Below are 60,948 nucleotides of genomic sequence, written 5' to 3'. Positions count from 1 at the left end.
TCGTGCATAATTATTAACGTTCCAAATACACGTACAGTATTAAAATATGAGCTTTGATTGCCATTCTCCGAGCTTTACTGAAAGCGTCACCACCACTGCATGAATGACTGGGAAACTCATGTAAATGTATTTTGCCGTTTGTACATTTTCAGTATGTCAGAAACATTAAAAAGACAGAATTACAGAAGAAATACCAGAAACAACCTTATTGGACTATGTGAATGAACCCTTCAAGCCATTTAAAGCTATCTTAAACCCATTCCATCCTTACTAGAAAATGATGCAATTTATTGACAACCTGTTCTTTTTTTCAGCTAATATATTTGTAAGCAACCAGTAATGCGAGGTTGTAACTTTTTTGGACTCTCCTCAGTCCCCTGGGATTGGATTTCAGCCAAACAGACTTGGCTTCGAAGATGCCGTCCAAGGGTGAGACGATCTGCACTGAACAGGTGTAGTGTCATTTCACGCTGTATTAGCAATGACACAGCAGCTCCAAGAAATACTCAACTTCGAAAGTTCTGCACTTTGCTTTAGGGAAGTCACTGTACCTGTGAAATGTCCTTTTTGAGTATCAATGCACGAAAACCTTCACCTCAATCAAACTTCGGACTTAATATGCACGCCCTCTGATGTAACAAGTATGTGTAGTGTAGTACATGTCTGTGTTTTGAAATAACTTCAGTGTGTTTTGACAGCTAATTGTAAAGGATGAACCTACTGCAGTTTTTAGTTCGCTGGGTTTAAATTTGGGCCTGTTGTGTTTAACTTCAGTAACTTTAGCAAGATAACATTCACAATGAACGTAATCCTCACTAACCTCCGAATTTCAGGTATATTTATAACATACTTCACTGAATGCACTCAGAAAGCAGCTCCAACCATGGTCCATTATTAGTGGAAGTATTCACATATTTGTTTTTGTAACTGGTAAAGCAGAATGAACCCTTTGTTAATTGGTAATTCGATCATATACTTTGCACTGATGTTCAAGGGATCAGAAACTTGGCTTTATTTTATGTATAATTTACAACTCAATATTAACAAAGCTGGATACACAGCACTTCATTTTAAATACCAAGAGGCCTGTTTTCCTAAAATAAGCCTGTCAGCTTGCTCGTTTTGATAATGAATTGATTGTTTATAAATAAAAATGGCAAATGATTGATTTTCCTTGTTTACAACTAAAGCATGTGATACGCCAATAGACCAATTTGAATACCATGACCAAATGGGATTCCGTAAATTTTCTTTCGAGTACTTCCGCAGCCTGGGTATCAAAGAAATCGGCAGAAATTGTGTGTGCCTAGATTCAGGCCGTGTCCGAAACGGGCTTCCAGAGCTACGACTAGGTCTATTGCCTACGCGTCTACACGCATTTTCAATGGAGTGAAGACTTAGACCTAGCTCTAGACAACAGATTCGGATTCAGCCTCAGTTTAATGAAATACGGGCGATTAACAACAGTGCGCCACCAAGAGTTTGCAACACGCTGTCCAATTATAACGCGCGAAATTTGTCGACCATTTCCAAACACGCATTGGGTCGACAAATTCTGCGCATTGTGATTGCCCAACGCGTTGCAAACTCTTGGTGACGCACTATTGTGAAACGGCCGCATTGCAGCTCGACATTTAGCAGGCGAAAATTATTGCCAGTAAGGCTATCTGTTTTGTTTTCAGAATGCACCATCTGGATTATCTGAATTAAAATGAGGGTGTTTCTTCCACTGCCATTTTTTATTATGGGAAAAAATCCATAAAGCATGAGTTTTTAGAGGTGGCTGTTTGCTAGAAATGCAAATGTCAGCATGCTACGAAATGGGGGACCCCTCCCGGGGATGAGGGTTCTCAGTCAAACGCACAATGCTATACCCTCTCATGCAACTTGGCAATAAATTTAGGAACTAATAAATCAATTTATTGACCCATAATTGCATTCCAACCAGTACTGCTGGAAAGATATTAAACCAAACCCCTTGGATCAGCCTGACATCCACTGCTGAAGTATCCAGAAAATCGATTTTTTAAAAAGTACTGCCCAACTGGTAAAGATTTTCAGTAGCAAAGGAATTAAAAAAAAAAGACTCCTCATGACTTCAGGAAAAGTAGTACAGTTTCTGGACATAGACGGGTAACATGTCTTTTTTATCCCGGGCATTGGATACGTAAAATACACCTAATCTGTCCAGAAATCCCTTTCCGCATGTTGCAAGGGTAGAAACATTTTACCATGTTACAGGGCGTTTTATATTTATCAGATTATCACACTACAGGCGGATTTTAATGCACTGCAACCAACGTGGGACAACACGCAGGCCATGCATGTCCACCTGTACCTTCCTTATACCAAAACCGATACTGCCAAATTGGGTATCTATACCGAATTGCGGTTTCGAAATTAACACATCCTGTAAAATGCGAAAGGAGAATTGTATTCAAAACAAAATGGCTACCCCCAACCATTTACGCCCATTTTAAGGGGCCATTACACATGCATTCGAGCAAAACGTATGTTAAACAATTTTTTCGTTGCTGCTCGGTTTTAATTTCGATTTTTTCCAGGAAAATTATTGTGAGATAGAATTTTCCGATTAAAGATCAAGAGGGAAAATAGTGGTTTCTGTTAGTACCTAGATTCAGAAAAGATTGTTGTAAATCCCTTTTTTTACCATTTCTAGTAGAATTTCATCTAAAAATATTCGCGAACGATCGGTATAGTTGTGTTTTATTGTTCTTGTCTTTTCAAACAACCGCATTCTTCAGTTTTGGTTCCTTTTCTTTTATAATAACTCTGTTCGCCGTGTGTCGTATAGTGCACGCAAAGGCCGTCAATCTTGCGTGTGTAACCGTGAGTTTGACAAGGTATGGGCAAACAATGGGCGAATGACAGCGCGTCCAATGCGCATTGCGCGCAGCGTCCTTGTTGCCTGCATTTGTTTACACGTGCTCCCAAAATACGTTCTGGGTTTTTGTTCTTCAGTAGTGTTATTTCTTCCTTTTTTAAGTGTTGCAGATGCAGTGTTTCGAATCTATATTTTCCAGATTTAAGTAACGAGGGGATTTTTCATATCCAAAAAGGCTTCATACCATTGTATAGCAGGAATTCTTCAACTGTAGGGGTGAAGTTGCCCATAGTTTTGGCTTTCGTCGGGCGCCACGCAGATTGCGAAATGTGCATGTGGTTCTGAATGCGTTCGGTGGTATATCTGGTGGTCAGTCTGGTTTATATGTATGCCTGCTTTCAAACGGTAATGATCATGAGAAGCTCTAATCCAAATAAGTGTCCCTTCTGGCAATTGGATGTAAACCGACCTCCACTCCATGGGCTGCGTGCACGTTCTTTACTAGCCCTAGCGCTGACTGCTATTCAGTGCGTATATACATATCACGTAAAGTGAATGGCGAGCATATTTCAAAAGCTACATGCTTTCGCCAACGTATTTTCCTGCAATTCACGCACGCGTAAATCCCGACAATACCAGGGGTAAAGATCACGTAAAGCATGGTGGGACCCAACATGGCGCGACAATATCGTACCCCTGGCAACAAGGTTGGGCGTCAACACACGTGTATCTGGTTTGTAAGTGTGACGTCACTTCAGTTTAAACCACGTCCACTGCACATAGAGTTACATGGAACCATGGAACCTGAAGTTAAGGCGCAACTTGTTTGTTCATCCAATGAAAGCGTATAATTCGTGGTGCGTGCGCGTGTATGCTAAAGTCACTTACGAATTGGATAGAGTACCGAAGCGTGACGTCATTTGGACCTTGAAGTAAAGCGCGGGTTGGTTCATGGGCTGGTTCTCGCGTACACATGATTGTGCATCTGACGTATTTAAATACTCCACAGTGAAGTCATTACCAACCAGTAACTATACAGTTTTTATAGGGTTTATGGTAGTGTCCTTTCTTTTGCCGTCTTGCAGCTGTAGGCTGTTTGTTGTTGTCGGTCAATGGTTTGCCTGATCCGCCCTGAGTTGAAGTGCAACCCTAAGCGGCAGAAGAAAGACAGATGGAAGTAAGTTTTCCAAGCGGGTTCTTGCAGGCGTTCTGCATGTACACAAAGACCATACATTAGATAAATTCGTTACTAGTACTCACCCATAATAAACGCGTGCTTACGCAGTTAGTACTTAAAAAACGCGCCGTCTTTTGTTTTGCTTGGAGCTGATTGCGGTTGTATAACCATTATTACAAAACAAAATACACTCTAAAAAGTAAAGTGCTATTTTTAGCACCTGGCGACATGGCAATAGCACTTGTTAGTGCTTGCAAAGGGACTGCAAAATTTGTGCTACATTAGCACTTGTTTAAATGTAATGGGTTAGCACCAGTCTGGGTGCTTGAAAAAAACACTTTTAAGTGTTATCACTTTTGCTCCATTTGTGCTGTTACACTTTGAGTGCTAAAACAACTCCTTGTATAGGCTGGTAAACAGCACTCATAGTGTTACTTTAGCCTACATCCAGCACGTGCAGTGCAACACACAAAACACCTTGTCGCTGTTGCACTCCTGCATTACAAAAGGGGAAAATATGACACATACTTTTGATTTAAACCTGCTCTTTTATCTTTGAATTTCAAAGAAATACAGAGTGTTTCAAGCACAATCATGTACATGCACTGGTGTACAAAATGTGGCCTAGCCTACATGACAGTACGTCATGCACCGAAGGCCTACCATAACAAGTTTTGTTTAGGTTTGCTCTATGGTTTGACGTTGCATCCTTTAAACTTAGTTAAGCAAGGGCGCTACTGAAAATGCCTTGTCATTGTTCTTTAGTACTGAAATTTCAAAGCCAAGCAAGCTGTTTCATTGGCACTGATGGAACGTGAGCGCCATTAATGCTTCGTTTACAAAACACTGTGATTATAGCAGCATTCAACTCTGCACTCTAGACTCCAGGCCTAAAGTACTTAAAGAGACTCAACAGAAACGTGAAGCGGAAAATCATTACCGATAGAGTGATTACTTGATCTTGGCAATGCCTCCGATCCGGTGATATGTAGTGATGCCTAGCTTCATGAACCGCCAGTTATACCACATGCATCGAATTACGCTCGCGAGGTGTAATGACGTCACACCATTGGTGCTAATGAAGCACATGTTGGTGCACCAATCTCCTGGTAGATCGCCTTTAGGTGCTCTGCGCTTGAGGCAGCACTGCTCAACCATCCAGGAATTCAGTCCAGGTGCTAAAACATGCAGAGCTACACTTGAAGTGTAATACACGCATTAAACTTATTTTCAGCACCCAGTTTTCTGCACCTAATCGTTTCTGAATCCCGGCTTGTGCGTTATGTGCTATAATTAGCATTCGTGGCGCAAGTTTCAACTCAGCACCCGTTTTTAGCATTTCATTTTTTTTAGAATGTAACTACACACACTTTGTCAAATAATCTCCTGGCGCCATTAAATAATTTTATTCAAATATATGCGAATCATATTCACGATAATAGTTGTTTGTATCTCCCTCAGCAAAAACAGAAAACAATAGAACTTGAGTGAGCCAAAACTCACTGAACGAAACACTTAAACAGAAGTTGCAGTCTGCGTCTTAATGTTGCTGTAGGGGTATTCCATTCTACACGCATGCATGTCAATTTAGCGAAAGGGCGATCATGGCCACAAATCTCCTTCAAAGGTTTCATCATCAGGAAGCCCATCACGGCTAACTCGGACCGTCCTCGTGGGTATCGCCTCAAAGATTACGTGGGTAGCCCCTCTTGAGCCTCGCTGCCTTGCGTAAATATTGTTTCTAGGCTTATCCGGCGTCCCGGCTGTAAGAATGGTCTGTCGAAATCTGCCCTGGCTGCCGATGCAAGTCTGTCCAGGCAAAGGGAGATTTAATGGCAAAGTAATTAAGTGGCATCTGCCGTTTAAGAACAGGGCCTGATTTCTACTACGAGCCTAGGGTATAAAGGGCAAAATTACAATGCCTCCCTGAGGATTTTTTTTTTCATCAACTGCTGGATGGGAATTAAAAAGGCGAAATGGCATCATCCAAGTAGAACCAAATGGATAAAAAATGAACTTTACCTACGGGAAACTACTTACCAGAAGAAAAGTAGTTTTCGGTAGTCATTCAAGCTTCCTAAATTTTTTAATTTTTCTAATTGAACAATATGAAGTCAATTTGGACCACAAATGCGGTTGTCATCTCACAATGAAATCATTTTCCTATTGCCATAAAACAACATTTACATGTAAAATCCCAAATATTCTTACTAACTAGAAACAATACGTCCGAAATGTACAATAATAAAATGGAAACTGTGATGCAAATCTAGCAGAAAATATGAAACATGCATTTTTACAAAACTCCATGGAAATTGTTCATAATAAAAGTTCCTTGCAGTTAAAATGAAAAGGAAAAATCGAGGGTACGATTTTAATGCCCCAGAAAAGCTTGAAATATAACTTAAAAATAATTTCCCTACAGTCTTTGCTGCGTACTTTTACTCCTAAACTTTTTTACCGCATTTGATAACAATAATTCTGCAGAAAGTAAGTAGTGTACAAGCAGGGGATAGTAGCTAATGGATTTTACCGACCTGGAACTGGCAAATGTCGATTTCTCGTTAAATAAATAATAAACATTTCCTAAATCAGATCACTACTTTAATCGGTGTGTTTTTAGATTCATAAAAAAAAACTGTTTCACCGGTTTAAAACAAAAGCAGGGGCATCTGACAAGGCAGGAATTCCTGGATTACTTTAACCCTTAAAGAGTCTAAGACATGTCTTACGATCTTTTCCACGCAGCAGTTAATCGAGTAGTCTTTTAATTTGCTCAGTTTCTCCTTAAGAAAACAATGATGCTACGTTTCAAACGGTGAACGGCAGTGGTTGTTAAACAACCACTGAACCTCGCTTTGCACTCGTGATTCCACGACAGCCATCGAGAAAATCTTCACTCTGCCCCCGCGGCCACTCACGAGGAGCCGAGTGGCCTACTGCGCGCGGTGCTTGTCTTTTCCCTTCCAAGGCTAAGACGAGTCATGACTTCTGATCGAGCGAGTGCATTGTGAATAAGTTAAGAGACAACTGGAAGGATAGAATAGATGACTTTCTATTGAAAAATGGTTCTTCTATAAGATCGACGAATTCTCACGTTATTTAATAAAAAATCGACATTAAAATATCAGTGGCGTAGCTAAGATTTTACTGGTGGGGGGGCACAAGGCGGACACCAGCATCTTAAGGGGGGCACCAGCTTTCAGTGATGTGGCTTTTTGAGGGCAGGTTTTTGTTAGCCTTGCTCAATATCCATTCATTTTTAGTGTGGAGGGGCACCTGGGGGGTACCGGGAATTTGTGTGTGTGTGGGGGGGATACGTCACTTCAAGCTATGTCGACCTAATTCGCAGTATCAAATCCTGAGGGTTTGAAAAGGGTGAACTGTTTAAAATTGTACTTATACGAAATTAAATCGTTTATCACGAATAAAAAAGAACAGATATTGTAAACCTGCCGAGATCATAGGGATCTATGCCATTAGATCTGGCAAAGTTGGAACCTGCTGAAAATGTCAAAATGTTGAACATAATTAAACTCAAGCACATTTCACTAAAAATATTTCATGACGTAAAATTCGCTTCCTTTCGAACTTGCACGAGTATGAACCAGCCTATGGACTAAATAGAGTTTTTGTTATTCTTTATAGCTCTGGAGAGCTTATTATTATTCAATAAATGTTGATATTACTAATACCTGCTGGGGAAAGGAACTACAACAACCTCTTAGCTTGTTGCTCTTAAAGTGTATATTCTGACGAAACAATTCTGGAAGAATGTTTTTTTCGCTTTGTGATGAAACACCGTAGAAAACTGTGTGAGTCGCAATACATGAAGATTCAGATGATTTTCACATAACAACGGCATTAAAGCAAATTAAAGAATATTTTTCGTTTGGACTTTGTAGATTTTTGAGGTTATATTATGAATGATGTGGATTTATTAACAAGCTCTTTTTTATGAAGAGGTATTTTATTTGTAATTTTGCTTCCTTTACCTTCAAAAAGTAGTCCCTTACCTAATGACTAGTGTAAGCGGAATACCTAGAGTCTGTGGTGTAATTGCTTGTATTATGGTTCCAAGTTTCACTACCGAGAAATTGGGATCTGTATGTAATGTTGCGATATTTATCACATCACCTCCCCCAGAAGCCCTTACTTGGAACTGATAAGTGAATGAGGAAATAATCTCGGAAGCATAAAAAGCAACCCTCCGAAAAGCACTGGTAGAAAAAAAATGGATTTTTTCCACGTGTGCAAGGGCAGCTGGTGCAGGTGGCTACTAGAATGCTTTACGGCTGGACCGAGGGTTGACACCAGCGATCCACGCGTTCACCAGCTACAAAAATCCTGTCAACAAGAACTACGCGGTCGAGATTCCCCAAGGAGAAAATCAGTTGGTGATTTGAGAGTGAAAGAATTCAATTTCCCTCACACTGATGACGTCAACAGGCCCGAGATATGTATTTAGTCGTGGTTGCATGCACTATATTGCAGAAATACAAGTATATTCTCTATTGCAGATATGATTTGTACAAATACACGTTATACAAGAAATTATACATTTTCTCTGCAATGCAAGAGTCACAACATCGTTAATTTAAAACAAGAATAATTGCATTCTTTTCGAGACAGATTCTGCGGGAATGAAAACATCAGACCTCGTTAAAAGCTTTTCAACAGAAACTAATTAATTAATTTAGATTTCGTCTTCGAATGCAATAAACAACATTTAAGCAGACCTTTTTAGCTTGCTTAGCAAGTGTACATTAATGCAAGCCAAAGATAAAAACAAAGATCGGAGCAGATAGTCCGCGCTCATCACTTTTCATTGCTGGTAATGATCTTTGATTGAGAACTTAAGGGATCCTTATAGTTCACTGTATCAAGAACCGATGGAGGCCCGAAAAGAGGTGACTAGTCTGTATCAAGAAGATATTGCCCAGCGGACCCTAAAAAAACATCTATTATAGGCTTACCTGTAACCATGTAGAGTGTGGAAGTGGAGTAACTGCAAGTGAAATCTTTTTGCTGCTGTTGCCGCTCTATGTTTTTGATCAGTTGTTGGTGTTTGTTATTGTCATAGCTTGCTGCGTTTGGTGCTCTCATTTCTCTACACACTGCAGTTCTTGCTGCTCTTACTTCTCTTGTTAATGTTTCTCTTGCCTATTCTTCTCAAAGTACCTGCCAAACCGAATGAGGAATACACATCAAAATTAATATACAGTTGAATTTAGATAATGAAAAACGCCAGATCCTGCATCAGTGCTTTGATGTTTGCCCTTTTGCAAATAATGTTTTAATTGCATAATGTATTTATTGGTCACGACGGCAAAATGCTTCACTTAGATGCAAAACGAACTTTGAATTTTGAAATGATACCTATTTCCTGACGAGATATCGGTTGATTAAAAAACAAGAAACGATAAAGCTTATGAACGGGCATTATGCAGGTATGTCCCACTATAAGGCTACACGAACTGTCACTCATTTTGCGCATAAACTAATTATCTTGACAATGTCTTTAATAACGACCCCATAAGACTATTAGATGTACATCATTCCACGATCCTGTCTCTGCCCAGTTCAGGTGTCCTTTTCAAAAGATTTGTCTTGTCTTCATTGCCATTTTCGATTCAGCACAACCTTTCAAGGCTCTGTGTAAGTTTGTATATTCAACGTGCATTTCTGGGAATTGCAACAGGAGGGATATTCTTCTCCCATGAAACCTTCTTGAAATCAAATATGATGTGCGCAATCCATACTCCTAGCGCTTCTTCTTCTTTGTAGATTACCCATCACTTCCATGTAAACAGAAGTCACAACCATAGCAAAACACAGTAAACAAGCAGAATACATCGTGCCTTTCCATTACAATGCTCTTCCTTGTGTTGTATCATAAATCAATTATTAATCAACCAAAAAGCATTTGGCATCCATGCAATTTGCTTGCTACTGTCGTACAGTGGACCCCCCCAAATGCGTACTTTTAACAAATGTGATGTCAACGTTTCAGGAGAAAAATATATATCAAAGAACAAAAAACCCAGTTTCCCCTAAAGAGATTTGAAGCAGTGAAACAAGAACTGTGTTATACGATGAGACGGTAGCGAAGCCATTACTTTTGTCATACGTGAATACATTCTAACTTCCCTAAATTTTTCATGAGAATGGCTTCGCCCGGCACTGGAAGAGAAAAATTGGGTCCTGTCTTCCTTGGAGACTCATACTTAGGAGCAAACTAATAGGCGAAATACATCATTGTACTGTGGCGACTGTGTCGTCGCTAAAGGTCATCTCTTTTATTGACATATCATCTTCTGTTATTAATTATGCGATGTCTTAAATTTTTCATGATACTCCGAAATGGCCAATTGTAGAGTTTTTATGATGTGGATTCTTTTTTAGCGTAGGTAATATATGTCTATAATGCGGTGTCAATAGGACTCGGATAAGCAACCGTATGCAAGTGTGTATTTCAATTAGGTCAGCACGTGTATCTACTCGATTACAAACACACCGTAACATTTTGCAGGGTCGGAGAACGCAAAATATATACTTTAAATTTCCATTTTCTCTTACAATTAACTTATGTACGGTTGAAGGGAAAACAATGAATTTAGTCCATTTGTGTCTCAAACATGAAAAAACACCATTGAGAATAAAACAATGCTACTGTCCCAAAAATTGCATAATTAGGAGTTGGTGGTTTCGTAATCCAAACAATAAGAAAAGGTTGGCGTTATTGGTTGAATTTTAAACGCCGTGTAAAGCAATTAGGTAACAGCTGACTTAATTTTTTTCCTGTAACTCTGGGAGTAAAGATTGGACAACCAGAACTGACGCCCAGAATTGATATCAGTTCTAAAATTAAACAACATATACATCCTAATGCCCGTCTTAAATGCTACAGTAAACAGAACTAGTCACTATGTTATGCCAGTGATGTTGCCGGTTAATGTCGAAGCTTAAGCCATTTCTCAAAATTTGGCGTTGCGGTTCCAGTTCTTTCCCGGGTGGCCTAACATTTCTGGATTTGTATCCTTGTGGAGACATGGCTTTGTTCGAACGATTTTCAAACTCTTTAGGCGACCAGTTAAAACACTCCCGTGCTTGAAGTTGTTGTTGTTTCTATAAACACGGAGGGGGGGTGCACAGCATAATTCGTCTTGAACACGTACACAAGGTCATGCTCAATATATTTACACCAGAAGGTGAAGACGGACACAATGCTGAGGGTTTGAGCTTTTAGATTTTCAGATTAAATACTTTGGGAATGCGAGTTCAACAGAATCCTCAACGGCAACGACCAATTGACCGCATTCTCAAAAGCCGACGAAATCCGTCAGTCACGTATGTGTACTGCAGCGATGGTTGGAAGGCAAGGTCAGGGACCTGTCTTACAATCATCGTGCACGCCCGACTCGAAAGAATAGACACCGCGCGTTCTGCAACACGCTTTCGCGTTTGGCACACTGAATCTTTTGGTATCTCCTTTTTAAAGAGTGTAAGTCGAATATTAAGATGTTCTAAATAAGCATTTTGCTCAAAATGTCTTCGCTTTACGGCACAACTGATGCGCATCGTGAAAACTGGATGCCGAAAATGCCGATGCACGTGACATCCGTAGGAAATGACGTCTTTTGAGAGATTTATGGGGTACGTTAATTCGCACGCCCTGTTGTATATAGTTGTGTTGACTCCTAAATGCAGGCAAATGGTGCTTGCGCACGCATTACACTCGGATCAAGCGTATACTCGTACTGTGACTGAGGGCATGCTCTCGCTGACGCTAATTCACAGATTTCACTTCTAGACTTTGAGTGTTTGGAAATACTCGTGTTAACACAAATAGCACGCTCGAACCCACCTATAGTCTCACTGGTATAGTAAAGGTGGATGTGGAGTGACGGGCACAAATTCGAAAAGTTGGAATGAATTATTTGCCTGAATTCAGTAATTTCAAACACGATTGAATGCTTGCTTTGTGTTCATGGTCAGCATTAATGATCTAGGTTAGTGATATCCCCGCTGCATTTTTCTATAGGAATAAGTGTGCACTAGGTATGTTGGAGTCAAAGAAGCCCCAATGCACCTTAAAACTGCGCTCTTGTACGCTCAGGTTTGATTGTTTCATGATTGACAGTACAGGAATAATGGGACCATACCGGTATCCCATCGACGTTTCTTGTACTTGAAAGGATATAGAAACCAAATAATTCTTTAACTATAATGGGTAAACAGACATTGCACACTTGGTCTTTTTTATGACATATACAATAAAATGAAAAAAACTGCCCTGTTTAATTTTTTCACAAAGACGGCCATGTTTGAAGCAATGAGAGCAGCTTTTGGTGTCAGTTGACCAAACCAAACGTCCCGTTGTTCAAACAATTCGCTGTTTGTTTTTTAATTGAAAAGCATTAACATATACAAGTGACATGAGTACAGTGTTCCAATCCTAGTGTAGCCGTTTTGGACGACAATACAGCCGGTACATTCTCTTGGTAAAGGAATTCATTACGAATAAACCCTGTGAAGTTTAAATGTATGATTTGTTGTAGCAGTCGCTTGCAGTTTCGCATCCACCGTGTGTCTGCCTGAGTGTTTTCAGTATGTCAGTGGGAAGTGTAACTAATATCATTTTGTCCTGACCTGTCTCGCTAAAAAGTATGTCATGTCATAAAAATGGATATCAAAACAGCTGTAAAAGGCACTGGAAAAACACCACCATGATTGGGTGTTGCAAGTACGGTTGGTTTTTTCCAGGTTGTTGGAACGTTGTTGCCCTAGTTTCCTACCATCAGCCAACCTTTGATTTTATTGCTTGTGCCTTTTTCACACATTCGCGGATTTTTCTCACATCCCACAAGACGTTTCGATATGTGCAATGTCCTTTCTGGACTAATTCTCATTTTTTTCCAATGGACTTATCCTAACCAACTTCAACGACAGTAAAAAAAATACACCTTGTTTACAGTTTGAACCTTAGCCATAGGGGGTCATAATGGATGTTTATTTCATATAAGGGTTGGGTTGTCCTTGGGTGCTTCGGAAGTAGTACTCAAAACTGGCACCCGATTTTCAACAAAACACCATTTTATGATTGAAACGTGTCATTAACTGTCTTCCTCGAGTGGGCACACTGCCTTGTCATCTCTATGACGGCTATCTGGTCCAGAACACGTTGTTTACAGGAAGTTCCTGCAACGGTTGACAAACTGTACCACTCAAAGGGTCAGTTTTGTTGTACACGGTGCGCTCGTTCATTTTTTTCACGAGTGGACTCGGGCTTGACTCATACCTATCGTCTCGCCGTGTTTGACACCGTGACACCACAGCGATCATCCCCTAGTCAGGGTTGAACTGTGTATGCTAATAGAACGCACCCCAAGTATTTAATGCAGGGCTGCTGACATAATGCGGGCTCATCCAAAGTGCAAGTTCACGGCCGAGATTGTATACCTTCATGCACGTCGGTGGTAGTAACCACGGGGGGGGGGCGTTAGGGGCTGTACGTCACCGATGGCCAAGCGTGCCTTTTCCACTGTTTAAAAACACACACAATTGTTAAAAAAAGGAAGCAGAAGAAAAGAGACAAGAAATTTCCCGTTTCAAAATACAATCTTCCCATTTTCTGAATACAAAGGTGTTGTATTCATTTGTGGGCATACGTGCATAATTATGAATTAATTAGTGATGAGGTCTTTAGTGTAAATGTACTACCTTTACATGTGTTAGCTTCATGTCGCACAGTACAACCTTGGCATACGTGTACATTGTTTTGACCGCTGAACCAAAGAAAAGTACACTAATGTAGGGTTAAAAGACGTTGTGTGGACTCGTCCACGTCCACACAATGTTTCCCTCTCCTAAAGATAGCTTCAGCGGCAATCCGAGACGAACAGTCCAGGAAATTAGCATCACTTCCAGCAAAACAAGAGAGAGAGAGAGAGAGAGAGAGAGAGAGAGAGAGAGAGAGAGAGAGAGAGAGAGAGAGAGAGAGAGAGAGAGAGAGAGAGAGGAGAGAGAGAGAGAGAGAGAGAGAGAGAGAGAGAGAGAGAGAGAGAGAGAGAGAGAGAGAGAGAGAGAGAGAGAGATTAAAACAAAAATCTTCCCTTTTTTTAAACAGAGGTATGCACAAAGAAGGTACGTAAAACAACCGTTTTACAGTCCCCTTTTGAAATTTAGACGTTATGGGACCAAAAGTTATGTGGGCAGATTTTGGTCCCACACCACGGTTTCGAAATTCCTGAAATTGTTGTCCCCTAGACGTGGGAAGGTCTGGCCACGGCCATACAGTGAGTCTGCTCGTTGTATGAATGCTTCGGTCCATGAAGGAGAGATACGGTCACACGTTGGTGGTGCATTTGTGTTGAACTATCCCCTCAGGGTGTATGGAGCTCCACGGTAACTTGTTTCGACAGGACAATACCTTCTGTAGTCTCGACGCTGACCAACGTTCGAACAAGGATGACGAATTCTGAAGTCCCGTAGGAAAGCGTGGGGTAAAAAAAAACATGACGTCATCTGTACTAGTTTTGGCCCTAAGACGCCTATGCTTGATAAAGGATCATGCATAAATCCTCCATGATTGGACCAGTTTGCCTTCTAGTGTTAACGTACTTCGAAATCAAATCAAGTAGGAGCAGTTTAGCTTTATTTCTGTTATCTCCTATGCTTTCTCAAGGAACCAATATCGTGGTAACCCCTAACACTATGCGAGACTACTGGTATCAAATAGGAAGCCGTCGTTTATTCGAATGTATTCATATTTACACCAAACATATGCATCCATCGCTAGTGATAACTGACGATTACAGTCATCAAACTTTGTAGTCCTATTTAATTAAGGGAAGAGTACAATTTCCATGTACTTCATTTGTACACAGCGCTCGTTTGCAACAACAAAAGTTCTCAAAATCCAAAGAAGGGTGCATTACAACTTACCTTATGAAGTTTGAGCTCAGTGAATGCTGTACATTCCAGGAAAAAATTTCTTGGATGTCGATTACAATCAAAAGTTGCCGAGTCATGTTTCGAGTTTTCTTTTGAATGCAAAGTTCAGTGCACGCTCTCAGTCGACCAAGGCTACAATTTGTCCCATATTGAACCGACGAATTATGCAAACTGCGTGTCGTGTCAAAGCATGCCCACGCTTCGTCGAATTAAGAGCAAACTAACGGCAATTTCCTGGCGCCTTCAGGCGCATTGTTGAAATGGCTTTTTAACTGTTGTCTTCAAAATGGCAGTTTGCTAGAAAGAATAATGTCACATTTAGTTCATTTCCCTCACTATGCTTAACCAATAATTTTGTCAGTTACATTGTGGATTGCTGCTAAATACACTGTACCGTTGAATTATCAAGTACCGCGTTTACACGAGACCGACTCTTGGCATACAGACGTGACAACATCTTCACGCAATGCAGTGTCCAGTACTGGCAAATTAAAATGAACAGTTGTTGCACGAAAAACTCAAAGCCTGACTTTAGTGGTCTGACTAGCATCACTTTGTAGCACGATTTTCCCTCATATAAAACCCTAATATTTCCACACGGACCCAGTTTCAGTAGCCAGCGAAATAATTCTGTCCTTCCTCGCATGACTGAACCCGAACTTGGAGGGCAAATAAACAGGTTTATGCGTAGTTCTGGGTTTACTGCAGTGAAAACGTAGGGGGACCGTCCCGGGCAATAACCTTACTTCATGGAGAGCAAAGATCTGGACTTTACTGGAAGGGCTTGGTAGAAACTTGTAAACACTCTGCCGCGTACTTTTAAGGTATCTTACGATACACGAGATGCGATACCGCGCTGCAAACTGCCTCGCGTGCATTGATATGATTTGACTGCCGTTTACATAACATGGTAAAAATCTCCTGCAAATAGGACAAATCAGATTATTTAATTGCCACATAATCGCTAATACGCGACTGCATAAAAACCAAACCAACCACATTTGAAAAGACGAGAGTTTTCGACGAACTGCCTTGTTGGTGATGTTTAAGTATTTCCTAATATTTGGGGGTTTTTGGACTGCTTTTAAAATGATACACATTTCTTTCAGTGTAAACAAATCTAGACGGGGCGTGGTTAACCTTTGATCAAGTGGTCCAGAACTATCAATTTTCTAGTGTATATACTGCCAACGCTTCTTCAACCCTCATAGTAACTCCCGTGAGACTTCTATGTTATACTATGTTACTTTTAAGTGATCAACTTTGCTGATCTCATTAGCATAAAAGTACTCTCAACAGTTTCTTTTGAAAAAAAAGTTTGACCGAAAATATTGATGGATTGTGGAAATATAGGACCGGATCAACTTCCTTGGTTTGAGGGCTTCCATCAGAGGCAAAGTTGATAAAATCACGGATGGAAAACAGTCTTCAGTGTCCAAGGACGTAGAGGGGAGCTATTTGAACAATCGCTGGCCTCGGAACTATCACTTTTGGAGGAGCAAGTTTTGCTTGAATAATCAAAAATATAATTGGCAAAGCCACCAAATATTGAAAATAAATGGAAAGTCTAAAGTCAAGAAAAAAAAGGTGTTTAAGAAACTCCAGTATTATAAACGTCCCGCTGTAATCTGGCAGGAGAGCAGAGTTGAACCAACAACATGTGGTGTTCAGAACCCATTTCATTTTATGAGGTGATTCTATTCTATTCTGTGCAGGCAGAAGTGTTGACCTTTTTGAACCACAGATATCGTAATGAAAAAAAAAATGGACTGGCAGTGCACCGAGTGAAACTACCGGAGCCCACTTTACCGTGTCGAATACAGAGGCGATGGTTGGCTGTTTGACATTGTAAGTATTGATGCTACGAACAAATATGCATTTGGCACGGTTTGAGGGCCGCCAGTGGTTTCAATGACCTTCGTGAGATGATTAAATTAAGATATTTATGGGTCACGATTTTTTTAACATAATTAATGAGTTCGTGCATGTCACCATGCTAAGTTCCGGGACACATAATGCAGCTGTAGGAAAAGTTTGTTAAAATGCATTGGCGATGCCTAATAACGATGTTCAGTCCTCAACACTGACATTTGTGGCGAAGTTTTCTTTGAACCAGGAACAATTTCTGTGAGACAGTTCCAGACAGTTATACTGTACTTTGAACAATCATAAATAATTCCACGTTGATAGTACTCAGTTTTGGCTTCTCAAGCTAAGTTCTACCCTTTTACATGGCACTTTATATTTATTCCACGCGGTATTTTCACAAGCTCAATGGCGGCCCCTGTTGTTTTGTTTCTTCATTATTTCTATTATTTCCTCAACAATCCAAGGGCATGGATTTTTACGAACTTTCTTTTTCAGAAGTTGCACATTGTCATCGACTGTAGCCATAAAAAGAGTAATCAATGAGTCAGGGTGCCATGTCCACTTCATCAATATCACCAGTAGCATCCCAAAAAAGATTACCTATGTCATCTTTGTTTTTGGTTTGGTTTGGTTTGGTTTGTTTTGTTTTGCTCATCTACAGGTTGGTAAAATAATGGCACCAGACGCAATATCTAAACAATTTGGTATTCTCATAAAAATCTTTCAGGGCATAGATAAAAAAGTCACCTAACATTGTAATCGGGTTAAATATTAGAACGGGGGTCTGTTTGTTTCACGCCGATCCGGATCGCGATCAATGATCTAATTGTCGGTTCATTGACACCAGAGCTCGCACAATGGATAGCGGAAACCTGCTTTGGGATCACTGATCGCGATCGACGTCCGTGTGAAACAAAAAGCTAAGTCACTAACGGTGTTACTCTGGTCTGTGACCTTAGTTAAAGCCACAATAAGCTGGTTAACCCAGTTGAAATAGTTTGATATAGCAAATTATAATAGTGGGTATCACTTTAATACTGGGGTGGGGAATCATACCGGTACTTCAAATCGCCCAAAATAATTTTTCATTCAAACATCAGATACACGATCCACATTTTTCTGGAACTGAAATTCTACGCTGCTCTAGGAGGCTTGCAAAAGAGCCAGAAAGGTAGAGAGATGGATAAAATTACCTCAAAGCAGACGTTCTCTGAACCATCTCATTCTAAATCATAAGCTTGGTGCTGAATTTGTTAGAGAGTATGATTATTCCTCACAAAACCTATTTCTATCTATGCAATAGATATTAAGCCCGTATAATTTCAGCATTGAAAATTTGTGAAATCGCACAAAGTTTCATTGAGGGAAATTTGATCCCAAAACTTAGTTTTAAAGCAACATTCACAAGGAATCATTTTTTTTCTGGACAAGACTGTGGATTCTAAGGTGAGCGTATTTAATTGAAGGATTTTGTTTGTAATGGTTGGATAAAGCATTTAACAAGGTTTGGTTAGGACCCCACATCATATGCTGGTACCGTCAGTCCACTTGGTTACTTAGGGAGGCCAGAATTGACGGCCACTTTTATGAGATTTCAGCAGTTACAACTCGAGTGCTGCGCAATGTACTCATGCACGAATAAACCCACTAATAATCACCTGAACACGAGTATATATTCAACTCTATTTTTAAAATACTTTTGTTGTGCCTGGATAAGTGTCGGTTTAAACTAATTGCTGAAAATCGTTACACTCTGGTTACACGGTGTAGGCGAATCAACTACATTGTCTCAAGGCCTAGCCGTTTATTGATGCATGTATCGGTACAGTAAAGGAAACCTTGTGATTCTGCAGTCAAAATGTTTAACTTTTTTTACCCACTCTTTGTTTAACAATCCCCCCCTCAGAATGGCGTTTTTCAAAATTCGGACGTGCTAACAGCTTGACCCACCCTGGATTCTCGACAACAAATCTCGTTGAACATCATAAGCGTTGGCGTCGCTAGCACATCCCCCATTAGTCAGGTTTGTCTGCAGAATTACGGTGCACTCGGCAAGACAGATGAAAGGAAGGTGAAAGGAAGGGGGTGGTCGCGTCGCGCAAGTGTCAGCCTTGAGCATTAAAGCACCATTACACTCATGACATTTGCCGACGATCCGTCAACAAAATACATGAAGACACCCCCCCCCCTTTGACAATGGTCTAGCAACTAACGCAACGTGGGCAAGGAAGAAAAACGAAAGAAATGGTGTCGGAATCTACTTAGTCTGACTACCTGTATATCTATACGGATCGAGATTACAATCGGGAACAGAAACGGATCACATTGAAACCAGTTCTATAGTGGATATGCAATTCACTAAACGGTGGAGTTGGACATATTTCAGTAGAAAATCCTCCCACGACAAAAAACTATGTTTTCAAGCCGATCTTCCTTTACGGGAAAGTGCTTTATGAATACTTCTTGAGTGGGAATTTAAATAGGAAGGAAACCTGTTTGTGCAAATTCTGTCCAAGATAGCAAGATATCAGCATGAAATATACACCAGTACCACAGATGAAAATGAGATTGCCCATTACTTGTCTCTTCAACAGCTCAGAAATGACCTAACGATAAAGGAAACTGGCTATTAGTCGTAAATGTCAATTGATGCACTGCTTTCTTTGATGGGAGAAGTGCCTTGCTCCCAAGTTTATTACAGTGATGTGTCTTCTTGGTTTCGAGTGACACGTACAGCTGCCTGAAACCAGCGTGGACAAAAGTCCACTCAACCGGAACAGTATTTTATTCCAATCGTTTCAGGATGATTATGTTGTGCAGGTGAGGGAACATCACCTGGCTGACATGTCTATCACCCTAAGGGGGGAAATGTGTGACATACAAGGGAAGTGGATGCTTCAAGATTGTCGGGAAACAACTTCTGTCGATGCAATGTCACTCATGTGGCGCTGTGTCACTAAATGATTGGCTAACAGAGGCATATTGGTCCTTTCGGCCTTAATGTCCTTTTTTTTCTGGAAGGGGCATGGCTAATTCGACAGTCACCTTTGTGTTACGCCAGGTTACTCTGTAACAAATGGGGCATCAAGACACGTAGTTATCTCCCAATTTACAATTTTTCAGGGGAATTTCTTAAATAGGCTATATTTGGTGGAATAATTACAAAAGCCAAATCCCCTAAACATTTTGAATGGTGTTTTGTGCTCCGGATAGTTTCCTTCAAAAGAAACGTATTGGCGTAATAATCATACAGATACATTTATGCAAAAAACAAAACAAAAAACAAACAAACAAAAGCCACCGTTACTAACAAAAAGGGCTTGTCACACCAACAATACATATGAAATGTAATTGTCTGGAAGGGTTCTATTCTTACTCTAGCCAATAATTCCGTTCACCCTTGTCACGCTTTTGCTTTGCTTTGCAAAAAAAAGTACTGGGAAAAGTATACCATCAATGCCTACTGAGGTGGTATATGTTTCGAACAAAATCTAAGGCTTGACAGTATTTAGATGGAAATTTAATTGTATTTGTTAAGACTAACCACAACGGCTGCTGGGCTATCCACTGAGTGCGGTCAGCATCCGCCTCTTCATGGAGGGGGGGAGTAGGGAGAAAGAAATGTATTCATAACTTGGGGGCGTCTGTGGAGTGTTTTCTTTGGCAAAGGTAATGCTACAAGAAAAGTGTGCACAGAATCACGATTACCCCCACCTCATTCAATAGAAGGAGATTTAAGGAATCAGTCTTTACGTACATGAGTGAGGGGGGGGGATGGGCGGAGGGGAAAAACTGGAAGGGGTGGGCCTAGAGAAAACTTTAACTAAACTGCTATTGAGTGTCAATAATATTGGATCTCATTTTCACCAAATTTTAGAGAAAACAACTTGAAGCCTGACCTCGTTTAAAAATGCCATAACTTTGAAAATGCCAGCAGACATTTTTGTTTTTTGTGTGAGACTAGTCAGCAGGTTAAGATCCATGCTGTTGTAAAAAGCCCTTTGCATTCCTCCCCCTGGCCAAGTCGCACCTTTTCGTGTCTCTACATTTTGCTGCCACTGGCAACATGCACAAAACGATGACGAGAAAGCTCACGAGAGAAACCATGGCGCGTCCACGGCGCGCACCAAAGGAGGTGCGAGGAAGACCCGCGTGCCAGCCCGGCGGGCCTCACCAATTCAAAATAGGCCGGTTTGAAAACCTCATCAGACACACATCAACGCGGAATCACCATCATCAGTTCACTTACACCGAAAAACAGATCGCCGTGCATTCCCAAACACGCTAACCCATAAATAACTACATCACCGGCAATCTTAGGGACCAGACGACTGTTCTGTTCACTGAATCAGAACTGACAGTTATTTGCGAAGAATGGTTGAGAAGAAAATGCTTTTAATCTTGTCTTGAAACTTGCCGCAAAGAACAATAAGTTAGAGTTTATTGATTAAATGGTTCATTCAATTTAAACAAAAAAGATATTCTACTCGAAGAGCACTTTTCTAGTTCTGTGCAGCCTAGTATTACTTTACCGGGGCAAAGTAAACCTCAACCCAGTCTAATATCTGGCTACGTGTCTGGTCACTTTACAACGACCAAGACTGCTTGTAAGCTGTTGTCATGTTACATGAATCTTTCAATTTTACCAACACCTAACACGCAGTGGGCGTTTTGTACACGTTCCCATCGTGAGCATACCATGGGCACATGCTGCTGTAGTAATCTCATTTTCCTATATTCAATGTCTTCGTGTCTAGGAAACAAATTCATCTCCGACGTAAAATGAATTGCATATCAGTTGCTAGGTTTGCCATCGGACACAAGCAGGGAAGGACAAAATTTTATTCCTCCAAATTAATGCAACACACAACCGAAGCTGCAACCTAGATATAAAAACAATGTTGTATTGTATTAAGCCTGAGAAGGTCCATAAAGCAATTTTATTTAAAAGCAATCTCTATTATTTCCATGAATCTTAAAAGTTTCTCCTTCAATCGTAAGTCTAATGAACTGAAACACGTACACCTGCTCTCTCTTCAATACATACAAATGAGATAAGACGCGTTAAGACAATTTAACGGGAAGTCTATAGAAAAACCACAGAGGAGAAACCAAAATCGCTAATTTCCTCCAGCGTATGGTTTGTTTGTTGATACGTCGCTGTGCAGGCCAAATGTTTGATTGTCATTTCTTAGAGCAGGCAATGAATTGTATTTCCTAGGAGAAAAAAAAAACGTCTCTAGTGCCTAATGTACGGTGATTAATTGCGCAGGCAGACTAACGAGGGTCGCTGTATAAACCCTCATCAAACACGCAACCCTTCAATTTAGAAATGAAGCTTTCTCATCATTCACACGAAGAAAGATGAGGTCAGTGGATTTTATTCCACATCACTACCTTTTTGTTTTCTGATGAATCTGCAACTTTACGAAATTACCACATAATATCGAAGCTTAATTTGACCCGTTGATTCCATCTGTTATCCTGCATCTTTCCTCAATTGCATTAGTTTTTCTTTACTACAGGAAGAATTCAAAGCAGCCTTAGAGGGTAGCAATGCAACATTTTAAAGGGTAGCTGCAGTCAGTGTTTTTGATTAACAAACCTGTAACTTGGTGCTTCAGCAAACCTTATTTTTATCTATTTCAAATGGTATTTTAATGCCTTTTTGTTTTTATCTGGAGTATTTCCATGCATATGCATGAGCAAAACTGTGATATTATCTCAGGAAGAAGCCACAATGCTTCATTGGAGTGTACACAAAAATGTCCTGCAGTGTTTTCTTTTCGCTGCTTAATGGTTGTTTATGTGAATGTTATCAATAAGAAACCATCAATCCCTTCCTCAGAAATATTTTCTATTGGTAAAATTCTGGGTTCACAATTTGAGCAGATCGAAATGCCTATGCACGGAACCCTTCTTCCCTAGAAGACTTCACAGCAACAGCGCCCTTGGTAAGTTTAATTGTTTCAGAGTGTGCACTTTTCAATGCATTTAACCATTTTAGGTGTATAGAAGAGTTTTCGTACATTGAAGAAAAGTACAAAAATGTAGAAACATTGTGTCGAAGAAAAATCCATTGCAGCTTCACTTTAGAATGGAAATTATTTTACAAAAACACATGAAAGTCGCCTGGCAAAGTATGCGTATGATAAGTGGCTTTCAGGGAGCTTTGCAAATGCCATGTTTGAGGAAAGAAATTAGTCTCTACTCTGAAAAATGTCGAACCCATCCAAAGCTGCAAAACTATGAGATATTTCATGTAAAACATCGAAATGCTATTGTGGAGGTATCAAAGATGGGATATTGCTAGTTTTTAACATTCGAGTTTAGAAAAACATAGCCGAAGTTATTCCACTAGGGCTATATTCTCTGACTTTTCTTCTGCGCTCTACGCCAAACAATCGCACATTCTTGGTCAGAAGTTAAAAGATGTCAGCATTCCTCACAGATTTTACTGACTTGGAGTCTGAATAATGTGACTGATCGCACTCAGTTTGCGCGAATAAATTCAGGTGACTCGACGATTTGTTTAGTTCCACGAGTTCCACAATACACTGCTCTTTACGCCTTACGTTGTAAATCGTAGGAGTTCTGATCAGTCGTGGCTTAAATTAGCAGGTGATACAACCATGGTTGGTCTCTTAAGAGATGACAACAACAGCGCTTTTTTGACCGTATTTATTGGTTTTGGATTGTTGTGAGCGCCCTGTAAGACAAGGGAAAAGCTGATTCATTTTAGAGGCAACAAGAAAGAATGTGCTCCTCTGATAGTGAGGGCAATTAGGTTGAAAGGGGGTCTGAGTACAAGTATCGGGTGTAGTGATAGACGACAGGTTATTTTGGTATGAAAGTGTTGGTTATATTATTGGGAGAATTAAACCTCTTTTAATTTGTTAGAGAAAAGTGATTTTATAAGAGCCAACATAAATCCACAATGCCGATTTCAAGTGTAAATGAAGACTAGCTTTTACAACAGTGGTGTGTACATATCGTCGATCACACCACGATCTGACCTTTCTCGATTTTTGACAAATTTCGGTTTTTAGCATATTCTTGTTCTGCATGATCGAATCTTTATTTTCTGAAAGTTTCAAACTTATAGGTGCTCTAAAATGCTAAATAAATTAATTTGATTAATTAAAAATATTGAACTACCTCTCCAACTTTTAAAATTAATATTTCACGGACTGACGCATTGAGATAGGTCACTGCCTGAAACCTGTAGACAATTCGGTTTTATTTCCACGAAATGACCTATATACAGTCTGGTATCTGGACCGTAAGCGATACCTGTCGATGCCGTTTGAATTTCTGTGATTCGGAACCAGTCTTCGCTGTATGGTGTCATCCGGTGTCTGAACGTTGAACCTTAATCTCAACCCAGTTTCTGTGTCTGTAAATGGCTGAGCACAAGTGTATTCTTTTTATGATATTCGAATAAAATTGTGATGGCCATTCGTACGATGACACGAAATCCTGAGCGAGGCGTACGTGTGTAGTCAGTCATGGCAACAATACTGTGGCGGTCTCGTCCTTTGGAGCCCAGTCGGCCCGGCCCACGTCAGCGAGATCAAAAATTGCATTTATACGTGTTTGGTTCATGACGTTTTGTGCTTTGTGTTTCTCTTTTAGGTTGATTTAGTAAACCAATCCAGATAACATCTTAAAGTCTACACAATTAAAAAAGAAGATAAACGCAATGAACTGTAACAAGCTATATCTAGTTGCCATGTTTCTGCAAAGAATGCAAAAACCTAAAGCATTCTTTGCCACATCCTGCAAAAATAAGCACACAAAACCGAAACTCGGATCGAATCTCTGTCGACTATTTAAAAAAAAACATACGAAACTTTTTATTTCAATTGGCTATTTCTTGCTTAATGCATTGGCATCTGCCGTATTTTGCCTCAGAATTTAAACAGGCCCAACTTCAAACGTGTTTTTCTCGAAATGTCAAAAACTGACAAAGCAAGGCCGGATCCAGACCCATTGGGGGGGGGGGCAAAATAATTAAGCAGCGTCACTGATGCAATTTTGAATTAACTTGTTGTACCAGTCACGATAAAGCAGCCTAAAAACAATTTCCTGAACAAAATGACTCTTTCCATGGAAAACAACTCCCATTTAAGACAATTAATATCTCCACTCGGCTTGATTAGAAAAAACCCTCATTGCTAAGGGGTGGGGGTGGGTGGTGGTGCCCTGGATCCCTCTTTGTCTCAGCGAATCAATCCACCCTGCCAACATTGATGACCCAAACCAAGCACAGCCACGTTAGCGCACTCGATATCTGAAAAATCCTGACGAGCGCGCGCAACATATCCTGCAATAATGCTAAAATATAGTTGCAACATTCAGGTTTCTTTCTCGAAATACAACACTGCATCGCTTTGAATATGTAAATATCAACAACATAAAAAATACACCAAATTTCTCTTCAAAAGGCAAAATGAAAACCGAATTTTAAAAGCATAGCTCAGGTCAACGTTTGGACCAGTCTCATAATCTGTAGAGCCCATTGACTCTTCTCTGCTGGTAATCGAAACGTCAACTTGCCCCCACTGTGTCGAGCAGAGCCCCCCCCCCTCCTTCAGGCTATGGTTCCCCACCATGACATTCGATCATGTGCGTATCTCCAAAAAATCAATATTTATATGTTAATAAGGAATAGTTTTTGATTAAGACAGAGTCTGTTCTTCGCTGTGTGATATATCAGAAAGCAATATTCGCTATTACCCTTTTCTAGTTGTAATCAAATGAGAGAAATGGGATTGTTTTAGAGAGAAAGTGAAGGTAGCAATTCAGAGCAAATGTGAAAACGGGTATGGTACAGGATGAGATTGAAAACACTAAAAATACAAATAACCTTGTCCTCACCGTTGCTTCTTTGCATCAGGATGCCTTTCAAGGAGTTATTGTTAGAAGCCATGCTGGAAATTAAGCAACCACAGGGGACGAGTTTGATTGAAAAGTGTGTTTGGGTAAACAGATTTTCATTAATGTGGTCTGGGATTCCCCCGCTGTTAAAAGATAAAGCCGATGACCAAGCTGAAGACGTTAACGCCCGACAAGGACGTTTATTATTATCATTATTATTTCTTTTAATTCTGAAATATATATCATGTTTTCCCCGTGTCAATAGTGAAATAAACGCGGGAAATGCATTGTTTTCAAGAGGGAAATAAAATATGTATTATCGAAATGGCTGTTGTCTTTAAGGCGCCCTCAGTATCAGACAATGTGCATACCGTAGAGTGAAATGGTAAGTCACATTTAAAGAGATTCTCCTGTAATTGTAATTACCTGTCAAAAAAGTAGAAATTACAAGATGTTAAAAAAAAATAATAAAACCAATTCACGGCAACAAAGCAAGCTTTGCTAGCTAGAAAGGTAAAAACAAGATTTTAAAAGCCACACCGGCCACAGTATAGCATCACAAATGTATCTTGTTAAAATCCTTAAATGCAAAGGCCGAATGAGTGCTTCATTGGCCAAGATATGTTACAGTTTAAACATGTGTAAGAATGTGCCATTTGCCAAGATGGAAAGTCAACTAAATGTGCTCCTTTTCCACCTGCCTCGTGTGTAAATTTCCAACATCTGTATTTGCTGTAGGGTGGCTGTGAAACAAAGTGAAACCTTGCCAGCTTAACTAAATGGATCAACGCCATGTATAACTTTGCCAAGTTTGTAAATAATGTAGATGTCTAAGTTTCCTTTACCTTGTGCTTACCCACTTCTCTCTTCCAGGGCCTGTTGACTGACTTGGATAGATAAATCAATTGATGGCCCTGAGAAAGTGGGTTGTTAATTCCTTCAAGAATCAACTGATATTAAACTGCAATGTGAAATCGGCCATGCCTGCGTATACAGACTACGGAGAAAAGGAACACTATTATTAGATTCCCAATAACAAGTTTGACCACAAAACGTTATTTATTACCCTATGCGACAAGACAGCAAATAATTCAGGCATAGACATGATTTATTTGGTCCAAGTACGGCCAGAGCAGTTTATTGTCGGAAAATTCTCGCATCCACAATTGTTTTCCAGTCGTAGTGACTCCGCAAAAGCTTACTTGCGTTTTTGCAACCGCAAATTGTGATCAAATATCTATCTCCAAACTTGTCGATTGGGTTCAGACTACCTTTCCGGTCGCCGCGATCTGCGAAAGGTGTTTCGCAGAAAATGCACGGTTTCCGGTCGCTGCGATCCTCGAAGCCTTCCCACACTGCTGCAATTTCACAAATCATTCCCCAATAACGGGCTTGACCACAACATAACGTCATTTTGACATGGCTATAACCTCCTGCTCAAATTTCAGAAAGCTAAGGAGATATGAAAAGGGCCTGTATGTACTTTTAACACAAAACGTAAAGCAATAGTCCATTGAGGTACCGGACTTAATGATGGATACCCCAGGTTTCATTTTCCGAATTCACTTGTTAACTGATCGTTTCCTGAATTTTTTTCTGATTATTTTGTAACAGACAGTCGGAACAAAATTTAAAGGGTAGCTGCAACCAATTTGTTCAATACAAATCTTCAAAATGCACCTTTGTGTCTCAGTTTACCCTGTTTTCATTGCAACTCTAAATTATTTGAAAGGCCATTTTACTGTCTTCTTAGTGTTTTATGCAAAAGAGGATTTCCGTATCCGTGACCCTAACCGTGATGTCAGTACACTCAGAAAGACACAAAAAGTCACATTTGTGTCTGCTGGACTCTGTTTTCGCGTCCTTACTGATTCATCAATCTGCAAGTATCCATCCCTCGCTCAAAATGTTTTGAAACAGGAATATCAAGGAATTTTCATACGCTCAAAAAGTATACAAAGTTGAATAAAAATTATCTTAGAGGAATTCATTGCAGCTATACATTAATGGTTGAGATCGACCCTTATTTCCACGTACGTTTGGCAATATTCGATTTGGGGAGGGGGAATATATTATGTAGAAAATATCACTCGCTCTCTTCCCAACAAAAAGATTTCCAGGAAGTGAATCCAATACAATCTTTTGTATAGTTCAATAATTTAAAAAAACAAAAGACCAAAGCAAAAAATAAACCACGCTCGTACGTCCAGGTTTCTCTCCATATTGGGGCGCCCCCTTCTGTAAGTACCAGGCAGCCGCTCTTTCTTTGAATATGCTGGATCCACTACTGGTTCCCATTATGCTGGTACTTTGTAATTCTGTGATGGAAGCATTTTTCCACCTACAAGGGTTTTTCTCCAAGACTCAAAAACTGAGATTTCAGCGTGAAACCTGAGTTCAATCTCACACTCTGTGGACTTTCAATTGGTTTGTATCAGGCGTCACTGCCAGCAATGCTGGTCACTCGTTTACGGCAACGACTTCAATGTGACAGTCCCAGGTCGAATACCTTGCATTAGGTGACGATTGCTGGAGCCTCTCTGCAAAGAGGCAGACGGCTGTTCGGTCCACCTGTCCATCAAACCGGCCTATTTACCGGCAATCAGCACCGACACAAACAGGACGCAGAAAACCAGCAGAATGAAAGGACCGCAGGCGGGTCCGTGTGCAACCAAAGTTTAACTAGAGACGACCAGACAACCGAGGCCCTGCTGTACTTTCCTTCTCACCGTGATCATGGCAGACCGGCATCCGCCGAGCAAACGGCAGGGCAAACGCATTGGTTTACAGTCAGTCTGCTGACAATCACCCAGACTCTAGACAGTATATTCTCAATTGAGGTAGTAGAACTTTCCAATCGATAGCATCTTGTCTTTGCCCATACCCCATATACTTTAAACATTCGTTAGCAGCAGCAGTGTTTTCAGTGAAGGCTAGTGATGGATATACATGAAGTATTCCTTGAGACTTTGTAAGGATGGTTGTTTCCCATAAACACCTCATCTTTACGTGTAAGAACAAGCATACAGACACCATCAGCATTGTTACTTCCCCGCGAAACAATACCACGCAACGTTCGATTGCAGAAACCCTTTGGACTGTTACCGTCACGGATGAATTACCCGTCCCGGACCTGCAGACGTGACAACGGCCACATGACAGTACGTACGTGTTCCGTCTCTCTCCCTCGTCCTGGACGGCGTTCCATCACAGTGTTTCCCACTTCCTTATCCCCTGGAGGCTAAAAACCAATTGAATCGCGAGTCATGTTCCCAGAGAAAGGTGACAAAGTGGAAGGCAGGAAAAATTGCCATTTGGCTTAAAAGCCCGGACTATTTGTGAGCGCAGACTAAGAGCTTCGGCTTTTGTTCCGACAAGAATGGGCCCTAAAAGTGAATGCGGGGTAAATAATTGCCAGTCGCCGTATCATATTTCCTACAATCGAGCCTTTTACCAAATATGTTCCCTCGAATTTTCCGCGTTCCAAAGGACAGTGACTTTTTGTCACCGGAACTGAAGTGCATGTGGCTAACCAGAAGTTGGGGTTACATCTGGTCCGGACCGCTCTGAAGGCGAGACACGACTTGTCGATCACAACTATCTTCTAGATTCTTTGAATCTTGGATTCTTTGAATCTAGACCGCAACGTGTAATGAATATAAATGGAAAAGTTTAGTGACTAGAGGTAGGGAGCAAAGAAAAACCTCATGCTCCTTAGAGGGTACTATCACCATGTTGCAATAGCACATGTCGTATTGCTACATGTACTTCAGCGGCACGGATTTACCTTCAAGAGTAGAGCCGCTTTCCAAGTAATGAGACTCAATTAAGGAGTGGCTAGTTTAACCACAAGACCCTTGGGGGGGGGACCAAGGCTGGACCGGAAGCTTAGGGCCATTGAGAAAGTACGCCGGCCTTATAAGGAAAAGTCAGTATTTGACGTATTTCAAATACCACTAAGCGATTCTTTGCAATACACATTATTAGATTCTGTACTAAAATGCGTGGAGACATTTTGGAACGTTATTGAAGAGTCGCGAAGAGTATCACCGACGTTAGTTAAAATCACTCTAGATGTCTGATTCTGTAAGACCTCCGACATAAAATTAATTACAAAAAAGAGGCAACACACGAAGGTTTACCTCAATTCTAGTCATTGTACGTGTTCAGGTCAAGTTAATTTAATCCATTCAGAATTGCGTACCTCGTCGAAGCCCGCGGACAGATTGCAGTAACAGCTGCAGGGAATATCGGGGAAATTTCCTGAACAGGACACAATATGAAGGTTAAAGGCGGCAAACCGAATCAAGCTATCGTCTGCGGATGATTTCCCTCGTCTGTGTGCGCGGTACACTGGGGAAATCACGAGAAGTGACGAGGCTTTCCACTGATCCTAGAGTGTTCGAGGATCTTCGCGGGAGAAATTGGGAAGAATGGGTGTGTGGTGCGTGGATACCATGGTTATGCATTGGACCAAATGCCAAAGGTCGAGACCGTGGGGTTTCTTCGGGTTTTTTGGTTGTTGTTGTTGTTGTTTTTGTTGTTTTTTGTTCGGTTTAATTTGTTTTTGTTTTGGTGTAAAAATGCCTGAAGACAAAATTTTCAGAGTTAGAGCTTACCGGCAGAAGATCATAGTCCTTCAATGGGTTTTGCCCTTACACATCGTACATTCATAACACTATATGCTCGGTGTTGCCTAAGAGCTTCCGCCGAAATTCACAAGCTTTACTCCCTATGAATATACGTAGTAGTAAGTGCAAAACCCGCATTTCAAAATTAACATCTCCCCGACGGTAAGTACATCTTTAGAATTCTTAACTCTGATTTTATCTGGAGATAGCTCTGCCAAAAGAAAACTTGAACTTTGGAATGAAGAAAAAAGCAAATAACATAATCCCAATTATTCAAGTCTAACTCAAAGGTACGAAGAAATGGAACGTTACTGGTAGACAATCCAACATTCCTGAAGGTTATACTTTAAACGGTATTTAGTTTAGACATGCTCCCTGACAACTTCCAGTTTGTTACTTGAGTTAAGGGAAGGAGTTAGGTAGCAATATACAAAAGATATAAGCAATAAAAGACTTGGTTTCTTCTGACGTTGGAGTGTCGAAACAAAACACATAATGTGCACACCTTGCATAATGACAGCGTAGCCCGTTACAACTTTGTGGCAATCAAAACACGATTTAATGGCGACCACATCGTCGCAGTTAGCCTGCCCGAGACTTAGCTTGATGACCATGCTATTAAAAAGAAATCTAACCCCGTTCTTCCGTCAACATCCTCTCTCGCCGACTCTTTAAGACGGCAAATTGCATTTCGTTCCTTTAAAGTGAAATCAACCACGAGTTCCTCGTTTCTTCTTGAAGTTACAGGGATGTCTTAGAAATTGTAAATGACACAAATTGAATTTGAGAACCGATTCAATAGGGCAGCATTCTGCAAGTGCACAATAGTTAAGATTTAATTAATAAAAACCTTCAGAATACTTACATGTTGTTGCTGCTGGCTTTGATTTTACTGTTTGTATTGGGCAAGTAGAGAGACCCCTCAGCAGCTCTTGCGTGATTTGAGTCATTAAACCTAACTACCGGATGGGACCATCGTGATCATTAATCATCCTCACTTGGACACTTCTCAAGGTAGGCAAATTTAGGGTTGATGTACGACTCTACACTCCGACGCCTCCCGGTTGCCAGGAGCTTGCTGTATGAATTGCGGCATCTTTGGTAGAGTTGCAACTGGGTCCACCCTACCATCAGGTTAGTTTATATTGATTTGATTCAATCAAATCACAAACAACATCCATAAGTAATGAGACAAGAGCAGTAGACAATCGTCTCCCTTGAGATTTACACTGCCTTTCGTCCAACAGTCTATGTTAGCAAAGATTTACTTTTTGCCCTTTGTCAACAAACACGCAACTCTAATATTCACATTTAAAGAAAAATGCTCGCAAGCACTGCGTGCATGTGCTGTGGTTGACCAAACAGCGCCATCTACTGCTCTGTTTTTTTTTTCTATTGAGGGCGTTAGGCTTGGAAATACACAAAGCACGACCCATTTCTCTGGTTTTATACTAAATCCCCATCACAATCAAGCACGGCCTTATTGCGTCCTCAAGAGATCAGGAGAGCGTGGCCAGTGGTGACAACATCTTGTTCACCTGTAGTAAGAACTTAGTGGGAACTGTTAGCAATGGGGTAGGGTCTTTATGGATAAGAGGTCGTTCCAAAGGTTTTGAACATGCTTAAAATTGACGTAACAAGGTCAGAGTGACTAGAAATAGTAGTAAGACCTTTCAGACGTGGTACAAACGCAGCTCGATCAGTAATACCTTTATGTCGTTCCCATATCAGATAACTGATGGGGTGTATTGTTTCAGACCATATGTAGAGGAAACGCTCGGGAACGTGACGGCAGCCCGCTACAAGCATACCGCACACGTTATACAGGTAGCAACAACGTAACACTATCGGATTGTGTTCTGTTAGGTCATTTTACAATTGTATCAAAGTCTGTTACATTGTGGAATGATCCGACAGCATCTTAGAAAAGTTTTTACTCGCGTTCGCTTTAATCGTGCCGAAAACACGAACTCCATACATTTGCCAGCGACGCAGTAACAACATGGTACAATCTTAATTAAATTAACTTTTTTCTTCCTCATTTTCTCAAATCATCCTATCCCAACCACGTTTTACCAAGCGGAGTCTTGATGTTCGTCTTCAGATTGCGTAGGGGGCATTAAATGAAAGTTGGGCCTATCAATATCTGACTCCTCCGAAACAAGCCGCCATGAAAATACATCATGTTTTGGGTAGTGGAGTAAATGAGTTTCCCATTGCTCTGTATAAATTTTTCCCATTTCTTGAAGAAAGCTACAAGGAATAAGAGGATTATTAGACCAAGTTCTGAAGCAGGAGAGGAAGTCAGGAAGTCAAACACGATTCTAGCTCCTCCCCACATTAAAACCCTGTATAACTCTTCTTTCATAATTAGTCGCCGTATCTTAGTCAAAACACATTATAAAGTAACGTAACATGCTTGATTACAATAAAGAATACCTACGCTTTACACTCTAGGGTCGTGCACAACCGATGAGGCAGGTAGAGAAACCTTAAGGCGGAATATCAATCCGCGACTGCAAAATCCATGCATTTGACCCCGCCCCATGACGGTGGTATTATGTATGACGTAGATCGGGCTCCCTCAGGGACGATGTGGTCTAGAATCTTCGGTCACACTTTGGTGAACTCTAATTGGGTTTTGAGTGACACTGACTTCGGCTAATGACGTGAGCCGAGCTGATGTAATTTGATTTGAAGTCCAATATCCAGCGCATGCCCAGCGCATGCCCACCACGAAACACACATGACGATAAGCCTGGATTTCCTGACTGTGTAAAAAGGAGTGTATGTTTATTCTTTCAGTGCGCGATAAGCTCTAATTTTTGCCACCTAAACCCATAACCTGGCCCGTCTTTGTGGACATTATTCTCTCTTGCTGGACACACGAACTCCCCATTCACACCTTTTTGTTCCACACTTTCACCCCTTCGTGTTACCCTATCATGACCTTTCAAATTGTCAGTGCCATGGAATAATTACTGTGCTCACGGAGTATAAGACGGCTATGTCCTTTTTAAAGAGGAAAGATAAATTTCAATGCAACATCTCCCATTAATTTAAGAGCTCTTCAATGCTACTCAGGCACACAAAGAATGCTGCCAAATAAAAAGCATTTTTCTCTCGGACGGTGCACATCATTTCCAGATAACCAAGCGGGCTAAAAATGTTGCATACTAAAAGGGCTGTAGTCTACTGTATAGTAATGTGATCCTTCAACTTTGGAAAGAAATACATGGACGTATGCGCATAGTTTTCAAAGTAGGCGTGTGCGCTAACCGGCGAAATGCCAAAGGGTGCATACTATACTTCAAGCGAGATATCGCGTTTTTTAATGATACAGCGCCCTTCGTTGATCATCTTTATTTTTAAAGGCTGACATCAAAATCGGGCAAGCAACGAAGAACGGTAGGGTCAGCACAAAGTGTACGCGCCAAATTTCGCTCATATGGCGTGGATTATAACGCCGGAGTAAATTTCATCTAAGATTAATTCATTAACCCTATAATGCACAAGCCGGAATCATGAGGGCACAGACGACCGTGTCGAGTTTAGGCTCTCTCTGCTTGTCATCTCGAGGGGCGTGTCGAGTTTAGGCTCTCTCTGCTTGTCATCTCGAGGGGCTATTGAGGCACAGGGTACAATGTCTACTACCTGCCACTGCTACCCATGGATTCATTTTTGATATCATATAATGCAATTGATACAAACAACACCGTTCCCAGGGTTCAAGGCAAGTGATCATTTCATGTTCAGTCATGGTAATGTACCACAGACACACATAGTTTATTGGCACGGACACATTATGCCTCAAATGCTGTTTAGCATAACTGTTACAGTTGGGAAGTGTGCGTGGTATCCCAAGCATGGACAACCGCAGATCTTAAGAGGGGGGGATTGCCATATAAGCGTGTGCAAAGGTACTCTTAATGTGGTTGACCCTTTTTACGGAAACCACATAAGAACCACTTTTTTGGTGTTTCTGTGGCGTGAGCCATTTTTTTCTCTCTATGTGGTTTTTCCCAGTATGGGGTTTTGGTTTTATGTGGCTTGACCCGAACTATTTGACCTTTAAAACTGGCTCGCATATAACTGTGGTATTGATTGCCTTATTTCTAAAACCCAGCATAGTTTATTCGTAGTACAATTTTTCAGTTAATTTGTCTTGATTTGTGATACCATTTTGTTTTATATATATCTCGTTACGATTGAAATAATTGCAGCCACTTATTATTGTTTTTAACCGTTAATGGCTACTATGGGGTTGAGCAAGAAACCTGGAGGGGGGAGGGGAGAGAGGGGAGGAGACAAGACAAAGCTAATATTTTCTATTTCATTTCCCAACTCTCCAAAAGTGGTCCCCAGAAAGCTCAGTTCTGGACACGCCCTTGACTAAGTTATCCAAACTTAGTTCATTCCCAGGCATTACTTTATTCCACTCATTCCAGTGGGAGCCTTCAGCCTTGCAACCGTCACCCCGCTTCACGATTAGGCCTGGATGGAGCAATGGCAGTTGGACTTATATTGTGTATGGTGTTACTAATGTCAACGTGAATCATGTATTTTGAAGGAAATAGGTAAAAAAGACGCCGCAAACCTTTTGTGCGCCGAACTATACAACGTAAGGACTGGAAACCATGAAGAAACAGCAAGCCAATAACAGAACGCTGAACGAACTGAGACCAATGTCGAAAGAGCAGAGGGCGCTATTTGCACCGGGAGCTTGAGAGTTTAGACAAAATAATGCCTTGCAGTTTTCAGGATGGTGAATACTTCATTTATAGTAGATCTTATAGATGATTCCTCAAGAGTTGTCGTTGACTAATTAGGGGACCAGACTATACTGCAGTTTTCACAAGCGTAGAGATTACTGTTCAATCTCCCGTGCTAAGAAGGAAGGAGGTAAGAGCGCCCCCGTTCTTTGTATTTTGCACTCAAAGTGTTTTTTATACTGTTTTTTTGTAATACAAATAACGATATGACAGATACATTACAGATATTGTGGTGAGATGCTGGTTATCCCCTCCACATCCGTTTAATTGGTAGTCTTATTTCGAGCAGTGGAAGACTGAGACCAGTGGCCGCACACACAAATCGATATCCTTCATTTTTCAATTGTGTACAGGCTATTTTTTATAGGACCATAAACAACATACTTCAACTGTGAAATTCAGATTTTGACCTAGGTTTGACCCACACGTAGCTGAAGATATGTGCTCTAATAGCCTGCCGTTACAACAGATTCTGAGGCCCATGAACTGCAATTATGGGTATTTACTCCTGGGCAGTGGGGTATATAACCCCTCCATTTTTGAACAGGGTGATAGGGTATTTTTTGTGTTGAAAAAAATTAAAATGCATTCTGAAGAATTTTTCGGACTTCCAATCAACCAAAATATATTCAAATGCATTCAAAAAGGGAGAACAGCAAAATCTTAAATATGCCGTTCTGAAGTAAGATTCTGCATGTACATAGGTAGCAGCATCATCGCCCTCTAGGTAAGATCACATGGTGTCAACATCCCCCCGGCATTGATTATCTGGGATAAGATTGTTTTATAAGATTTTTATAAGGTTGTCTTATTTGTCCGGGAAGACTCGTCTAGAAAGAATATGCTACGTGTGTAGCGTACAGTATTTGAAGGTTTGAAAGATTTGATCGGCTAAATGTCCACATGTCATTGGCAGCCATCTTTAGTTGAACATTTGAAAGTGTCTTTCTAAAATAAGGTCAAAGATTAGCCAGTGGCCAGTACCTGGCACTTTTTACAAATACCCCAATGGGGTATTTCTCCGTAGTACTGAAATGGTTGTGGTAACATTAGTTCATGCTCATCAACTTGGAACCAGTATTATTATAAAGGGTGCTCTAGGCACGTCACAAAAGCAAAAAAGGTAACACTGGGGCAATCAACAGAAATTTCTAACTTTTGTTTGTTCCAATCGTGTCTAGATCTGTTCCCTTGTTGCTTTTGTATAAAAACGAAGTACAAAACACGTATATGGATTTGACATCAAAGATTAAAACTTCAATTTCAGAGCAAAACAAATCGTTTAACAAGATTCACTGCTACTGGTCGTACCAACACTGCCTCGAGGCTCGCTGCTATTGGTCGCACCACCACTGCCTCGAGGTTCGCTGCTACTGGTCGTAGCAACACTGTCTCGAGATTCACTGCTACTGGTCGTAGCACCACTGCCACGAGATTCACTGCTACTGGTCGTACCAACACTGCCTCGAGGTTCGCTGCTACTGGTCGTACCACCACTGCCATGAGATTCACCGCTACTGGTCGTACCACCACTGCCTCGAGGTTCACTGGTACTGGTCGTACCAACACTGACGCAAGGTTCACTGCTATTGGTCGTACCACCACTGCCACGAGATTCACCGCTACTGGTCGTACCACCACTGCCTCGAGGTTCACTGGTACTGGTCGTACCAACACCACCTCAAGGTTCGCTGCTACTGGTCGTACCAGCACTGCCTCAAGGGTCACTGCTACTGGTCGTACCAATACTGCCTCGAGGCTCGCTGCTACTGGTCGTACCAACACTGCCTCAAGGTTCACCTCTACTGGTCGTACCAACACTGCCTCGAGGTTCGCTGCTACTGGTCGTACCAGCACTGCCTCAAGGTTTGCTGCTACTGGTCGTATGAGCACTGTCACTAGATTCGCTGCTACTAGTCGTATGAGCACTGCCACGAGATTTGCTGCTACTGGTCGTACCAACACTGCGTCAAGGTTCGCTGCTACTGGTCATATAAGCACTGCCACGAGATTTACTGCTACTAGTCGTATAAGCACTGCCGCGAGATTCGCTGCTACTGGTTGTACCACCAATGCCACGAGGCTCGATACTACTGGTCGTACCACCACTGCCAGGAAATTCGCCGCTACTAGTCATAAGACCATTGCAACGAAATTCACTGCTGCTGGTCGTACCACCATTGACACGAGCTTCACTGCTACTGGTCATACCAACACTGCCACAAGGTTCACTGCTTCTGGTCGTACCAGCACTGCCTCAAGGTTCGCTGCTACTGGTTGTACCAACACTGCCACAAGGTTCACTGTTACTGGTCGTACCAACACTGCCTCGAGGTTCAGAGCTACTGGTCGTACCAGCACTGACTCAAGGTTCACTGCTTCTGGTCGTACCACCACTGCCACGAGATTCACCGCTACTGGTCGTACCACCACTGCCTCGAGGTTCACAGCTACTGGTCGTACCAACACCACCTCAAGGTTCGCTGCTACTGGTCGTACCAGCACTGCCTCAAGGGTCACTGCTACTGGTCGTACCAACACTGCCTCGAGGCTCGCTGCTACTGGTCGTACCAACAATGCCTCAAGCTAGGTTCACCTCTACTGGTCGTACCAACACTGCCTCGAGGTTCGCTGGTACTGGTCGTACCAGCACTGCCTCAAGGTTTGCTGCTACTGGTCGTATGAGCACTGTCACTAGATTTGCTGCTACTAGTCGTATGAGCACTGCCACGAGATTTGCTGCTACTGGTCGTACCAACACTGCCTCAAGGTTCGCTGCTACTGGTCATATAAGCACTGCCACGAGATTTACTGTTACTAGTGGTATAAGCACTGCCGCGAGATTCGCTGCTACTGGTTGTACCACCAATGCCACGAGGCTCGATACTACTGGTCGTACCACCACTGCCAAGAAATTCGCCGCTACTAGTCATAAGACCATTGCAACGAAATTCACTGCTGCTGGTCGTACCACCATTGACACGAGCTTCACTGCTACTGGTCATACCAACACTGCCACAAGGTTCACTGCTTCTGGTCGTACCAGCACTGCCTCAAGGTTCGCTGCTACTGGTTGTACCAACACTGCCACAAGGTTCACTGTTACTGGTCGTACCAACACTGCCTCGAGGTTCAGAGCTACTGGTCGTACCAGCACTGACTCAAGGTTCACTGCTTCTGGTCGTACCACCACTGCCACGTGACTCACTGTTACTGGTCGTACCACCACTGCCTCGAGGTTCACTGCTACTGGTAGTACCAACACCACCTCAAGGTTCACTGCTACTGGTAGTACCAACACCACCTCAAGGTTCGCTGCTACTGGTCGTACCAGCACTGCCTCAAGGGTCACTGCTACTGGTCGTACCAGCACTGCCTCAAGGTTCGCTGCTACTGGTTGTACCAACACTGTCACAAGGTTCACTGTTACTGGTCGTACCAACACTGCCTCGAGGTTCAGAGCTACTGGTCGTACCAGCACTGACTCAAGGTTCACTGCTTCTGGTCGTACCACCACTGCCACGAGACTCACTGCTACTGGTCGTACCACCACTGCCTCGAGGTTCACTGCTACTGGTAGTACCAACACCACCTCAAGGTTCGCTGCTACTGGTCGTACCAGCACTGCCTCAAGGGTCACTGCTACTGGTCGTACCAGCACTGCCTCAAGGTTCACTGCTACTGGTTGTACCAACACTGCCACAAGGTTCACTGTTACTGGTCGTACCACCACTGCCATGAGGTTCACTGCTACTGGTCCTACCAGCACTGCCACAAGGTTCACTGCTTCTGGATGTACCATTACTGCCTCAAGGTTGGCTGGTGCTGGTTGTACCAACATTTCCACGAGGTTCACTGCTACTGGTCGTACCAACACTGCCTCGAGGTTCACTGCTACTGGTCGTTCCAGCACTGCCTCAAGGTTCACTGTTCTGGTCGTACCACACTTGCCAAGAGATTCACTGCTACTGGTCGCACGACCACTGCCAAGAGATTCACAGCTACTGATCGTACCACCACTGCCTCTAGGTTCACGGCTACTGGTCGTACGACCACTGCCACGAGATTCACTGCTACTGGTCGTACCCCAACTGCCAAGAGATTCACTGCTACTGGTTGCACGACCACTGCCAAGAGATTCACAGCTACTGATCGTACCACCACTGCCTCTAGGTTCACGGCTACTGGTCGTACGACCACTGCCACGAGATTCACTGCTACTGGTCGTACCACAACTGCCACGAGATTCACTGCTACTGGTCGTACTACTAAGCCATGTGAGTGCTGCTTCGTATCCCTTAATACTTCGAGTCTGAGCAAGAGAGTGTGCGTGCTGCTCCAAGACCGATTTAACACTGCCCACGCTGAAATAAAAAACACACATACTGGATTTCTGGATTCTTTTAAAATCCAAAATTTAGTACCCTCTTTCGTTTGTATTTCCAAGCTTTAGTGGCTTGGCAAGAGGTTGATGTGATGCAACTAGTGCAGTGGTATAGCTGTAGTCAGCTTTGCACTTCCTGCTTTCTACCTTCAGCTGCTGCCGCTGGCTAGTCTCGTTTCGTGGCGAGCTCTTAGTCTGCACCCAAACAATGGCGTCGAGTTCGTGATGGTCGTCCTCCTCGTGACCTACGATGACACGAAGCTTCAGCAACATGACTTGTGGCTGGGCTGGCCTATTCAGGATTCCTGCAGCCCACCCCGAGTGGGGAAGCCCTGAGAAAAGGTGGGGTAAATATTGGTCGTCGCGAACTCACCTGGCAGGCTCACCGCAGCCAGCAGGTGACCATTTCCTGCGGTCGAAACCCAAGATCTCATATTGACTAAAAAAAAAAATCCCTACCTTTCACACCTTCACTATCGGAGCATGGAACACGTTGACAGACATCAGGGACTAGGAACGGCCTGAGAGAACAGCACTTGAGTGTCGCGAGTTCACCCGCTTTAACATCTGTGGGGCTGCTCCAAGGGAAAAACTAGACACCTCGGCAAAGGAAATATCAGAGAAACTGAATCCCCTTATACGAACTTTTGGAAGGGAAAAAGGCTAGTGAGATACGCATCCGTGGGGTTGGCTATGCTGTGAAGACCAAACCTGCAGGGCACCACAAACTCATTTCCACTGCCATCAACGAATGCCGAATGATCCTCTGCATCCCATTCAACCACGGCACCTTCTTAATTCTCATCTCCGTCTATGCATCTACCCTTGTCTCTGATGACGTCATCAAAGAGTCATTCTACGACTTCTTGAACTCAACAATCCGAACCATCACAGCATCAGACAAACTCCTGGTTATCAGCAACTTTAATTAACGCCACAGTCGGCCGTGACCACCCTACATGGAAAGGCATCCTTGGCCGCCATGGTATTGGCAACTACAACGCAAAACAGATATCTACTTCTAGGCCTCTGCGCAGAACATAACGACCGTGACGAACACCCTGTTTGTGGCTGTAAGTCCATTCCAATGCACGCACATACGAACAAAAAACAAAAGAAAAACAAGAAAAAAAAACATAGCGACCATGTGTTTCCATGTAAAGCAGCTAAGGTGAAATATACTCAAACCATATATGCAGCAACACGTCGAAACTTTTGGTAAAATTCCACCTTCAAGCCTCAGGATTTAGTTAGGTTACAAAAATTAATTAATGAAATACTCAAAGAGACAGGTCATGAAACTGATACAATTAGTGGTGCGATGACGTGACTGCAAGGTGGCAACTCCGTGTAAGTGTGTCACTGAGGTATATATTTGGAGGCTATGCCATGTGACGCGTAATATCCCCCCATTGGCCAAACAAAATATTTAACGCTTGGTCGCATACATTCATGTTTAAAGTTACATAATCAATTGGAATCCAGATTGTTATCAATGGCGATGACAACGTGATCATATGTCTTGTCATCCACCGTCTTGGGGCTAGAGTCCTCTCTTGAAGACATGAAGATGTGTCTCTTGCATTCTCCGGTTGAGCACGTATTCATCAGTTTTACGGGCCACTGCTTGCACAGTGGACAATTTTTCTCACGGAATTTTGTCCGCAAATGTTCACTCCGAAGGTAGCATGTTATATCGTCATCGCTTTACAACTTGTGGAAATCTGGCCAGTTGGGGTCTACTCTGATTGATGAGACAGGGCCCTTGGTTGCCTCACTCCTGACCTTCAGCAATGTTTCACACAGGGCATGGGTTTCACTTTTTTTGTAAGGTCTCCGACTTCTCTTGCAACTGACAAACATCCAGTTGGGGCTTGGCCTCACTGGTTGGTTTAGCCTCTCTCACAGTAGGGAGACCACACAGGCATTCAACCCTTTCTTGCTTCTTGATTATATGAATGTCCATATAATTGAACTAGTATAGCTGGGCTATGTACTCGCTAGTGAAACGGCGCAAATAAACGGCCCTGTCTGCCATCGTTATACTCGATGAGTGCGATATTATCTCCAGAATCTGGCCCCCAAATTATCAACATTAACAGTTATCTATAACGAATCAATGACGAATTTTGAAGCGGAATCAGTGTCGATGTCGGCCACACTCACGCCACAGGCATGCACTGCTCTGGTAGTCGTAGATCAGTCAGTTAAATCCGTCGAAATCACCTGTCTAACGAAGCCATCCTGTCGAGTGAGTCGGGCGTAACCGTTGGCTGCACGTTTAAGGTTGGGACAAGCAAATCTGATTTCCATTTAATCATCATTATTAATCGTAAATGACTTATTTCGGAATCACATGATCATATTATTTTATATTATCATATTATCGATTGCCAGTCATCTTTAACTATATCGCAGCATCCTATGTTTTGTTTACATGTGATGTATGTTATGTCAGAACTGTCATCTTTATGTAGTCTTCGTACACATTCATGTCTATCCCGCTGTATGTGGACCACTCAGGTGTGCAGTGTGACTTGGGTCCAGCGATGATTGGTCTTATGTTATGCAACATTAGACGTGCGTGCCTAAAAGCCCTCTTCTAATGCAACATTGGTTTGCGCATTGCATATAGGAGTTTTTCAGGACAGCATTAGGCAGTGCTTTGCTGACTGATTAAAGCAGTTCGATATTCACTGTGATTACTAATAGTCTCATCTGAAGACCGCATAAAGGTTGCCCTAATACAAATTAAAACGAAACATTTAATGAAATAATTCTTTTATAAATTTCTTACTAAATAAACATCCTTGCTTAAGATTGCTGGCAATCTCAGTAAAGTGGCCTTCTTATGTATTGCCTTATTAGCAGTATGCATCACAGTCATCATAATCGGCAGTATATTCCTCCAAAACGGATCCGCTCCCTTAGCTTTAGGTCGCTCACTGGTATCCGGACCAAGGAGGGACCCAAGTTAAGGCTAAAGTCGATACCTTTAGTTGGCTTGAACTTGAATCCTCCGACCTTAGGTTGGGCCTGTGGAATCCCCGCAACAATATCAATGATTTTTTGTTTGTTTCAGTTATTTTCCTATTCCTCGCTTTATCTACAGTTTATGCTATTTCTTTGAATCGTCTTTCTTGTTTGTGATGTTGTGGCTTTCCACCACTCCTGTTGTTGATTTATAATTTACGAATAAAAGACACAAATTAATAACAGCTATTAACTCGACTGGAGTGAATTGTACTTTCTGAAGGGCAAGGAAAGGTAGGTTGATTCTTTGTACTATGCCCCACTGAATTAAACAGATAATAATTACTCACTTCGATGCTAAAAAATATATTAAAATGTTGCATCGCGTCAAGGCTGAGTGTCGGCAGTCATAGCACAGTTTGTTTGTGTCTTTCCTTTCCGTTACTGTATTAGCACAGTTCGCTTGTGTCTTTCCTTTCCGTTACTGTATTAGCACAGTTCGCTTGTGTCTTTCCTTTCCGTTACTGTATTAGCACAGTTTGCTTGTGTCTTTCCTTTCCGTTACTGTATTAGCACAGTTTGCTTGTGTCTTTCCTTTCCGTTACTGTATTATTAATGACAACTGTTGCAGCTCATTTTTTACTATCCAGTAAACAAAGTAATGATCGTCAACTGTTCAGTTATTAGACAGGTGCCACAAATGATCGTTATCGAAGAATTCAATGGTGAATGCTCATCCATGGGAGGTGGAAGTGGCAGAGTACTTTTTACAGAGGGACAAAGTTCGCAGGCGGTTTTTTTTTATCTGAATACAACTCCTTAATCTTCCCCTTTGGTGCTTACTCCAAGATCCACTGGGAGAAAGTTTCGAGTCTTTCTAAAGTTTCCTGATATACCGTTTGTATTGATGGAAATACTTAGAAGATACAAACAGAATTTGGCCGGTATAGTGTAGTATGGGAAATTTGAATTATTTTACAAGCTTTGATGATTTCATATTTTGAACACTTTCTTTGCCCTGTGGGTGCTTAATTTTCCACCACAATTCAATAATGGCATACCTTTGCACATTTTTGAAAGTTGAACATATTATGCATTATGAGCCCTGACCTGGACCAGAGGAGGGCGCAAATTGCCTAGCAACAGAGGCTACGTTGGTGGGAAGTGCTCTTCGCGGGTTCACAAACGAATATGAAATGCACGCGTTACAACCATGTTGCAACCAACAAAAATATAATGTTATGACTAATAGAAAGTAGGTTTGCGGTAGCACCATGGACGTATCTCTTTCGTGAGTATTTGCGGCTCTGAAAAGAACCAGTGGTACTCGACGTTTCGAGCAGTATGCTCTGCTCGTCATCAGGAGAATGCCGGATACTGACTGGGAGTGGAGCTTAAGTAGTCTGGTGGAGGATTCTGGAGACAGGGATTAGTCCGATGATGCGTGAAGGCGGGAAGTCTGGAGAAGGGATTAGGCTGGCTCGGTGATGCGTGGTGGAAACTTACTCAGGTGTGGCAGTACAGATGTGGGTGTGGATGGGTAAACATGGGAAGAACTCGGGCAGGGTGCCAACGGTATAGATGACCCATGAGGCGGACTAAGAAGGGTTGAGGATGGGGCGCCAGATGTCACTGATGGTGAAGCTTGTGTCCTGCAGAACTGTTCTGTTCTTGTGAATCTCAATTGCCTCATGAACACGGCGTGGATGCCATTGTTCTATGTTGGCAATGAGATGGGTTTGTTGCCAGTGGACTTGGTGGTCTTCAGTGCTGGAGCTCAATTGCCTCATGAACACGGCGTGGATGCCATTGTTCTATGTTGGCAATGAGATGGGTTTGTTGCCAGTGGACTTGGTGGTCTTCAGTGCTAGAGTGTTTGATGATGGCAGAGCGAAGATTATGTTATGGCTCTCATCGATTATGTTATGGCTCTTTTCAACCCATGAGGTGGTGCTTCTCCAGGCGGATACCACCTAGCATTTTAGTCAACCATGCATTTTACTGTCGGTCTCGGCTTCCTGAAATTAATGCCAAGTTTTTCAATGCTCAACACAACAAATGCTGGAACTGTGTCATGAACTCGATGTAAACTCTTCGCTCCACTGTGTACAAGCGTTCCACGCAGACTGTTTAAAAATTCCGCTGAAATTAGCATACATTAGTGCTGAGTTGGTCGGACTTCCTGGTTGCATTTATCATGAAGACCTTGAACTGGTAAACTAATTTATTCAAGAGAGACTGATAGGCCACAATTTGTTCCTTTTCATCGGCAAACCGCTTTGGCGGGTAGGCAAAAAAGAGTGTTAGCTGTTAATTTATTGACAACGGCTTCACAAATACAAAAGGATATACGCATTGCACATTGTGGCCTTCACTTTCTAAATTCCAAGTTGTAACAATTCCAATCTTGGTATAGACAACAATTCGAACTGCAGTCATGAAAATGCAAAGTATATGAAAATCAGACAAACAATTCTTGCAGAAAACCCCATTTTTGTCCGAAACAGGGCAGTAACTACTCCCTTTGACGTGATCCACGCACGAAGAAACACGTTATGTTTTCGTTTGAAATGTCGACAGCCTATTTAACCACATTTAATTTGTTTTCCGTGTGCATTGAAAACGTGTTTGCAAACCTTCCTTGTCCCCGTCAGAAATGTCACCCGATATTTATACCACTTCCTAAGCCTGTGATGAATGTGTGTGCCAGGTCACACTCTTTTTTTATTTATTTGTGAATGATTAAATGGAACAGAATTCACCCAGTATCGACAGACCAGGAATTATTTCGGCAGGTTGATGAAACAGCAGCTAATGGTCGCTCTCCTTTATGAACAATTCCGTTGCAAAGCATTACAGACCAGAGTATTGCCTCCGGGCAATATAAATTCACGCTACGAAACTGCTAAGCCAGTGTAGCTTTCTTTTAAGTATTTGTCGCCATTTGCCACGTATAACGTAAAATGGTCTGAAATAAAGTCGCCCCCCTTTTATTTGATTTGGTCAACAATACATCTTGAAAATTGGTCAACATGGTCAACATTATTCTGGTCAAATTGAAATACCTTGAAAAGAACGAGGGCGAAGCGCTGTGTGCCTCTGTTGGTTTGTTTTTGACATTTTGTGAAATTGTGCCTTGTAAGGATCATATTTCTGTAGAATAAAAATGCTAGTTCACACAAAATATTATTTATTATGTGTGAAACATGCTTAAAATATCTCACTAATATTGCACATCACTTTATACGTAACGTTTGAAAATGGTTAACATAAACACCTTTCAACGAAATCTACCCCAAAAGCGACTTTTAGAGAGATCTTATTGTTACCGTGCTTCTCGATCCCAGCTGTTGCCCTGCCGATGTTGTGGACTTAACCAACCAGATGATGGAGACGTGACGTTCACTCTGCTGACTGGCTGCTATAGTGACGTCATCCATGTCAGCTGGCTACCCAGACAGGTTGGCTGGTTAGGAGGGTCAGTGATAAATACAGCCAAACTACTCGGTTACTAATCAAACTTCAGTCTCTCTATTTGTGACAATGGAAGGGGTCGTAGCTTGGATTTGGATTGTCTTTGCTCAAACAGGTAGGCTGTTTTTCTTTCATATTCAAGTCTAAAATTAACTCTCGCTCCGCTAGCGGTGAATATTTTTACAGAAAACGGTAATTGTTTGATACTACCTGCTGTCTAAAAACGTCTTTTGGAATAGGAGCATTATGTGGCTTTGGCGATTTCTATTAACTTTGTGGTTAAAATAACTTATAACCACTGAGAATGCCAAACCCTGCTAAAAATAGAATTTCACCGAATCGCAGTCAACATGAACGGAATTTTATACAAAAGGAGGCACTTCAGATTGAAATTTAGAAAGTTAACACATTCAATTTTGGCGCACTGAATCTGCCTATGAAGGATACAAGGCACAATTCCAAATTTAAGAGCGATACCTTTATTTTTCCTTACCACTTTGTATATTTGCCTTTTCCACAAATAAATCTGAGGAATGGATTTATTTAGATTGGACACAGTTTGATTTTTACCATGGTATGCGACGGATCTTTTCGTATTCGGTCAGAGTCTTTTTCAAACGTCATAAAGAGATGACTTCTTTTTTACTTCGAATTGAGCGTTTTCAGAAAACCTCACAGATGGGGGCAGATTTCGTCCCCAAGAATTCGGCTGCTCCAACCTTGATCCCTCTGAAAGATGCATGTAAAAATATTCAGCATCGTCTTTGCTTTTCAATTCAACTGAATATATATTTTTGTTGCTAGACGCTCGTTTGAAATTTGTGGCCTAAGTCTTTCGGCCCGCGTGCATTGAGCACGCTGATGTAGAATTATATCGTGTTAGTTAACTTGTCTCAGGAATCAGCGTTTGAGAAGAACGTTATGACTTGTTTTATTTTCAAAAAGTGTTAAATTGTTTGCACATTATTACTATAACACGATTACAGGATAGGTGTAATAAAATGTCAAGGGGAGACGAATTTCGACACTGCCTTTTTTAAATTTAAGTAAGAGGTTGTGACGAATCCACTGTCGGCAATTTACGAGCGACTGAAGATGGCGTTGAAACACTTTTTGGAAAGCAAAAAAATGGAACAAAATATTATCCCAAGTGCATTTTAAATGACGCAAAATCCATACAATTTGATACGTAAAGTGTACTTTGACACAAGCAAAACGGGTATACATTACAAAACGGCAAATAAAGCAACATGATGTTCGTGCAAATCTAATGTTCTCAAGTGAGATACTACTGAGTACAACTGTACTTATCCAGTTATTGCTTAAGTACTCACAAATATTTTGATGTACATATCTTTTTTTTTTCAATTTCTCGCAAGTTAAAGTATTTCAACAAGATCTGGGTTACTGACGTTGTTTGTTAGATACATTAGTTTTCTACCCATCTTTGGCACACGCTAAAACCTTTCTCCTGTTATATTCAAGGTTAAAATGATAGATTTGTTTCGCATTTTAATTCATCTTATTTGCTTTTGGCAAAGCAGAGATATGCTCCAGTAAAAGAGGAGCGCTAAAACTGAGTTTGTGTCACTTTTCAGAAAAATGGGGATAAGTGCTGAGCTAGCCTATAAGTGCATAGCGCTGTCTGCATTCTGAAATGCGCGTCTAAACAAACAAAATGAGATATGTGTCTAATATCATGTAATTAGTTTCACTATGTTCTTTGCTTAAAAAAATGGAAAACCTTTGCGCCACAGTGTCAATCATTTAAACTCAACTTACCAAGAAATCCTCCCGAATGATTGTGCCACTTGAACGATAAAATGAGATGCCCATTAGAAGTCCAGATGTGTTTGACAAGTGCCTTCCTTCACTTGCGGCTAATGTGAAACGAACTGTGATGAAAAAAAATACGAACAAACGTTTGAAGCATTTGGAAAACAAATTGTTTAGCTCAGCCATATTTCGTTGTACATAAGTTACCAAAAAAATCTTAATTTGTCTTTGATTCTAAGTGTTCTTGAGTGGTGTGGAAAGTACAGCGAGGACTTGTTACTTCGGTCCCCCACCGAAACCTGATCCCGATAACCCGGATCTCTGGATGAAGCAAGTCATGCAAGAGATACGGGAGCGTTGCCCGGGAAAGAGGGGACGTAGCCCAAGTGGTAAGTCATCCTAACTTTGGATAAATAAATGCAACTGTTGAATGAACTCAGAAGAGGATTGTGCTGATAAAACCAATAACAAATTCAACAAGACAATGTTTTTAAAGACAGTGGAATTTCTTTCAGCGTTTAATTTGTAAAAATAAGATTCTAAATCTAAAGCCTTGTGTGTAAAAATCACTTTTAGACATTTTCTTGCAAAAAGTCTTCAACTTTTCTGTAGAATACCGCTGTCAGTCGGTCAGAAACACAAAAGTACTTGGAAAACGTTTTTGCTAGTTTCTTTTCACCATCATAAAAGTATTCGAGCCATTGTTGTTTGAGCTGAAATGAGGATATACAATTGAAAGCCTGTTTATCCTGACCTCTTTGGATATCTCTATCAAATCGAATATAATGGAGTACTCAGTCTTTATACTATATACTCTACTGGAATTGATAGCGAGTTACACTGGATGATCAGAGGTGCACCTGTTTGTGTAGTTGGACAATGGTCACCCTGCCAAAACAAAAGGTAAACGGATACAAGCCAAAAAGAGGAAAACACACTTATCAGACCGCAAAACCTGTTGAAATTAAATTGGTTTTGCAGCTCCCAACGTTATGCTTTTTCATTTGTATTTGTTTCCATATCACCGTTTTAACCATTGCTGGGGGCAAGGTTGCCATACCCACCCCTTCAAAAAAGAGACGGTGGGGGGTGGATACCGTAGTAATTGCCCCTTCATTCCATTGAATGCCTGCAAATGTAGCCTCACCCTTAAAATACCATGGAGGTTGAAAAGGATCCCCTTTTTTTCCAAAACGAAAAATTGCCTGGCCCTGAAAATTTTTTTCTGCTACTTGTATCTTGTCCGTGTATAGTAGTGTATGTACAGTAAAAATATGCGTGTAAGTGTTCAAAACTGTTCTCAACCACCGACTCGGGAGGTTAACAACCTCAGTGAGATTGAACACTCATTATTAGTGGTACTACAAGGACATTCTTTGTTTATTTTAACCAAGGTATTCGTTCTTGACTCACAGAAAGTGTGGAATTAAGGGCCAGAAACAAACTCAAATTAGGTTTTTGACAAAATGGTTCCCGTACAAAATGCCCGTCACACGAATTAAGACGGAATTTTGTGTGAAATTACTTAATCTTCCCCCCAAGGATTCTGAATTTTGCATACCAGAAAATCGGACGAACTTCATTATCCAATAAGTCTCTTCTCCGTTACTTGGGAAATCCAAGTTTCTTACAGAAATAAAATACATTTCTAAATAATAACTTTCTGCCGGTGAAAGGAAAATTACTCATTCTCAGAACTGATTTTTTAAGCAGACTTTCTGAGGCAGATCATGAACCAATCCTATAGACCGACTCGCTGATGCCGTTGCTGCGGTGTCCCGTCACTCAGGCGCGCATTCCCCCGTATGTTTCACTCCCATTCGACGTGTGGAAATTAAAGGATCATTTCAACTTGGACCCAAACCAACTCGGACCCATGCCAACTCGGACCCACACAAATTCGGACCAGGCCAACTCGGACCCACACCAACTCGACCAGACACATCCCGAGTCAATTCGGACTCACCAAGCCTTATTTTAGCAACTTTGTGAGAATGCTCTGGATAATAAATGAAACGTACAAAGCCCAACAGCCCAAGCAGCGAGGCTTTGGGCATGGATTCCAAAATATTCTTTCATCTATAGATGTTCCGGTTTGCAACTAAGACGATTTCTGCCCACTTTACAATTCTTTTAAACAGTACACTATAGATAATCATTTAAAACTGTCATCTGATTCTAATCGTTCCCGTTTTTAAAAATCCGGGGTATACGGGTGAACCATACTGAATTGTTCTTAGCAAGAAATGCTACGTAAAAATCAAAATGGTTGCTAAAGTGATAAAATATTTCTATTTTCAATCCATCTCTTGGTCTTTTTTCCACCAAATTTCTCAATTTTAGAAGTTTTCCCAGAACAATGAGACACTGCAGACGACAGGCCGGAAACTCAACTACACAGTACAATCAGTTTTATCTAGCTAGATTTTTTGTTTGACTGCAAGTGAGTTATTATAAACACTTCTGCGCACCACGATCTACGTGTTTTACACGCACAAAACTGATCTAGCCACGAACCGTGCACGGTGCATACTTAGCGTCCAACAGTCTGTTGCACGCGTAAAGTTCACATATTACACCCGTAGTACATTTTCCATGTGCATGGACATGCACATAATGCGTCGGAGGCGGTGTACAAACATGTTATGTGGTTCATGGAAGTATGTACAGTATTTGCCAAACTGGGGATATATGCTGTGAACTTCAACATTTCCTGGCATTGTTATAGTTTGGTTTCAATAATACTCTTCATTTTGCAGGGTCTAGTACACCGCATCTTGTATCGCCCGGTCCGGATACCACTATTATACCAATGGCTACGGTCGGAATGATTCCGGAGAGTGCGAGTGTTCAGTCTATCCATGCAACGCCAGCGCCCGTTACCATCAGTCGGCCTGGAGGGAGTTCAGCGCAAACGTTGGAGCCTGGTAAGTCCCCCGTTGCTACTTCTTTTGAATTAGCTTTGCAACCTTCCAGTTTCACGCCCGTGGTGTCGGGAACTTCAGCTCTAAGCACATTGTCAATTACCTCCTCTTCCGATTTGAATATGGCATTAACAAGCGTCTGTGACGATCTCGGGGCCGCGATTCCTCAACATCTAAAAGATAAAATGTTGAGGGGGGAGTAGGTAGAATTGGGAACCTTGTTGATGTCGTCACGCGGCACGGGTTTGAATAATTCCTTTGACGAGACCCTTTTTACAATCGGGTCCAATGAGTCCCCACTTTGGCAGATTCGTCCCCATGAGCAGGTTCTGCTTATTACGTCTATCGAGCAGTGGACGTCGGCGTTTCTAGTTTTTGCATCTGTGTATTTGTTGAGACATCCTAACCACGCCCGTTCGTTACTGAAGTACACTATTCGATCTGCGGCATTTCGACAGGTGGGGTATGGACAGCGCGAGTACGACATCCAGTTTTGATTGCGCCAGGCGCGTGTGCCGTCGCGCTCTTGGGCAACTATTGTTGCCGAACTTTGGCTAGTGCTGCTCGGTGCGCCCGTTTCGCACCAGCATAGTTTTCGTCCGTACCAGCAACGCGAGCGTGCCCCCTCCACTGCCACCAATCGCTGGTCCGATTTCGGGCCTGGTCGGCGCCCAGTCGCCGGGGTTGATCAACCTACATGTAACGACTTCAACTGCGGTCAGTGCAATCGCCCCTTGTCTCGCTTCGCGCATCACTGCTCCACCTGCAGGGCATTTGGCCACCCCGCAACCCGGTATTGGTTAGGTCGAAGGCATACTAAATACTGGGAGAATGAGCGCTTGAAAAAGACCAACATCAAATGCGATATTTTGAAAGTTAGGTTTAACTCTATCTGTTGAGAAATCGCCTCTTCGTGAAAACGGTGACGATTGGTGCACAACAAGGAGCTAAACAAAGACTTTATGATTTTCATAAGAAATAGGCGCGGATACAAACACAAAAAAGATACAAAGGAATTATTCACAATCAACAAAGCAATGATTTTGGAACAAAAGTCAAGAACAACGACTTGCATTAGAAGATCAACGGGGATAATTTCTCTAATACTCTTTGACTGAACACTCAGAAGGTGAATAGATTTGCTACAAACGAAAAAGAAGATCACTCGCAGGGAAAAGGTCCTATACGTATAGATACATTTTAATTTGACTTCACCCTTTGGAAAAAAATAGCAGAGATTATGCAGGTGTTAGAGTAGTTTTGAGGTGAGGTGATAGCGTGGTTTAAATGCCCACAAACAAAGCGGAAACAAAACTGAACGATACAGCTGAAAACAAAACATTGTACTCGAAAATATATTTGACGGTTGGAACAGGGGAAAAGACCCATCTGTGCAAATGTGAATGCCAATGAGAAGCGGCTTTTTGCTGCTATTGGCGGGGAAAACCTATCTTTCAGGAGCCAGAGGCCTCCGCCATCTGCAGGTGAGCGGTGTCATTGTGACTGCCTGTAACCCATATGCAGCAAGGTATGAGACGGAGAGAACCCCCCCCCCCTGTTTTGTGTTGGTCATTGTCTCGCAGGAATGTGGGGAATTCCTTTCAGACATCTTAGGGGGATGCGTTAAGTAACAATATTCTGGAATGTGTATAGGGGTTGGACATGTTGGGGGGGTACCCCTTGGTCTCCTTTCTTGCTGGGTATACTCTAACCAGAGCAGTATTCAGTGCAAGTATAGCAACCACTTTAATACTGTGAAACAATGGGTTTTTTTATATAGGTGCAAATCAGCATGCAGATATTTTGTGCAAATTGTCCAGGTGCACTGACGCCTCTCCCCTCGGGTCAATACCGTTGTGATAATGCGAATGTTGAATCTTATCTTAATTTATGAGTAATGATTATAAAGAGTGATCTTATTCCCCCTTTTTCCCGCAGAGGTACTCTTGACAGTCTTGAGTTCCACCCCAACGGAAGACGGGACCATCCCTAACAGAGGTACGGAGCCAGGACCCAAGACAGTCTTGAGTTCCACCCCGACGGAGGACGGGACCATCCCTAACAGAGGTACGGAGCCAGGACCCAAGACAGTCTTGAGTTCCACCCCAACGGATGACGGGACCATCCCTAACAGAGGTACGGAGCCAGGACCCAAGACAGTCTTGAGTTCCACCCCGACGGAGGACGGGACCATCCCTAACAGAGGTACGGAGCCAGGACCCAAGACAGTCTTGAGTTCCACCCCAACGGAGGACAGTACCACTCATAAGGGATCCGCAGAGCCAGGACCCTCAGCAGTTGAGTGTGAAACCCCGGAGCCGTTGGGGATGGAGAACATCACGGTGTCCAGTACTTATGAGCACCACCAAGGTGACGGCGTATGGGCACCCGAAGTGTAGGTATCACAAGGAGAAAACCCATCCAACATGCCGCACCCGCATTCCCATACACTCTGCACCACAAGAAGAAAACGCTTTGTGCAGGAGAATGGGTTATGGAATAATTTAGAAGCGTTGAACCAAAAGAAAAAATAATCATAAAAATGGACTTATTCTGCCCGGGCAATAATACGGATGATTTACAAAAGTTCGCCTCCAAGATTTTGCAACGCGTTGGCCAATCACAACAAGCGAAATCTGTCGACCCTTTTCAAACGAGTGATGGGATGTCGCGAATCGTGATTGGCCAACGCGTTGCAAACTCTTAGAGGCGCACTATTGTGAATCGCCGATATTTCAATCCTCGGAGACGTATGCTCGATCGAAATTTGCAGTGGGGAAAAGTGCAGTTGAGTATATGCAAACACTGCAAGTCACAGTAAGACGCATTAGAAGCGGGAAATCCTAGAATACTATTTGTTTTTGGACAATACTGTATTCACTGTGCTGAAACTTCTTCAAACTTGTTTCTAGTCAGCCTTCTTTAGATTCTGCGTAATTTTGTTGCCTTAAGCAGTATAACGCTGGATGACAACGGCATTAAAGACAAGCCCATCAACTTAGACAATGAACGCCAAGATTTATTATATCATTTGACTGACAGTTTCTCCCAGGCTTGAGTCTTTAGTGAATTTCAAAGGAAAGCATTCGTCACGGACAGTTGCAAGTGGGTATCAGTTTGTAAAAACTAAGGTATCAACAATTTCGGTTTCACGAACCAGCACCCGGTAGTGCACTCGCAAACTGGACACTGCATGAAGCGAAATAGACTGATTTTTGATTTCACGAACTGACACCCAATCTTTTTACGGTAATTCAGCGCGGCGAAAAATGCTTTGAAAGGTTTGACTTGAATTTAATCCATCCATATACTTGCTGCCCTACCCCGCATAATTATTTAAAATTCGTTTTGACCAATGAATTAAGCTGGTATCAGTTCATGAAAACGATTTTACGGAGTGCGCGCTGGAAGTTCCACACTTTACAAAGTGCCAGTTCGTCAAAACCAAAATAAGGGCACCTTTCCAAATGCGCGTCAACACTTGCGCCAAGCGTTGCATATTCGTCAATATCGCCCCTGGGGGCGATTTTGACGACCGAACGCAACGGACACGTGCGTAATGTTAAGGGAATCAATTTCTGTGTCTATGAAAGCAAAGTACGTAAACGTGTTTAATATGCATATGTACGCAACGCACCCAATAACCCATAAGTAAAGGCACCTTAACGCGGTTCTCTAAGTGCGCTCAAATGAGATCACCTCGAGTGTCAGTTTACGGTGTCAGTGACGAACTAAAGTAGTGTCAATGAAGCGTACCGTCTTATAACGTCATTGGTACCACCTTTTAGACGTGCGTTTTAATTAAGCGTGGTAGTAATCCTATCTTTCAATTTCCAAGCGATAACAGCAAACGCCAACTTATGACATGTATTTTTCCATAATTCAACTGGCCTATCCGCCATGAGTTGAAGTGCACCCTCACCGGCGAAGGACAGACGTGGCGGCACGAAGTTCTCCAAGCGAGTCCTTGCACGCGTTCGGCGTGCACGCGAAGACATGCACTCCGGAATAAATTTGTTACGCGTACTCAGCGTGCTCCGCGTCAAGGGCTCATAGACCTGTGCTCGTACCAAAGGACTTTAGTCACTTTCATTTAATTTAGGAACACGACCTCTTTTGTTCCCACTCGGAGCGGATAGAGAGCGCTAAAAGTATTTCACGGCGTCACTATACCAGGCTTTGACGAAAAGGCCCCACACTTTCACCAATTTCAAATAAGGCACCTCTAGTTTCAACCAGAAGTAAGGCTCAGAAGAATTATCCTCAAAACACATTATGTTCAGGACAGCATAATGGACAATAAGGGCGTCGACGTCAGTCTACAAGCGGGAACAGGGTAGGGGTCAAATTAATATTCCAACATTTTTTTTAAAGTTAAGTACGAAACTAGACGTTTAATTAATAACCTACGGGCGTTACCTTGCAAATTAAATGTTGGTATTTACATGCCAGGGATGGTAAATTACCCTCTTTCCAGTACCTCCATGGGATATTTTACTTGACCTCATTTGTCGTCCTCTTCTTTTACCTTTCAGTTATTTTTTCCAGTCTGAAGGCACACTTTAACCCCCTTCGATCCACGCCCTTGCAGAAGTCTATCTTGATCAGTCTCAGTCGTAATTCAGTTTTCTAAACACCGAAACTAGTTTGCTTGCTGTGTGATGTTTTTTTTCATCGACCTTTGTTTGTTTCTACTCTGTGTAGTGGCCGTGAAACCGATTCCTGGATCGAGGTGTATCTCGGTGAGAGAAAAGTGGTGTCTGGAGTCATCACAAAAGGGAGCCCAAGCGGCGTTTGGTGGGTGAAGACGTACAAGGTGGCGTACGAGAAGCAGGCTTCCTCGGAGCGTGTATATGTGAAAAATAGAGACGGGAACGTCTCGGTAAGTAAATACAGTACCTTTCAGTTTCTAGTTATTAATATATATCTTCTAGTACATGTTTCCGGTTTTGTTGCAGCAGATAACAAATAAGTGTTATCATAACACTAAAGGGTTTGGAGAGGAAAAAACTGAAAAACTTGGACAATCTGAGAAAAGATGACCACGAAGTTTGTGTTCTTGCACATTTTCGATAGAGCACTCCTGCATATTGCCTGTCAATGCCATGTATGCGCTAATGCCACTATTCTGGCGTGCTGCCTGTTGAATTGCCCGTGATTGTCGCATACTATCGAAATTTCCTACGTTTAGGTGAGTGCATAGCCCAATTTCACGGCGCTGATTACATCAAGCAAAAATCGGCGCTTAGGCAGCTATTTCACCGTTATCACGGCCAAAAAAAATAATTATTGCTACGGTGAGCGGTAAATACTTGTCAATGCGGCCCAGTGTTGTAGTCGAGACAATCACAAGACCAGACACAAGACCAGTCACAAGTAACAGAGTGAATATTGACACTTGAATTCAGACTGGAGGTCCTGTGCTGGTCTTGTGGGGTCTTGTGAAGGTCTCAAGTGGTCTCGACCACTACACTGCAATACACATGCGTGCGTTGCAGTCGTCTGCTCAACTTCGGGAAGGAATTTGCCGTCTATTGCGCGGAATAACGGAGGCTGAAAGTGTAAATCCGAATGTTCCTCGTGTACTTATGCAATGGACATTGCTCTCTCAACCTCTCACAAATACAATGAAGATCGACGAACTATAGACCTTATTCTTGTGACATTTCGATCGTGCTGGACCTATGATCTGTTGTGATGGTAATGAGTGCATAGTGTTGCAATGGCAACCTACTTATCCAAGATAAACTAGTCAAGCATGCAATGTTCGCACGTGCACTTGCGCGTGGTTGAAGCTGCCCGTAGGAATATATGCGGTCACCGTGACCAAGGCGGTCCACGCATGATGGTATTGTTTAATTTAGTCCTGTTATGATCCCAGTTGATCCAAATCCTTTTGTGTCTCCCTGAAAAGGTACGTGTGGAATTTACGCATGTTAGAAAAACCTATAAAAGACTCCGTAGTCATTGATTTCGCTCTCAGTCAGTGCCTATATGCTTTTAGTATGTGCGTTCCGAAATAGCCAGCGTTGGGTCAGCACCTCCTTGTCGTCTACGCCTCGTTACTGCTGGACCGTGGCCAAGGCTGACACCGCTGAGGGACAGTGGACCCTGGAGTGTCGTGGCTCCATGTGGAAGCCGAATCTCGGGGATCGACACTGACCTGCCTGTCTGAACTGGGCCCTTCTGGCGCGGAGTGCGGAGGTGCTTGGCCCGACGACCGCGCTCTTTTAGGCATGGCACTGACTGGGCGGGGCCTAATTGTCTTCCTTTCTTGTGTTGGCTCCTTAAGGTAATTAAACTCGGCCGAATATAATTTGCCTCTTTGCGTATTAATATGTTTTTGCCGGCTTGCTAATTTTCGTTGTAATTAATTGTGCTTGGCTGTGCTAATGTAAATAATTTCCTTTTATGCTTTTGACTGTCCAAATTCACGGTGTTCTTGCATGAGAAGTTTAAGTTGCGGCAAACCACTAGATTTACCCTGTTTTAATTTACTGCTTTGCTGATTTAAGTTAATAATTAAATGTTATTCCAAATTATTAGTTCCTTTGTTGTCCTTTGCTCGTACGTTTTAGTGTCCTGGTTCCCATCTTTTGATTTTTCTTCTGCTGTGCATTCTCCGCACGTAACAGTCACGTGGGAGAAAAAAGTCTGTTGATGCTCCTTTACTTTGAACAAATTAACAAAGAGGGTTTATTGTTTCGGGTTAAAGCCTATAGCGGGGTTAAACTATGGACAAGTGCAGGGCTGGTGAACCATTTATCAGCAAAGCCGCAGTGTCCCTGATTTTCAAATCCATCAACCATCAAGTTCCAAAACAACTTGACCAGGTCGAGTTACTGCTGTGGGTACGTGATCAGCTACCTTGTCTGTCTCCGAGTCGACACTAATTGATGTCTGTACTTGTGACCCTGTGTACACTGTCCAGGCACATGATGCCCCATTTGGTTGGCTTTCACGTATGATAGTGCCTGTAAAAAAGAGGGGATGAGGACAGAATCGGACGTTTTCACTAAGATGATTGGGTTGAATAAATTCAACAATTGCTACTCAACACTTGGAGTAGTTAGGGAAATATCTACAATTCATTTCTCCAGTGAGCAGACCAATGCGGTACCAGACCTTGTGCTCAAAGTGGTCTTATCGCGGTCGTAAATCGGCCAAGTGGTCATCGAGCAGCAGGAGGTCTCCATGGCTTTACTGCTGGTTAGCCTGGGTCGCTAATTGGTCAATAAATACCCTGTGGGGGCTTGGCGGGCCGTTCGAACTCCCTGTGTTTTATGCCTTCATGCTTGTAGTTACACTGTCCTGCCATTGAAGTGTACATGGTACGGTGACGTAACTAGAAGGGAGGGGCACGGGGGACACAGGCCCCAGGGTGCCCGTGCCCCAGGGTGCCTCTCTCCCATTTAAAACCAGTAAACAATCTCTATATAACGACCGCTTTCACAAAGAGAATTAGCCAAATCACGATGACATACCTGGGGCAAAATTCAACTGTACTGCGTTTTGCGTTTTCACGAAGAGACCAATTTGTCTTCGAGAGACACAGCGTTAGCAATAAAGGGCCAAACCATGGGCAAGTCATTTTGCAGTTTTCTCAAAGAGGGAAATTGACTCAGAAAATTTATACAAATGTAATGGTTCTGTATCTGGCACGTGCTCTAGCAAAACAAAAACACCTTTCCAGAATAGACAAGAATAGACAAACGTGTTTGTTTGCGAAATAAACAATTTTAATTGGCTTCTATATTTGTTATTTTATATTTTAGTCATTTAGGATCCCCCTCTTTCACGGAGTGTTGCGTAATACAATATACTGGGGGAAATAAGCATTTCAAAAGAGACCAACTTCAAATGCAATTTACTACCTGGTGAGAATTTTGCCTCTTCGGGAGACGGTGACACTATTATTATGCAGCTGCAGCTTATTTCCTGTGGCGCCCCCTTGAAAAAATGTGTGCACCCCCGGGTTCGTTCTTGAATTCCAATCTTAAGAGGTTTAGGGGTCCGGGGGAGCTACCGTACAACGCGACTTGTACACTTACACAACATCTTTGCTTTTCGTGTCAGGTTTTCAACGGTAACACGGACAGCAGCTCCAAAGTCACGAACCTGTTTGGTGAAAGTGTGGTGGCCACAATCGTGCGCATTGAGCCTACCAGTTGGAATGGAAGCCCTTTTCTTCAATTGCAGTTGCTTGGATGTCGCCACAATTAATGCAGCCGCTACTGTATTAACCATTTCAGTACTTACATTTTCTGATACATGTTTGGTGTAACATTGCAGAAATAAAACTGCCCCAATATATGAAGTTATGACTGCGATTGGCAGCACACATTGGAGTGGGTGTGACGAGAATGCAAGTCTGAACATTATTTTGTAAATAAATGTTACATATTTGATTTTACATGCCGTTTCAATTGGGGTGTCTTAGGAGTAAAATACGACAGGCTCAGCGTGTAGACTAATTTTATCTGCATGTGGGGGTGGATCAAATGTTGACCCCAACTGTGGGAATTCCATTAGAGCGCTGTATACTATCAGCCTGTTTGTAGCGATGCAACCCCAACGCGTGGATTTCATCATAGGCACTCGTGAACCAGCGTAGTTCAGTTCCGACGAACGCAGCCTCCTGTGCTGAGAAAATCGCACCATCTCTTGGTCCAGCTCTAGGTTCATTTAATAAAGTATTAACTGCTACAAACAGAGTCACTGCGGTTTGAGCCATATTTTCTAGGAATCTGATTGGCTATTTGAATTTTTTTGTTCAATTGTTTTTAAAACAACCAACAGAAGACAACAAATCTAGGAAACAGATTTTATAATCTAGTATTCATGATATTGACCTGACGTAGAGCGGAGTGGCTCCCATGGGGATCCATTTTTTTCTAATTACGTAATTAAAAAAACAAATTCGGCCAAATGCAAAAACCTCCTGTTAATTTGTCTTTCTGTAGATGCTGAACAGCCTAGTTTAGTCACATTTAACATGGGGACTTCCCCCGAGCCGAGTAATTCTTTTCCAGAGCCTGCCTCCAGCCAAGTCCCATGGGGATTGTATGTAAATATCTAAGCCACGTGCTGATAATGGTTATTGACAAACCCAGTGCCTGGGCAAGCCTGGGCCTGTCTTATATCAATAGTCGGTCTCTCTGATGTGTCTTTGAGCTGTCTAGACAGTTGTCTAAGTAGTTTCACTGCGTTGGGGGGGTTGTCAAATTTTTGTTGATTGTGGTGGGACCCCCCCCCTTTGACTGGAAAAAGGGTACCGTGACCGTACTCTGACTTTTTTTTGTGCGAGTTTTTTTATTTGTGGGCACTTAGGAACACCCTCTGATCAATTTAAATACCAGTAAAAGGGAATATGGATTTGGGATGAGGGCTATAACGACGGGATCACAATTGTATCATGCCCGAGCATTAACCCTAAAAAGTAGGTCAATCGCAGCGGAGGGTGGAAGAGGATCGGTATAAGGCAAAGTAAAAATGTGATAATTTTTCATGCATTTTACCATCTGTTTAAACTTTGGCACTTTATTTTTAGCACCGAAACAGGACCATAATGTCACTTTGTAAACTTACAGAGACCTCAGCCTTACGTGCCTAATTCCTAAGCATTGAATTTTTAAACGCTCTCCTTTCGTACTCACAAACTTATATTCATATGTTTGAAACTACTAGCATGATGAGTGTTAAAACAAAAATTACAAAACAATTATAGAACGTAAGTTGGAACTTCTAATACCAAGTTTTGTTTTTGCCCTTTGTTTGTTTGGCCATAACAGGTGTGGGGTAGCATATCAGCGAAAATTTGAATGAAAAAACGTGAGAACTGTGCCCAAAATACTGTTTTTGACCAAACTAAGCAAAAATGGAATTAGCACCTTCTTGTTGTCACCTTGGGAGCATGCAGTCTAACGTAGTGGCAACAGGCAGATTGTGAGAATTATAGCAATTTTTCACATAAAATCACATAAAATTTAGGGCTTTGCTTGTACGTGAGACTTGCCAGAGAGAGACTGCCCTAAAAGATAAGCAGAGGACATTCTCCTGGAATAAGTCATTTCTGAGCATCCATGAATGTGGCTTTAATATTTTTTATAAGAAATCCGGCAAAAAGTATCATCTTCAAAAAATTGGCGCCGTTCAGCTTTATGAATGTGGATTATAAAATGTTATTCAATGTTATTACTTATAAACTTAAGCTTATGCATAATCTTACTAGAGAAGAGCAATATTGTGGGGCCCCTTCTGGGAATATTCAAACCAACCTTATGATTC

General features: G+C 42.0%; 2 protein-coding genes and 1 long non-coding RNA gene across 6 annotated transcripts in view; 1 reads left to right on the top strand and 2 right to left on the bottom strand.

Moving 5' to 3' along the window:
* Positions 1-1,856: 1,856 nt before the first annotated feature.
* On the bottom strand, positions 1,857-31,682 carry LOC147795842 (uncharacterized). 3 transcript variants are annotated; one of them, XR_015423558.1, is made up of 4 exons: positions 31,224-31,682; positions 8,999-9,203; positions 5,526-5,831; positions 1,857-3,994 (listed from the first exon to the last, which is right to left on the bottom strand). It is a non-coding gene; the product is annotated as an uncharacterized LOC147795842 (long non-coding RNA). The 3 variants fall into 3 exon arrangements; XR_015423557.1 differs by lacking the exons at positions 1,857-3,994; positions 31,224-31,682 and adding an exon at positions 14,970-15,453 and having other exon boundaries at positions 4,013-5,831; XR_015423556.1 differs by lacking the exon at positions 1,857-3,994 and having other exon boundaries at positions 4,015-5,831; positions 31,224-31,679.
* Positions 31,683-50,513: 18,831 nt separating this feature from the next.
* On the top strand, positions 50,514-59,748 carry LOC147795841 (uncharacterized). Its single transcript, XM_087130710.1, has 4 exons — positions 50,514-50,664; positions 52,600-53,056; positions 55,366-55,543; positions 58,738-59,748. The coding sequence occupies exons 1-4, from the start codon at positions 50,550-50,552 to the stop codon at positions 58,882-58,884; spliced, it is 897 nt and encodes a 298-aa protein (XP_086986836.1). The 5' UTR covers positions 50,514-50,549; the 3' UTR covers positions 58,885-59,748.
* Positions 59,749-60,173: 425 nt separating this feature from the next.
* The window catches only part of LOC110975536 (prostaglandin reductase 1-like), a 9,283-nt gene continuing 8,508 nt past the window's right edge, over positions 60,174-60,948 (bottom strand). For both annotated transcript variants that reach the window (XM_087130709.1, XM_022228100.2), the window contains one exon: positions 60,174-60,948. This exon is cut by the window's right edge and continues 834 nt beyond it. The gene's annotated coding sequence lies outside the window, so the exon portion shown is untranslated.

Source organism: Acanthaster planci, linkage group LG20 (genome assembly GCF_054643075.1).
Source record: "Acanthaster planci isolate LZ-2023a linkage group LG20, COTS_SCS, whole genome shotgun sequence".
NCBI lineage: Eukaryota > Metazoa > Echinodermata > Asteroidea > Valvatida > Acanthasteridae > Acanthaster > Acanthaster planci.
Note: the sequence above shows the minus strand (reverse complement) of the source record. Positions and strands in the feature narration are given on the sequence as shown.

Bases quoted from the DNA above. Each gene is read 5' to 3' on its own strand.
- LOC147795841 (XM_087130710.1), top strand. From the start codon at position 50,550: ATGGCTACGGTCGGAATGATTCCGGAGAGTGCGAGTGTTCAGTCTATC. The intron at 50,665-52,599 runs GTAAGTCCCCCG...TTTTTCCCGCAG, and splicing joins AGCGCAAACGTTGGAGCCTG to AGGTACTCTTGACAGTCTTG. The intron at 55,544-58,737 runs GTAAGTAAATAC...TTTTCGTGTCAG, and splicing joins ATAGAGACGGGAACGTCTCG to GTTTTCAACGGTAACACGGA.